At 34.6% G+C, this 72,089-nt stretch overlaps 4 protein-coding genes across 6 annotated transcripts; 3 read left to right on the top strand and 1 right to left on the bottom strand.

The window, feature by feature from the left end:
- Nucleotides 1-20,867: 20,867 nt before the first annotated feature.
- On the top strand, nucleotides 20,868-24,988 carry LOC107643996 (WAT1-related protein At5g40240-like). The gene is made up of 7 exons (XM_088487939.1): nucleotides 20,868-21,426; nucleotides 21,506-21,571; nucleotides 21,675-21,788; nucleotides 22,754-23,003; nucleotides 23,187-23,345; nucleotides 23,458-23,609; nucleotides 24,713-24,988. The coding sequence occupies exons 1-7, from the start codon at nucleotides 21,236-21,238 to the stop codon at nucleotides 24,894-24,896; spliced, it is 1,116 nt and encodes a 371-aa protein (XP_088344065.1). The 5' UTR covers nucleotides 20,868-21,235; the 3' UTR covers nucleotides 24,897-24,988.
- Nucleotides 24,989-34,643: 9,655 nt separating this feature from the next.
- On the top strand, nucleotides 34,644-36,346 carry LOC107641017 (uncharacterized). The gene is made up of 2 exons (XM_016344526.1): nucleotides 34,644-34,760; nucleotides 35,402-36,346. The coding sequence occupies exons 1-2, from the start codon at nucleotides 34,644-34,646 to the stop codon at nucleotides 36,344-36,346; spliced, it is 1,062 nt and encodes a 353-aa protein (XP_016200012.1).
- Nucleotides 36,347-43,504: 7,158 nt separating this feature from the next.
- LOC107643995 (phosphoribosylglycinamide formyltransferase, chloroplastic) lies at nucleotides 43,505-47,656 on the top strand. 3 transcript variants are annotated; one of them, XR_001621168.3, is made up of 7 exons: nucleotides 43,505-43,902; nucleotides 44,198-44,824; nucleotides 45,146-45,257; nucleotides 46,221-46,397; nucleotides 46,494-46,620; nucleotides 46,782-46,892; nucleotides 47,226-47,656. XR_001621168.3 is itself a non-coding variant. In XM_016347759.3 (7 exons), exons 2-6 carry the CDS (start codon nucleotides 44,476-44,478, stop codon nucleotides 46,885-46,887), a joined length of 879 nt encoding a protein of 292 aa, XP_016203245.1. In that variant the 5' UTR covers nucleotides 43,505-43,902; nucleotides 44,198-44,475; the 3' UTR covers nucleotides 46,888-46,892; nucleotides 47,226-47,656. The 3 variants fall into 3 exon arrangements, 2 of the variants coding, with proteins under 2 accessions (XP_016203245.1, XP_016203246.1); XM_016347759.3 differs by having other exon boundaries at nucleotides 46,774-46,892; XM_016347760.3 differs by lacking the exon at nucleotides 47,226-47,656 and having other exon boundaries at nucleotides 46,782-47,181.
- An 18,219-nt stretch (nucleotides 47,657-65,875) lies between these two features.
- On the bottom strand, nucleotides 65,876-67,301 carry LOC148565837 (uncharacterized). Its single transcript, XM_088487253.1, has 4 exons — nucleotides 67,149-67,301; nucleotides 66,550-66,642; nucleotides 66,387-66,461; nucleotides 65,876-66,262 (listed from the first exon to the last, which is right to left on the bottom strand). The coding sequence occupies exons 1-4, from the start codon at nucleotides 67,299-67,301 to the stop codon at nucleotides 65,876-65,878; spliced, it is 708 nt and encodes a 235-aa protein (XP_088343379.1).
- Between the last annotated feature and the right edge of the window lie 4,788 nt (nucleotides 67,302-72,089).

The raw sequence follows: 72,089 nt of genomic DNA, 5'->3' as shown, positions 1-72,089 counted from the left end.
GTATGAACTTCATAAAAATAAGGTTTAATTACTCTGTTGATCCCTATAGTTTCACGAAATTTTCAATTAGGTTCCTATACTTTTTTTTCCTTTTAATTGGGTCCCTATACTTTTATTTTTTTTTAATTTAGTCCTTACCGTCATAAAACCGTTTGAAATAACAGAATATTCCATTAAAAAATCGAATATTATCATAATTTAGTCAAAAAATTTAATTAAAAATACCTCTATTTTTATAAAATACCAAAAATACCCTTTGTATTTTTGTCCCCCAAAATCAGAGAACTCTAACTATCCCTAGGTTATTCTCCTATGTTCCCAATTGGATTTCTCCTCCATCGCACTCTGCTGCCGTCTTCTGTGGCGTCGTCGTCGTCCGTCGCTGGGTTGTCGTCGTCCCTCTGCGTCGCCCACAGGTGCTCTATTCTGCTCTGCTCGTCCGCCTTGCCTATTGCATTTTCTCGTCCCGCCCTGCCTCACCGTGCCTCGCGGTGCCTTGCCTCAAATTGCCGCTCCTCGACTCCGTGTTTTGCTATCTGAACTGGTTCTGCAACAACAGATGATGGTTGAATTTTGTTTTAGTTTTTCAGCATTGGATAATAATTCTTCTCAATAATGTCTTCCTCCCACTACACTAAGAACGGGAGAAATATTATGCTTAAAATAACTAGTAGTCAAACGGCATTCTCTCCCGATTCTAATGCTTCAGGTTCAATGTTGAGAAATCTTAATTGTTAAATACCTCTAATTTTGCTTATGCTTATTTTTTGTTGCTGCTTGTATATAATTTGACTTTATTTGATTAGGTAACCAACATTCTGAATGACAAAGAGAACCAATTGATCTAATTGTGAAGCTTAGTTTACTAAAATTAGTTTTGATTGTGCTAAAAAATTTTGATTATGAGTTCTGATTATGTATTTTATCTGTAATTAATTGATTATGTTAGAAATAAGGAAAGAGGTGAGATTGGAGATAAGGTGTTTGATTAAATGCCTTTGAGAGAGTTGAATTGATTATGAGTTTTGATTATGTAAGTTATCTATAATTAATTGATTATGAGTTTAATTGATCATTGTCATAGAGGCATACGGGTTCTACTTGTAAAAGTTTGGGCTGCAATCCTCAAGGCATTGCTGCTGACAGGCGTCGATGCTTGGTTCTGCAATACCGAAGATCGGTGGTAAAAGCAAAGGCCTCAGATACAACTGAATGTGCTGCTATGGTTAATACCAATTCCCGCAAAGACTTTCTTGGATTGGCTTTGGGAATCTCAAGCCTCTTTGTTGGTTCATTGGAAGCCAAAGGAGCTGGTTTGCCCCCGAAAGATAGGCCGAAACTATGTGATGAAGCTTGTGAGAAGGAGCTTGAAAATGTATGGTTAGAATACATTGTTCCCTTCTTTGCCTCCTTTCTTTGTTTTTCTCTGCTAAGACATTACAAATGGTTGTTGTAAATTACTAATAATGCTTTGATATTTGATGTAATTGCATTGCATCTCCTGTTTCTACTAATGTTAGTCAGCACCTTTCTCAAATGTCAGTTATTTTTTAAGAGAAATTCTTCAAATAAATCTTGGAAATTCAAAGCGTTATTAGTATCTAAGCTATTCTTTCCTGATAATAGAATCTATCATTCTTAAAGGAATAGCAGACATTCTTATATTTTCAAAGAATTTGTGCACCATGCAAAGAATATGTTAATAACCAATCTATGTGATTGCACTTAAGTTTTAATATTCACATTTTTAAGACCCTTGATCAATGACCACCATGGTTCCTTCCGTACAAGTATTTGATAGGTAAATCCACTGATGACAAAACTATATCAATCTCAACTCATCTTCATGAATTCCAATATTTAGAATGGTGTTTCTTTCCGTGTTTTGTCTGAACCTCATCCAGGAAAAGAAGCGAAAGATTAATGCAAAATGCTTTGGTGTTGCTTTGTGATTGTAGGTGATCCAAAAGCAGCATGTACTGGTTGTGCTGGCTTTGCGGCATTCTCAGTCGTTATAGAGAAGTTCTTAGACAGGCATGAATAGTTACCTATTGAATTGAAGTCACCCAATTTTTCATTCATTAGGCATAGCATGAATTTTCATAGTGATAATCTTTTGCCCATTTGCTAAAGGGCGCATACAAAATTGTAGTATTTTATTTTACATCGATTATTGTTTATTTGTATACAATATCAATTGGTGGATGCATTCCTCCAATTCCAAACTAGATGTAAGTATGCTCTTAAGTATTAATGTAAAGTTTATTATATAAACTGGATGCATTATCATAATGAATACTTGAAAGATGAAAACTGAATTTTATATATACTTATTACTACTATTTATATTTCATTTTATCCATTCTTTTTTTTAGGTTCTTAAGATAAGGTATTTGAAAGTCGGAAAAAAAAAAAGAGAAAGTATTTTTGGTACAATTTGTATATAAATAAACAAAAGAATGATAGTGACAAAATAAAAGGGATTATAGGAATATCTTTCATTGAATATTTATAGTTTTACCGAATTTTCAATTAAGTCCCTATATTTTTTTTCTTTTTAATTAGGTCCCTAAGGGTATAAAAGTAATTTCACAATTCACTAACATTTTTTTGACGTTTAACGTTAATAGGGACTAAATTAAAAAAAAAATTAACGTATAGGGACCCAATTAAAAGAAAAAAAAATATAGGGACCTAATTGAAAATTTCGCGAAACTATAGGGACCAACAGAGTAATTAAACCTAAAAATAATTATTCAACTATAATAAATCAATTATTTTAATCAAATTAAAGTTCTTCAACAATAGTTTTATAAATATAATTAAAACTTTAGAATAGCATAAACCAAAAGATTAACGGTTATAAATGTAAAGCCTACTCACAACGTGGTCCCAAAGGACTGAAGATACCAAACCCGGAGTGCCAAATTCAAGGTGAGGAGGATTGAAGTAGAATGGAACGAATGAGCGCAGAATTTTGACCGGAGTAGTGACAAGATGGAGCTGGTGATAGTTCTGGGAATCTAAAACAGGGCAAAACTAAAGTCGAATTAAAACAAGGACAAGACATATTAAATGGTGGCATAATAGGACATGAAAGCTAGAGCAGAATCAAGGAAAAAGGCTGGACAGGGATAATAACAGGAACGGTTCAGCTCCAGCAGCACCAACAACTTCGGCGGCAAGGACAATGGCTTTGTTCAGGTACATCCGAACGACAACAGGAACAGTGCAGCAGCAGACGGTCCCTCTTCCTTGGCATTTCTCTCTTTCTGCGAACTCTTCTCTCTCTTCGAAACTCCAAATCTGCAATCGCGACAATGACGGCGAGGCTGGCTTCGACCGCGACGGCTAGGGCTCTGGCAGTGACGGCGATGGAACCTCCTTCCTCTGTTCATCGCATCTCTCTCTCTCTTTCGCACGTTCTCTTCTCTCTGCTCAGGCTTCCCTCAGCGACGGCGGCGTGGCCCTCACCGGCGTCATCCTCCTTCTCCCCCTCTTTTTCCTTTCTTCTCCCTCCCTGTTTTCCCTCTCTCTTGTTCTTTCTTTCATTCTCAGCGCGATGTGTGTGTGTGTGTTAGGAGAGGGTTAGGGTTTGGTTTGAAAAAAAGAGGAGTAAGGGTATTTTAGGGATTTTACAGTTAGAATTTAGATTTGTCCCAGATAGGATTGGATAGATTCTAGGGAAGTATTGGTGTTTGTAATATTGTGAAAAAGATAGTGAAAGTCCATCATAGTTGTGATGGAGACTGGATGTAGGCTGCATTACACTTAGCAGCTGAACCAAGATACATCTGGGTGTGATTCTCTCTCTTCTACTCCTTTTCTGTTTCTGTAGCTTAGGAGACAAAATGAAAATGTCTCTCCTCTTGTTACGAGACAAAAGTAAAAATATCTCCTAAATTGATTGGAGAAAGCAGAAGTTATATTCAGTAGAAAAACAGCTAAGATTCAACCCCCTTCTCTTAGCCACTGATAACCATCATGAACTAATTTTAAATTTATGTATTTATTAAAGACTTTATTTTTAGAAATTATTTTATAAAAAGTAATTACATTCCAGTTTTAATAATTAAAATAGAAATTTTATTTAATTTTATATTATCGAATTATTTTCTATATTTAAATTATAAAAATTTAGTAGTTGTAAAAGAATAAGAATTTTATATGATTTAATTTAAATAATTGAGATTTTAGAATTTTGGTATTTTAATTTTATAGACAAATAAAATAAATTATATTATCTCTAATTTTAAGAAATTTTTTTCCGAAATAAAATATGGAAAATGATTATTTTCCCAAAACTCATATTCGAACTTTAATTACCAGAATACGAGTCTTTTTTTTTTGGTATTTGGCAAGTTCGCCACACTCTCAGCGAACTCTATAAATTATATAGAGTTCGCCTAACCCCCGGCGAACTCCCCTTAAAATATTCAAAATCCATATTTTTAATCCATTATCATCGTCTCCAAATAGTATATAAATCTCAAAACAGTATATAGAAATACACTAAAATACACAGACAACAAGCATGACTTCTTCAAGAATTTTTTTAATTATAAATTAAAAAAATAAGCCATATTTAACAATGGCAACCAGGGAAGGAGGGAGACTCTATTGCGTCACCGCCGTGCTTCCATCAGCGCCGAACCGCCATGCCGTCGCTGCTGCTGGGTTGACGTTGCCGCTGCTATCCAAGCCGTCACCATTGCAGAAATACACGCAGAGGAGAGGAAGAAAGGATCTCCATCGTTGCCAGATTCGTTGGTGAGTTCTGTGCCACCATCGGAGTCACTGTTCTGCCACCATTGAAGCTCGTCGGAAAAGGAGCTATTGTCAGAAGAAGCTACTGCAGCTCTTGCTCTATACTGCTCTATTCTACCCCTGCTTCTGGTTTCGCAATTGCCAGAGCCTCTACTTCTGTGGGTAGCCGTTGGAGTCACTGGGAACCAACGTTGGAGCTGCCCAAAAACCCTGTTGTTGCTGCTTCATTATTTTATTGTAAGCTATCTCTATTTCTAATTCCATTGAATTCGTTTCCATTTCCGATTCCATTGAATTTGAACTCTCTACTTTGTTGTAACCTTGGTTATTGCTGTGAGAATTATTGATGTCGCTGTTACTGGAGTATCTTTGGAATCGAAGTCACTATTATCCCGGTTAATGCTGCCGCCATTGTTCTCATTGTATACCTAAGATGAACTAAGAAAGGACCAAAGATTGATGAAATAAAGACTGTGGTTGAAATTCAAGTAAATTCATATAATGATCCTTGAGATTCAGCAGATTACGCAATTTGGTCCCTAAAATTCCAATTTTACTATAGTGGTCTTTTAGAATTAGCTCCGGACACAATAGTGGTTCCTAAGATCACTTCTGGTGCTGACTCAACTAACGGAGTGCTGATGTAGCACTCCTTTGCCACGTTGGAAGTTCCCAACGGCTAGATAACCTAGCAAAATTATAATTAAACCCAATTTGGTCCCTCTCCCATTATAAAACCCTAATTCATTCCCAATGTTCAGATTGTGTTCCTCTTCTACTTCCTTTTCTTTTTCTTCTTCTTAATTGAAGCTCTTTGATCATCTGCAGTTATTTGACATTGATAAACTACGATGGAAGGTGAGAGCATTACTGCAGGCAGTTTGATAAAGTCACCTCCGATTGGATTCTCGGCGAAGATTACTAACTGTGGAAACACAACGTGCATGCCATAACGGTATGCTTGTGGCTGCCATCCGATTTTGCGATGGTCTAGGATAGATTCGAATTCAAACTAACTTTTCTTTGGTTGCCCTAATATAATGTGAGTTAATTTGTTGGTGTCGTGTTAAGTTGTTAGTTCTTCTTTGTTTCTACAGCATATTTAAATATTTTGTTTGTTTCAGACAAATAAAAAAAAGTAGTGTGGGTTGTTTGTGTGGACATGACATTAGACAAGATGAAGGTTTCAAAATATCAACATTTATTAATCAAAATGATTAATTGAAGCTGAACTTTGCCTAAAGACTAACAAAGTTGAAAGATGATGTTAGGAGTCAAAAAATGATTCTTCATTTGTTAGTATTGGTTTTGCTTTCAATTGTAGTGTTTTTTGTTGTAATATTTTGTAAAATTTGAATGCACTTTGTTGTTAGTTTATGGCTATGATGCACGGACACTGACACGGACATGGGACATGACACGACACAGGACATGCCGACACGCGAATTTTAAAATCTTACATGACACAGGGATACATATACATATAAAATATAAAGTATATTTTAGATAAACCGTAATAATATTTTAATATTTTATTGATATTAAAATATAAATTAATTTTTTAAATTATTTTTAATGTCTTATTTTAATTATATTAAGTATTTAAAATATTTTTTATTTTGATAAATAATAATATATACTATATCTAAATTTATTTTAAGAATATATATTAAGAATAAGACCGGACATGCTGACACGTGATGGTATTTAGGTGTGTCCGAAAATTTTTTTTTTATTTTTTATTGAGACACGGTTTGGACACAGCAGACACGCGTGTCGGACGAGTGTCGGTGAGTGTCGTGTTCGAAATGTGTCCGATATGCAGACACGACAACTCAACAAAGTGTCCGTGCTTCATAGGTTTATGAATTTAATGAGTGAAGTATATGAATGAAAAAATCTAAAATTGTTAAGAGAAACTTTATACATTTTCGGAAATTTATCTTGAAGGACGCCTCCCTTATCTATAAACTCTCCTAGAAAAAAGTTGGGTCTCTCACTACTAAGTGCATACCATCCTCCAACACATTCTTCAAGTCCTTATTACCACTACCAATTCATGATATATCAGTCCAAACTCCTCTTTTGTAGTGTTCTAGAATCTTTGATGTCATTACAAGAGCTAACAGCACGCGGCTAAAAATTTTTGATATGAAAATAAAATAAGTGATATATTTTAATATGGTAATTTTTTGTGTTTTTTAAAATTGTGGGAGTACACAAATCGCACCCTCCAATTTATGTTTAAAAAGTTAAAAAAAATTCAGATTATACAAATCGGAAGGTCCGATTTGTGTTAAAAATTGAAAAAACTCAGAGTACACAACTCGGACCATGCGAGTTCTTTGGTTATGAAATTTTGCTTCACAAATCGCATGGTCCGATTTGCAGTTGATGGAGTTTGAAATCTGAAACGTGGAATTCGGACCCTCCGTTTTTCTTGTTCTAAGTAATTTTTTTTTTACATTTTGAGAGACACAACTCACAAGGTGTGAGTTCTGCTTCCTCTGATCTCACAACGAGGTGAAACACCTCTCCTCCCCATACGCGAGTCCAACACTTCCTTTGTTTCCATATTCAAATTAAATTTCCATAGTAGGCTTTCACAGATGACTATTCCAATAATTATTAACAATTTAAATAAAATAATAACCTAAAATTTATTTTATTATCTATTTTAAAGTAATTAGGAACATTCTATTCTTTTAATTATTTTCTAATTATATTTATTATTTATTTTTAATTAATTATATTAATATACAAATAAAATAAAAAAATACGGTTAATACTTGTTCTAATCAACATAACTTTTTAATTAAAGATTAACTTATGTTTAATTTAATAATATTTTTTGTAAAAAATAATAATTAAACCAAAAAACAAATATATTAGACTATGTTTTTTTAAATATAAAAATACAAAGGAACAATATTAAAAAATTTCAAACAAAAAATAGTAAATATAAAATAATAAGAATAAATACAATAAAATTTTATTCAATATTTAAATGTATCATCTTCAAACTCTTCCAAAATAATATTTTGTTTACGTAATTCTTGGATCCATTTCTTTATCTTAGTCCAAGACGTTAGTTGTTGTAATAAACATCTAAATTTATTCATTTTTTAATTAAGATGGATTATACCCTTTTAAATGTCTTTTGTTAAAATATTCGAGTCCAACACAAATTCAGGATAATATTTGACTAAAAAAATTATATATTAGACTAAATAAAGTACCATCAAATAATTATAATTTTTTTAAAAATTCTACAATTCCCTACAATAATGACAAATTTATTGGTCTAAAATAATTTATAATGTCTTTTTCTATTTCAAAATAGATAATAAAAATTTTACTAAAAGAAGATGGGATACAATAGTCTTCATTGATCTTATTTCATCATTCAATATTTCATATCAGAAATGAAATTAAGCATCTAATGAATATGATTTAAAGATTAAGAAGATTTAATAAGTGAAGAGTTATGATAAATTAACTTGTATGAAATAAAAAAGGTAAAATTTATAATAAAAAAATGATAAAAACTTACGTAAATAGGAACAAAATAAAAGAAATTCAAGAGGTATAATATAATAACTGTTAAATTTCTGGAAGAACAGAATAAAGAGATAATAATATATGTGAAGTTGTTGTATTGAAGTTGTTTTTTACATGATACAAAAGTCATGCTATTTATAAAGATATTTTCAACTAACTTCATAAATATTCATCTACTAACTACTAGCTATTACTCACTTAACTCCCAACTACTAACAACTCTAATAATATTTTAATATGCCCCTGCAAGTTAGTGGATGAAACATGTCAATAATCTCCAACTTGGATAAGTTTCGATGAGATGGTTGAAGAAGAGGCATGCAGCGCATAGGAAGAGGCTTGTGGCGCGAGACGTAGAGAAGACAAAGAAAAAGGGCGGTGCGGCGTGGGCCGCAATTTGGTCATGACAGAAACGATGAACAGGGCTTCTGTGAGCGGCGTGAAGTGACGCAGAAGAGACTATGCGTGCGATGCGATGACGCATAGGAAGAAGATGCGTTTGGTGGCGGATGCCAATTATTTTTGACCTGTTGAACTCAGAGAAAAAAAATAAAAATAAAAATAAAAACAAATAAAAATGGGGAGGAGACGTCGGGGACGCCGCAACTACTGGCAGTGTTTTGAACAGATAGATAAAGAGAGGAAGAAACAATGCTATTTTTCTCGTTCTGTGTTTGAGGGTGAGACAACCAGTGAAGAAAAAGAAGATAAAAAAAAGGAGACGTCGGAAAGGCCGCGACGACCGGCAGTGTTTTGAACAGATAGATAAAAAAAAGGAAGAAACAATGCTACTTCTCTCGTTCTGTGTTTGAGAGTGAGACAACCAAGGAAGAAAAAGAAGAGAGAAAAAAGGAGACGTCGGAAAGGCCGCTACGACAGGCAGTGTTTTGGGAAAAAGAGAAAAGAAGAAAAAGTGATGATGACAACAAACTTTGAGAGACTCGTGAAAGCGCAGGTCTCAATTACCATAATTTTAGGTAATAGAAAGAGAGAGGAAATGATATAACCAAAACAACACTAGCTATTGAAAACAGAAGATCATTAGTGTAGAGGAGAAAGAACAGAGTGGGTGACAAAAGTTGAATTTTCACTAGAATGAATATAGAAAGGACTAGTGGGATTTTGTGCTAGGTTAGGAGATGATTCTGCCATTAGAAAGGAAGAAGACAATGAAAACTGATTATTTGGGTTTAAAGAAAAAGTATGGTGATTTTTCACAAAAAAACTAATGGCTTATCCTCTTCATCAAGGAGGGTACCATGGCTCTGATACCATGTTAAATTTCTGGGAGAAAGAACAGAATAAAGAGATAATAATATATGTGAAGTTGTATTGAAGTTATTTTTTACATGATACAAAAGTCATGCTATACTTTCAACAAACTTCATAAATATCTATCTACTAACTACTAGCTATTACTGACTTAACTCCCAACTACTAACAACTCTAATAATACTTTAATAAGTATCTTTATAAATATCCATCTACTAACTACTAGCTATTACTGACTTAACTCTCAACTACTAACAACTCTAATAATACTTTAATAATAACAAATAATAATGCTTTATAGTTTATAAAAAAAATCAAAGAGTAGAAATAATAATTTCGTAAGAGAAAAAAAAACGTATTACTGAATGGAGAAGCAATTAATAAAATAATAGGATCGTCTTCCAATATATATGTCTTTTTACAATGTCTTTTTACAATGAATAAGTTATAAAATATAGAAATAGATAAAAAAAAAAAAGAATGAATGAAATTAGGTTAAAAAAATATTCGTGACCATATAATTGCTGATGAACATATAATAATTAGATAATAAATTACAAGAAAATATTAATAGAAATTTTAGATTTGATATTAAAATAAAAAATATAAACTGTGCATAAAAATATAAAGATTAAGATTAAAAAAGGAAATGAAGAGGATTTTTTTATAAACAATGACTTAAATATTAATGTGACAATAAATTGAATCAAATAACATATGTTTGAATTAATTATAATTGTTTGGCTCAATAAAATAAGTTAAATATATAAATATGATCTTATAAATATGGGTAAATACTCTTTTCGATTTCTAACCTTTTTTTCGTAAGACATAATGCATCTTAATCATCTTTAAACTTCTGTCAGGCCTCCACCCATCAAAGAAAATGGACATATCGACCCCTACTATCGGTTGACAAATAGTTGCTCATCTAACGTGTTAGGTTGAATATGATACGTCAATTAACAGCGTCAGGTGTCAACTTTAAATGGTTGTAGGGACTAAAAATCCGTCCTTGTACAAAAAATAAAAACCCCTTCTCTTCTTCTCTTCACTTCTTCCCCCTTTTCTTCCTCCTCTTTTTTTCCTTTTTCTTCAACTAGTCACCATCATCATTGAACTTTATCTTTATCACCATTACCATCGCACCACCATCATCGAACCAACCTCTCTTTTCTTCTTCCATCCTCTTCCTCCTCTTCTTCTCTTTTTCTTTCTCTGTCGCGTCATCTCCAGAACTACCATCTTCTCCCTCAGTTTGCCATCAGCAGCCACCATCACTGTGATTCTCTCTTCCTCTTCTTCTTCTCCTTCTCATCCTCACCCAACCTCCCTCAATAGTTCGCCCCCAATCTCTCCCTCAAGCTCACTGAACTAGAGCTCAGCTACCCCTATCCTACTTCACTTCCTCCATAGACCTAAATGCCGTTTTCAACTACGCCAAGCGCGCCCACCGCCTCGCCCCAAATCTTCTCGGACTGGTACGCCGTCCTAAGTGTTAAGCCCTTCTCCACTGCCTTGTCCTCTACAAGTGCTACCAGCAGCTAGTGCTACTACTCCACCCAACAAGAGTCCCACGTGGCATTTGGTGAGGCATTCAAGCTCATCGCCGAGGACCTTCAATTGCTCCCAAATCTTTTCTTTTTATACATATGAAGTGTATGCTAAATTGTTAATGATGTATGGATTACTAGCTTTATTGATATTGCCAAAGTTAATGCAGGAAGAGTTTTAAAATTGTGGAAATAGGTAGTGAATAGTGATGATAGTGGTTCAGAAGCATTAGAGAGGGAGATTGTTAGTCCCTGCAATTATTTAGAGTTGACACTTGGTACTGTTACCTAACACGTCATCGGACAACCATTTGTCATCTAGTAACAAAAGTCGATCTTGTCCATTTTTTTTAATGGGTGGAGGTCCTTTTATTTGAGATTTAAGATTGGTTAAGGTGTTGTATGTCTCACGAAAAAAAGATTAGGAGTCGGATAGGATATTTCCCTATAAATATACCGTGTAAAAATTATAACACTTTAAAAATCTAATCAAAATATATAAGATGAAAAAATTAATGTAAATTAAAATAAAATAAATTTATTTATTCCAGTCAAATTAAATAATAAATATAATTGATTAGTTATAGTTAATATGACCAGATAAAATATTAAATAATTTAATATTTATCTGGATTAAATCAAATAAATAATTAATTATAACACTTTTAAAAATTATTAATCAAAGTATATAAGATTGTTAGTGATAATATGAGTATGATAAAGAAAGAAAAAATAAGTGAATTAATTAGAATATTTCTCTCACTCTTTCTTTAAGAATCTTGATCTATTTTTGTCTAACTAACTCTACCTAGTGTATTACTGTATGAGTATAAATGCCGTAACTTTGATCAAGTCAAGCAAAACAATAATAATAATTTACACAATTTAGAATTTCTTCATCTCTATAATCTTACTTCTCTATCCTACTAGAACTCTATCATAGTATCTAGAGCTTAGGAAGGTCATCCCTTTTTTGTCCCCCACCTCCATCATTTCTCTTTCTACTCCAATCATTGACAATAAGCTCAATGATGATAATCATAGTGCAGGGCAGAAGCTTTCACTTCACGTCATTCATGCCAATAAGATTTGTAATCATCTTGATCCCTCAAAAATTCCGTCACAATTCGAGAATGATGTTGCACGAGCTACAGGTACTAAATCTGCTGTCTTTATTGAATGGAAGGTTAAAGATCACAACTTAATGACATGAATTTTCAATTTTATGGATATCTCATTCAAGAATCAAATGCTTGATTCTAAATATGTACATCAACTTTGGGCAAGAATTCAAGAATATTTTACCGAAATTTCTAAGGTTTGTGTGCAACAACTTAAAGCACAACTCAAGCTTATTCGCAAGCAAGGCATCATTGCAACTGAATACCTCAAGAAGATCAGAATAGTAGTTGATTCTTTGGCTTCTCTTTGACATGTAGTTTGTTTAGAAGTTCATCTTGCTGCAATTACAGATGGTTTAATAGAGGACTATGCCATGTACATTTCCTCTGTCATGCCAAAATCTAATTCATTGTCCTTAATTGAAATTGAAGGTTTATTACTTGCACATGAAGGAATGATAGAGAGGTTTAGAAAGACAAAATTAAGGGCTCTACATGCAAATTATGTTCAGGCTCCATCACAATTTTGTAGAGGAACTGGTCAAAATTCCTTTGGTGGCAGGAGAGGACGCGGTGGAAGATCTTTTGGTAGAGGAGGTACATTCTCTACTATGGATGCTAGACCTCAATGCCAGATTTGCCAATGATTTGGCCACACAGCTATGAGATGATTTCATCATTTTTTTTCTTCTTATCAACATGTCCCTTCTACATCAAATTCATCAATAGCATCACAACCTTAACCTCCTACATCAATCTTTCATACCCTACGAGCGTATTTAGCCACTCCATCAACTCTCACAGATTCTTCTAGGTTACCAGATACTGGTGCAAGTCACCATATCACTGGTGATGCACATCATATGCTTACATCCTCTAAATATACTGGCTCAGATCAAATCTTGTTAGGTAATGACAAAGGTAGTAGAATTTCACATTATGAAAAATCATTCTTAGTTAATCTTGATACACATAAAGCTTTTCTATCAGATAAAATTACTACTTTCACCTAAAATCACACATAATTTTGTGAGTGTTCAAAATTTTACAGCTGATAATAATTGCTACTTTGAATTTCATGCTGATACTTGTTTTGTAAAATCTTAAGAAACTCAGGAAGTGCTTCTTCGGGGGCACACCTAAACAAGGAATTTATGTTTTTGATCGTGTGGTTGTAATTTCGCCTAATGTTATTTGTTCTAATTTTTCTTCTGTTTGTGACAAAAATAGCAAATTTTCTTTCTTTGATTTTAGTTCAGTAATCTTGTACCTCAGGCCTTCATAGCTAAATTTGATCCTTACATACTTTGGTACCACATGCTTAGACATTGTGCATTCAAGGCTATTCTCAATGTAATGAATAAATGCAATATGAATTCTTCTTCTAAAATTGTTTCTTCAAACGTATGTGAATTCTACTGCAATGCTAAAATGAATTTTCTTCCTTTCTCTACTGATTCATTTAATTTCTCCGCACCTTTAGAAATGGTATATAGTTGCATTTGGGGCCCAGCTCCGACTACATCATATCATTGTTTTAATTATTACATCTCTTTTGTTAATGCTTTCACTCGTTATACATGTATCTATTTGCTACATACTAAAGCTTAAGCATTTTAGGCCTTTGTTCAATACAAAACTCATGTTGAAAAACATACTGGATATAAGATAAAGAATTTCCAGACTGATCATGGTAGAAAATATTTACCACACACATTTACTACTTTTTTGCTGATTAGGATATTGAGCATATATAGATTCTCATGCCCTTATGCACCAACAAAATAAAAGGCATGAGCGCAAGCATCCCCACATCACTGAAATAGGCCTGGCAATGCCTGTTATTGCCTCTCTTCCATTAAACCATTGGGATGATGCATTTCTTAGTGCTACTTATGTTATTAATCGGTTTCCTTCTCCAAATACTAACAACATTAGTCCTTTTGAAATGATGCATTCACATGATCTAGATTATTCATTTCAGTGTTTTTGGTTGTGCTGCTTTTCCTTGTTTAAAATCATACACAGTTTCAAAACTTGATTATAGGTCTCAGCTTTCAATTTTCTTAGGATATGCTTCCCATCATAAAGGCAATAAATGCCTCACTAAAAGTGGTAAGAATCTTATTATTGGACATGTTATTTTTGACGAGCTAAGGTTCCCTTATAGTGAATTATTTGCAACTGAACCAGCACCTAAAACACAAAATCAGTTTCCCCATACTTCCTTAGAATTTTCCCTAGGCATTGCTTCTGCATATATTCCTTCCAATAATTCTATTCAGAACCCACCAAATTGTCCCTATTCCTCAACTCATCTATACTCATCCTCCTCATCATGACAACTCCACATCATCACACTGTCATCCTCAGTCAGTAGAATAACCTCAACCATCTACCACTCCTACTTCATCTTCACAAAATCTAGCTACCCCTTTACATACTAAGCTTCATTCTAATAGCATACCAATGTTAGGTATAGAAATCCAGTTTGGTAGTGCACCAAAGAACCAAATTAATCCAAATAAACACCCTATGCAAACCAGATTGAAATCTGGTATTACAAAACCAAAATTATATACTGCCTTGACTCACACGCAACCAGATTTAGTTAATAATATTCCTACTAGCATTAATCAGGCTTTACAATCTTTACCTTGGTGCCGAGCTATGATTGAAGAATTTACTGCTCTCTAAAACAAATACATGGAGTATTGTTAATCCACCAAAAAATTCCAAAGTCATTGGTTGTCAATGGGTTTATGCCATCAAATGCCCAAATGGTGACATATTGAAATATAAATCCCGCTTAGTTTCCAGAGGTAATAATCAAATTGAGGGCATTGATTATGATTAGGTTTTTGTCCCGGTTATTAAACCCACAATAATTCGTGTAGTGCTTACCATTGCATTGAAGAATAATTGGCAAATTCGCCAATTTGACTTCAGCAATATGTTTTTAAATGGGGATTTACGAGAGCTTGTATTGATGAACCAACCACCAGACTTTATTCAAGGTGATAGTACTCAAGTTTGTCGATTACATAAGTTCTTATATGAACTCAAGCAAGCTCCAAGGTCATGTTTTCTTAAATTATCCACCACTTTGGCTCAATTCGGCTTCTTAAAGACAAGGTCAAATCATTTTTTGTTTGTTAAGCATGATGAAAAGCTTATTTTATACATTCTTGTGGATGTTGATGACATCTTAATAACTGGAAATTATTCTATGGCTATACATTATACAATCTACTATCACTCAGTTGAATAACATATTTTCTCTCAAGGACCTTGGTGAATTTAGTTTCTTCTTAGGAATTGAAGCACACAAGTTAGGTTCTAGTGGTATTCATTTGTCACAAACTCGATATATTTCTGATTTACTTCAAAAAGTTGGTATTAGAGAGTCTAAAGGTGTTCCAACACCAATAATCACCTCTATCAAATTATCCAAAGAGGGTGCTGATGAATTTGATAATCCTTCCCTTTATAGATCCATTGTGGGCTCCTTTCAATATGCAACATTAACGTGTCCTGATCGCCTTTACTGTAAATAAATTGTCTCAATATATGCAGAGGCCTCTTCATAGCCATTGGAAATGTGTCAAACGCCTATATTGATTCCTAGCAAGTACTATTTCTCATGGATTAATATTTCATCCTAGCCATGATTTGCGCTTGTTTGGCTTTACAGACTCTGACTAGGGCTCGAATGTCGATGATCGTAGATCAACTGGTGGTTTCTACATAGGATCCAACATAGTGACATGGTCAAGTAGAAAGCAAGCTTCTGTGAGTAGATCAATCACGGAGGCAGAATATAGAGCTCTTGCCGCTGCTAATTCTGAAATCATTTGGATTCAAAATTTGTTATCTGAACTCAAGGTCTCTTCATCAATCATTCCTACCTTGTATTGTGACAATGTGAGTGTTGTTTTACTCGTAGTCAACCCAATTCTTCACAGTAGAACCAAAATATTTTGTGTTGGACTTACACTTTGTAAGGGATAGAGTTAATCAACAAAAGCTTCACGTGGTTCATGCATGTTCATTCAGGGGAACAGGTCGTGGACATATTTACAAAGACATTATTATTGGATTTGTTCCTTAAATTTTGTGTCAAACTTAATGTCTCTCCCAGAATTACCTTATGTTTGAGGGGGCTGTTAGTGATAATACTGAGTGAGATAAAGAGAGAAAAAAAATCAGTCAATTAGTTAGGATATTTCTCTCACTTTTCCGTTAAGAATCTTGATCCATTCTTGTCTAACTAACTATGTGCCTAGTGTATTCATGTATGAGGATACATGCTGTAATTTTGATCAAGCCAAACATAAGTACATAACAATAATAACAATTCACACAATTCAAAATTTCTTTTTTTCTATAATCCCACTTCTCTATCCTACTAAAACTCTAACTAATTGTGCGCGGTCTCCAGATTGCCGTGGCAAACAATTTCAAGTGAGTTGTTATTGAAACAGACTTCTTGAATTTGTGAAGAATGGTTGTCCTGCGACTCATCCTTGTGCACCAATTCTTGCTGATATCAATACTCATGTCCAACGGCTTAATATCTCCGGATGGTCACATATTCTTAGAGAGGCAAATTATGTTGTGAATACACTTGCTAAAAAGGGACAGACCCTTCCTTTTAGCCTGCACATTTTTTATTGGGATAAGGGACAGACCCTTCCTTTTAGCCTGCACATTTTTTATGTGCCTCCTCCCAATATTAGCTTAGCTTTAGATTTAGGCTATTTTAGCTTTTTGCTCTCTAGAGCCTCTTAGCCTGGATGGTTGTTTCTTATTTTTCCTCCTTGCTTGGGGTCTTTGACCCCTAGCTCATCTAAAAAAAGATGAAAGAATTAATGCAAATTAAAACAAAATTAATTTATTTATTCTAGTTAAATTAAATAATTAATATAATTAATTAGTTAGGTAATGTGGTCAAATAAAATATATAAATAAATAATGTATTTAAATGAATCAACTAAAATAAATAAAAAATATTTTTAAAAATATGCCATATTAACCATGTTATTAATTAAAAGAATTTAATTTTAATAATATATAATAAATAATAAATATTCTGTTTCCTAGTACCCATCAATTCTAATCTAAAAACACCTTTTTTTTTTCTTATTTTCATATTTTTTCTTTTTCTCATTAAATTTCTTTGTTTCGTCAAATTTGGATAATTTCATTTTTGTAGACTATTAGCCTTCCTTAGCCATTTATTACAACAAGACAGATACAATTTTTTTTGGTGACTTAAAAGAAAAAAACAACAACTAAAAAAGAAAAAATAAATAAGAAACTGTTTAAGAAAGGTAGTCTCGCTGAATACTACTCTCAAACTCCTTTCAAGGCAACAGAAACTCTACTTGGGGAGAAAGGGTCCTCATTGCAGTCTTTGCCATGATGTCTGCTACTTTATTTGCATCTCTCAAGATCAACCAGAGATCAGCACGTCATTTCCAAGACATGATATCTCGGATTTTTAACACCAAAGAATCAATAAACCCAGAGCAATCCTGTAAATTATTGATAATAGTAAAAGCCTCCACACAGTCTGTCTCACATATAATGTCTCTTTGTCCCGAGTCCCATGCTAAAAGAAAGCCTCTCCAAATAGCAAACAACTCTCCTTGCAAAATGCTACGACTCTCAATTGTTCCCAGACAGCCTCGTTGCCACCTTCTCTTCCAATCTCTACTAACACAAGCAAAACCAACTCGAGCACCATTGCCAGGATAGCTAGCATCACAATTAATCTTAAAGGTACCCACTGAAGGGGGAATCCAAGAGCCAATAATGGTGGAGGGGATACACAGTCGTTGCAATTCAAAAATATTTCGGAGCTCTTTTTCCAAAGACAAAGCCATACCAATCACCTTGTCTGTGGTCCAATGCTCGTGAGGATGAAAGATTTCGTTATTTCTCGAACGCCAAATCTACCAGAGACCAGAAAAGAATCTAAAGGGATGTTGTTTGCTATTATATAAGAACCAACTCATCAAATCCACTGGTTGATCGGAGATCCCTAAAGCTTGCCAAGCTAGTTGGCTTTTGGACAATCCCGAATACAATGTAAAACCGATTCCTGACCTGAGAAACATCGTGGACAACTATCCGTGTACGAAATGCCCCTCCTAAAACGAAAGGCAACAGTAGGAAGAGCCCCCGAAGACATAGCCAGGTCAAAAATTTGTGCTTTTCTGGAACATGTTGACGCCAAAGCCAAAGCCAATTACCCCTATTCTTCCAACTAAACATCTTCTTACTGAGTCACAAATAACCACTACGAGTATCATAAACCTTTGAAGCCACACCAGTCCAACACCAACCGACTTTTAAACCAACTTGAACATCTAGGTTGTAAGAGTTAATGTTGCTCTACAGAGACTGATGCAGAGGAGAATAGATATTCTCAAGGTTCCACTGTCCAGATGACCAAAGATCTAAGATCCTGAGATCCGAATCAGAAATGTGAACATAATCCATCTCCTGACACAGTCGCCTCTCTTCTCCATTTATAAAACCAAAAATTCTGTTCCAAATCTCTAATGCACCAAATAAAACCTTCCTTCAAGATATTCCAAACTCGACATATACTCTTCCAAACATAAGATCCCCTTCCTCGAGACCGACTAAAACAATCATCCTTAGAAGAATGGTATTTCTCCGTCAACAGTTGAACCCATAGCTTGTCAGGATGGTGAAAAAGTTGTCAAACTAGCTTTCTAAGAAGAGCAATATTAGCACAAAAAGGATCTCTAATTCCTAGACCTCCAAACTTCTTAGAGTGACTAACACTTTCCAGTTAACTAGATTCAGGCCTCTACCATCAGTTTGACCCTTCCATAGAAAGTTTCGCATCATGGATTCTATCTTATTAGTTACCCCTTTAGGGAAGAGAGATACCTGCATGTGGTAAGTAGGAATCGCAGTCACTACCGAATTGAGCAAACAGAGTCTACCCGCCTTATTAAGCAATCTCCCTTTCTAGCTGGCTAGCCTTCCCCGAATCTTGTCCAGAACATCGTTGAAGGTTGCGCGTGTCATCCGAGAGTGATTAAGGTTCACCCCTAAATACTTGCCCAAGTTCTGGACGAATCTGATGGAGGACACTCCGGTGAAAATCTCTTTTCTTGTCGCTGAAACATTCCTGGAGTATAGCGCTTTAGATTTCTCCCCATTAACCTTCATCCCAGAGGCCTTACAGAAATTTTCCAAAGCTTCCATTACAGTTTGAACTTGTTGTTTTTTGGCTTTACAGAAAAGAAGCAAATCATCGGCAAACATCAAATGAGAAATTTTTGGACCCCCTCTAGAAATAGCAACCGGCTTCCACAAGCCCCTATCAACTTGCTGATTAATAGAGCAGGACAATCTCTCCATACACAACACAAACAGATACAGTGATATAGGATCTCTTTGCTTAAGACCCCTGCTTGGAGTGAAGCTATTTAATCTATCCCCATTCCAGAGGATAGACAGAGAGAAAACAGTGACACTACGACAAATACAAATTAAATTCACTACTGAAAATATTATCTAACCTTATTTTTTCGTCTTCTTTAAAATACAAAATAGATTAAAAGTAATAGTACTTTATCTTCACCAAAAAATCATTGTACTTTATACCGCTCTGTTCTTGTTTTGCTGTAACTCAAATCAAGAATTCAAAATTGGAGGTATATCGGGAATAAAAAAAATTCTCCAAATCGTATAGATAATTCAACATAAGATTTGGCATTAGCTATGTTGAAATAAGTACTTTAGTAGCTATTTCATTAGGTCCTGAATTCGATCCCTCAATTTTATGAATACATAACACTATATCACCACGAATATAGCGTGATTTTTAATGGAGGTTTAGGTGACAAAGACATTTCATTAGTCCTGGTGGTGGATATCTTACAAAAATAGAAAAATTAATCTATTAAACATGATGTGCACTAATTACTTGAAACATTTATGGCCTTAACACTGGTTTCTGTTATGAATATTATACTTTCCTAAGAGTGCTAATAAGTAAGTGGGGAGTGCTAATAAGGCTTCATTTTGTTCTGCAGTAAATTCAGAATTGACATGAAATAACATATTGTGACACAATAAAAATAATACAGATAGAAATTATAATGACAAACACAGAAAAATTGGTAATTAGCTTTTTTTTTTTTTTTTTGCATAGAATTCTCTGGAGGTTTAAATTAAAATCCCCGCATATTATAAATAAAACTATCTTGAAATTAATTTTGTTAATATTTGACATATTTTTTAACGAAAGACGCATATTGTATCTAAATAATAATGTCGAGGTTAGTTAAGAGTTGCATTGTCCTTCATATAAATAGACAAAAACTGAATTGGATGTTTATTGTAATAATAATAATAATAATAATAATAATAATAATAATAATAATAATAATAATAATAATAATAATAATAATAATATCCAGAAAAACAATGAATTAGGATCACAAGTTACAATCTCGAATCTACAAAACAAAACAAAAAATGAAAATGGATTATTTAGGGGAAAAAATAAAAAGAATAGAAGGAAAAGAACAAGGGTAGGAAGTACAAGTCAATCCAACCATTCCACTATAAAACTTATGATGTATGCAAATCATCATCGAATATATAGGATCAGTTGCAAATTCTTATCTTAAAATTGAAAGTGATCAAATTCAAGTGTCCTCAAGTAACCACTTTCCGTTCCTACTACTTTAGTACTTTGTCCAGTTGTGAAAGTGTGGTCACAAGAAAACAGTAATACAGTATTAGAGACCGGAAAGTGGAGGATCAGTTTAATCCAAAACAGATATTTTTTATTTTTTATAGAAAAACATATGTTCCATACAAAATTAATAAATTATTTTTTGTACAACATATAACTCAACACATATATTCCGAACTGTGAACAAGAGTAGAGTAAGATAGAGATATTTGATGGATAGAAGGGGTTGTTACAAGGAACTGGTGCCATTTGTGGTGCTTGTGGCGAATGAATGCAGCAACACAGGCTTGTTCACTCTCTTCAAAGCAGCCAGCAATGGAGGCATGAGCAACTATGTCTTTGTTCCATATGCTTATTCTGTTTCAACCATTGTACTCTGTCCTATCACTTTCTTCTATAGAAGGTTAGTAATTAGCAACAAACCCTCCAAGAAAAAACATCAACACTTGATGGATTTATATGAATTCATCTTGTTTTTGCAGATCAAGAGTGGTTCCTCCACTGAGTTTCTCAATCATTTCCAAAATTGCCCTTCTTGGGGTCATAGGGTAAGTCAACTATTCCTATATATACCTTTTTCTTTGAGTTGACTTTTGGAATTCACCATCATTAAGGCTCTTTTCACCCTTAATTGTTGTGAATTTTTTGCAGATGTTCATCACAGATGCTGGGGTATGCTGGAATTAGTTACAGTAATCCCACACTTTCCTCAGCTATCAGTAATCTCATTCCTGCTTTCACCTTCATACTTGCCATCATTTGCAGGTTCCTTTCTCTTTCTCAATTTATGGATTTACCTGTACAATCATCATTTGCTGCTCAAAGGTGTTTCAAAGAAGAAAAAAAAATGGTCAGAAAATAAAAATCAGTCCAAGTCAAATCAAAGTTATCTTATTTTGTATTTATTAATTACAGTTGGAATAAATTATCAATATTAGATATATAAGTGATGTACTTGTAAATACTAAGTATGCCAACGAACTATAACTCAAATAGTATAGTCTCTCCATCCTCACTTAGAGGTCTCGGATTCGAGTCTCACTCTTAACTTTAGAAAAAAATGTAAATACTACATATATGAAATTATAAATCTTAAATAAGGTAACTTTGACTCCCTAAAATTATCGAACTTTCCATATTCTTTGGACAACAAACCCCGCCAATCCCTCAAGAGGAATATGAGAATTAAAATGATGGTATTTTAATTTCCTGAAATTAAATTTACTTGAGAATAATTTTTAAAACTTTGAACCAAACATGAAAATATAATATTCTCATTTTAAAATTCTTAGGAATTATTTATAATTTTCCCAAACCACACACATCCTTAAGGTAATCTTATACATCGATATTATATTTCAGTAAATATTACAAGCCAGTGCTTTATTGAAAAAAACAATTAAAAATTGACTAGTGTTAAACTGTTAGCTCAAATGTAATACAAATACAAGAGGAAAATTGTCACAACAATTTTTTTAAACCTTAGTGTGGTTGTCATATTACCCTGAAATTATGATTGCAGACTGCAATTAAATCATGTTTGGCATATAAGAAAGTATTTGATTATCAGAAAGATTTAGAGAAGTATATGTTTTCCATTCATAACCTTATTGCAATTACATGCAGGTAATAATTTCTTTCTGAATCACTGTCTTAGTATCTTACCCTATTATCCATTCTTGTTCCGTGTTATGTTTGTTTTTCACAATGCTATTACTACCACAACTAAGGATGGAAAAGATAGATGTAAAAACTAGAACAACCCAAGCTAAAATTGTGGGAAGCATAATATCAATAGGAGGTGCATTTATAGTGACATTCTACAAAGGCCCATCCATCATTATTGCTGATGATTCCCCTTCTCTCCATCTTGTTCAACGATTAAATGGAAACTTTGAATCAGTGGATACAAATTGGGTCATTGGTGGTTTTCTTCTCACAGCTGGCAATATCCTACTCACACTATGGTTCATTCTACAGGTACATATACTTTTGTTAATATGAACATTTTAAAATACATCTTCTTAGACGTAGGATAGTATATGTGATATTGTGAATGTCACATGTATGATGGGCCAGTGGTTCAATTAGTGAATTGAATTTCTCCTTATTATGTCCTTATTTTCTGAACTTTATGACGATTCTATGATAATTATTTGACAGGTGGAAATCTTGAAGGAGTTTCCAGATGAGCTATCTATGGTCTGCTTTTACAACTTGTTTGCTGCCATATTTGCATATGCTTTTGGTTTAATAGCAGAGACAAATCCAAGTGCTTGGAAACTAAGACTAGATTTATCATTGGTCTCCATAGTTTGCATTGTAAGATTCCTGCTGCAAATTCAATTTTCACCTGAAAATGAAAAAAAAAAAAAATCTTAAGCCTTATGCAAAACTGCAAGAGTGTTGATGATGATACATTTTGTATATTTAGGGAATATTTAATAAGTTCTTGAGCAGTGCAATATATGCATGGGGAATACACTTAAAGGGTCCTGTATATGTAGCAATGTTCAAGCCACTCTCAATTGTTATTGCTGTTGCCATGGGTATCATGTTCCTTGGGGATATTCTACATGTTGGAAGGTAATTATTATGTTCAATTTTATTTTATTCATTTTTTTCTTTTTGGAACATGGTGCTTAAGTAAATAGAGAAGAATTCCATATAAACAAAGCAATTTATATTCCCTACACTTACCAATTTTGTGTTTGAATTTGATTGGAAAAAGAAAAAAATGCTACTTGCACACCAAAAATCAGCTACTAAGTATATGTGTATAAATACATTTATATTTCAATATGTATTCGAATAGATGGCTGATTTTTTGTATACACGTAGTATTATTGTTTATAAAATCATCAAAGAATGAACCAGAATATGTATGTTACAGTGATTTCAAAGAAGAATGTTGAGAATATGTTAGATTAACAACTAAATATTAGGCCAAAAATAAGGCCGTTGATATAAAATTCAAAACTGTTATGCGCACATTACAGGCATTTTGAGTTGGTATTTTAAACCCAGTAAAAATGTATTGGAAACTTTGCATCAGGCAGAACTCATCCATAAAATTTTCACCTCAGTTTTTAGCCAACATATCCTTAAGCGAAACATTGGTGAAGAATCCTTCATGCACCACTCTGCTTCTTGAATTGTTCCCATATTTCCCTAGTTGAATATATAGAACTGCCAATGAAGCTAAGCAAAATCTTTTTTTTTTTTTTTTGTATTTTTTGGATGGGGGTGTTTACTTCTAAGAACTGATACCTCAAAAAGAGTTAATTGTAAAAACCAAGAATTTATTTTTTCCCTAAAATATATATCTAATCGAAATATGCCTGGAGATACCTACTCCTTTTTGGTTTTTTTTTTTTTTTTCTTGTGATTTTTCACTGATCATATAGAAACTTTCTACTGATTCTGAGACATTACTGTCACACACACATACATAAAAGAAAACTATAATATTATATAATATGGAAAGGGTTTCAAGTATACCAGAAATATTAGTGCTTCAATAATTTTAGCAGTTAATCTCAGTCATAAAATAAATACATAGGTGAAATCAATGGCTAAAATCACTGGAACGCCATTATTTCCGGAATACTTGGAAAATTTCCCATAGTATATGGCTATTAACCATTTTTTTTTTATTTTCATAACATGATGGTCTCTGAATTATGCAGCATAATTGGAGCTACAGTAACATCAGTTGGATTTTACACTGTAATGTGGGGCAAAGCAACAGAGGAGAAGGAGGAAGAAGTTGTTGGAAGCCATGAATCACCAACTAGTGAGCATGAGCATGTTCCTCTCTTGCAAAGCTGTAAAACAGTAAATTCTCAAAAGAATGTAGATGTAAATGTATAATAGACATAAATACAGCTCCAATGAAAGCTGTTTAAATTACAAAGACAGTGTATACCAGAAACTTTAACGTTGATATAGAAAACAATTACAAAGACGGTGTATTATCCTTATTAGATAACATAGGATAAGCTTCAACAACATATAACTGATCCCATGCAATTTTCCTTTTTGAGAAAATTACTCTAAAAGATCATTAGTATGAGTTTTATTAAGAAAGATTGGTTAAAATAAAATTAAAAGAAAACAAAAATTTATTAAGTTAAAATAAAACTTTTTAAGTCATAAGTAATTTATTTACTCATTACTAGCTAGTATAAATTAAATGAAAACGAAAATTTCAGCAAAAAAGTTTTCATAAACGTTTTAATCTAAGCTGCTAAACTGACCAGATTCATGGGTTCGTGGCCATAGCTTTCTGCCAGAATATTGAGTTATGATGAACTCTGATGTTGTATGCTCAAGGACTAATTTGCATATTGTTAAAATAAAAAAAAATATCGTTTTATTATCATGAGTAACATAGGGTCAAATGTAAAATTGAAAGACCTGCAAATAAAATTCTGCTTGACCTAGTGCAATTAGAATTTGAATTTATTAATTGCTTATTTTGTACAGGATGGACAGTGGTGAAATTCTATTTTTGTGGAAAGTAATGATCAATTGAATAATAATACACAAGAATTAATTAAATTACTATAAGATCATATTACTCCTGTTGAAAATAATGAACGAAGGTCAAACAACTAAAGCAAATGATGCACGAACACAAGAGGGAGAACAATAAGTGAATCAAAGCGTACAAAAGAAAGCTTGGAGCTGACACTAATCAAGGAACTAAACATTTGTATGATCATATTAGAATTATTTGTCCGATTCGTACTGTGAGGAGACCAACGGAGTCAAAATTAAAAATGATGCACTTGTGTAGGAGTAGAGGTAGTAGGAAAGTCCGAGTCACTTTTGGTTAGACACTTCCATTGTTTTGCAAAGTTGCCTTTGTGAGGTATTATCTTCATTTTAATTATTTTGATTTTAGTATATTTGTATATTTGCAATTTTGCATAGTAAATGTCATGATCATTGGTCATTTGCAAGGAGAGTTCATTCCAGGAAGAGGAACCACAGAGAATATTATCATTGCTCAAGAGATTATGTACTTCATGAGGAACACCAAGTCTCGAAAAGGGACCATGGCATTCAAGATTGATTTGGAAAAAGCTTATGACAGGGTAGACTGGTGTTTTCTGGAAGCTACTTTGGTCCGGTTTGGGTTTCCAAAGGCTACCATTGATCTTATATTGAATTGTGTGACTTCCTTTTCGTTGGCAGTTTTGTGGAATGGGAACAGGCTCCAAAATTTCAATCCGAAGAGAGGGTTGAGGCAAGGAGATCCTATGTCTCCTTATCTATTTGTACTCTGTATGGAAATGCTTGCCTGCTTTATCTCTCATAGAGTTTCCCAAGGTTTGTGGAACCCAGTTGCGGTTTCTAGGAATGGACCACGACTCTCTCATTTGATGTTTGCAGATGATCTTTTGCTTTTTTGTAAGGCATCAAAAGCTCAAGTAATAGAGGTCATGCATTGTTTGGACTTGTTTTCTAGAGCGTCAGGTTTAAAGGTAAATCTTCATAAGTCAAAGGCCCAGTGTTCCAAGAGGGTATCGGAGAGGAGAAAAGAGGTTCTCTCAGGGGTCTCTAACATCCGGTTCTGCAATGATTTGGGTAAATACCTGGGAATTAACATCGGTCATGCCAGAGCTTCCAGGAAGACGGCTCAGGAGATTATTGAAAAAATTTCGAGAAAGCTCTCCAGTTGGAAAGGACGCCTACTGAATAAGGCAGGGAGGCTTTGTCTTGTTAAATCGGTTATGGCCTTTATCCCAGTTTATGAAATGCAAATTTCTCTTCTCCCTAAGTATGCATGTAATAAAATTGATTCCTTGATGAGACAATTCTTGTGGAAAGGCCAAGCGACTGGAAAAGGGCTGCCTCTGGTCAGGTGGGAGGTCGCCATAACTCCTAAAAGGCAGGAGGATTAGGTATTAGGGATACTTCCTGTGCTAACATGGCGCTTCTGGGAAAGTTGATATGGGATTGTCTAAATAATAGTGAGAAGTTATGGGTGCAGGTTCTGAAGCATAAATATCTCAGGAATCAATCTGGAATGAACAGAAACAGTAAAAATTCTTCATCGGCTACCTGGAAGAACATTGTTAGTGCCTATGAGCATCTCAAGGAAGGGCTTCATTGGAATATTGGAGATGTCCACAAATCAGTTTGGTATGATGAGTGGACTCCTTTTGGTAAGCTTTGCAACCTTGTTCCTTATGTACATATTTCTGAATCAGATTTCATGGTGGCTGACTTGTGGAAAGGGGTGTCTTAGGAGGTTGATAGTCTTACCACGCCTATTCCGCATGAGATTAAGCAGTTTATTTGTGGTCTGAGATATCCTAGTTTGACTGAGTTGGAGCCACAGTGGGAGTGGTGGCCTGCAGCAACAAAAAAGTATAGTGCAAGGGAGGGTTACAGATGGTTATTAAAGAAAACATTAAATTGGAATGCCAACAGTAATTGGAACTGGTTGTGGAACACAAACATTCCAGAGAAGTTCAAATTTACTATGTGGCTTAGCTTACATGATGCTCTACCAACTGAGACCTTTCGATTCAAGCGGCATTTAGCTTCTTCAGATATGTGTAAGAGATGTAACAAGGCGCAGGAGACTATGGAGCATTTCCTTAGAGACTGTGAACGATCAAAGGCAATCTGGTATATGTTGGATCCTAGTATCCTGGACTCGACGGCTGGTACTGCTCTTGAAGAGTGGTTTCGGAAGGCCTTGGCTAACAATGAGGCGTCCTTTGGTGCAGGGCTTTGGTGGGTATGGAGACATAGGTGCAATGACATATTCAACACTGACAACCCTTGGACAGACCATAAGGTTGTTGCCTTGGCCAGAATTACCGCCAAGGACTTACAGGTTTACAGGAATCGAAGCAATGCCTTTAGGTCTCTCCGAAATTGCCTGTGTTGGGAACCACCGGTAGGCAATAGTTTTAAAGTTAATTGTGATGCAAGCTTGTATATGGATTCAAATTTAGCGGGATTTGGGTGTATTATTAGAGATTCTAAGGGAGATTGGATCTCAGGCTGCTCTGGAAGCATTCCCCCTTGGTCTATAATCAGATGTGAATTATTTGCTGCTTGGAGGGGGCTGGTTTTAGCTTGGGATTGTGGTTTGAGGAATATTATATGTGAAACAGATTGCCTTGACATTCTGCCCATCATGCATGAGCTTACAAGTGGGTATCCATCTGAAGTAACAGATTTGGTTCACAAGATTCAGGAGCTTTTATCTCGTCCTTGCCTTGTTCACGTTGAATGGGTGTCCCGAGAAGCAAATAAAGCTGCGGATTGGATGGCTAAATATGTTGCCAAGAGTAACTCTAATCATGTTATTTGGTCTGAGCCTGGTGTTGATCTCCAACGAATCATCCGCTCGGATTTAGAATAGTTTTTGCTTTGTTTCTTTCCTTGTTTAGTCACCAAAAAAAAAAATAGATTTGTGTGTACATGTGTCACATACTATGGAGATTTTTAGTGATACTTCGACTATTGTTAAAGAGATAATAATTTAAAATTATTTTATTTAATTTAATATTTATAATTTTATATATTTAATATCTAAAATTATATATTTATTACATTTAATATTATGTATTTTTTTTAGAAATATATATAATTTTTTTAAATTAATAATATTAGAGTCTATATTTATAGATAAATGTCATATTTAAAGAATTATGTGCATTCATATTTTTATTGAGATATTTAAAAGCTATATTTAACTGCTGAGATTCTCTTTTAAAAAAATAATACAAGAACGTTTATTTAAAATAAGACGAGTATTTTCATTTAAAATTTAAAAATCTAATTTACATCTATTGGTATTAAGTTTAAAATAATCAATAATGTCCCGTATCCATGTAATTTTCCTAATCAAATCTAACCAAGTTATTTTCCTTCACCCGTCGCGCCACCTTTTCTCTCATACTTTCGTAACAAACTTTTAACGTAAACCTCTTTAATGTGAAGCTTCCTCTTCAATGTAAAGCTTCTCTTTTTCTTTGATTTTTTTATTTTCTTTTTTGTTTTCTTCTTCGTATTTGTAATTTTCAGATTTTGATCTGCATTTGAATAGCGTATCAAAATAATGAATGATTCAAGTTCAAATCAGTTGAATGAGAGTAATTTGGATTATTCTTCTGAATCGAATCAAGTGGACGAGGTTTGGATTATTCAATTTTGAATTGAATGGAATGAAATGTTGATGAGTTTGGAAAACTCTAAATTAATATTTGTGATGACTAAATATTATTAAAATAACTAATTACAAAATTATTAATTTGATTTTCATCTAACATATGTTAATTAATAATTTTGTGTTGCAGGTTTTATATTTGGGCCGAACAGAACAAAAATTTTAAAGCAAGCCCATTGGAATAGTTTTTATTCAACTTTGATGCTAAACCATTGTGATAAAAATGGCTGAAACAATGTTTTTGATTTATTGGGCCAGAATGAGTTTTAATACTACAAGCCCATGATTGTTTCTCATGCTTGATCCGAAAAAAAATCATCAGGAAAGCAAATGTTATCATTTGCCTTATGCCCTTCATCGGATCTCATGGATAAAATATTTTTTGGGCCAGTTGTGATTATCAATGTTACAAGCCCAAAATATAATTGCTTGAAGGCAAGCATGTTTGGTCCGAAATCATGAAGCAAAGAAAATAAAGCTTCATTTGCTTCCAACGGATCCAAGAACTTTACCATGCAATGGATTTCAAATTCACTCAATTATCGTTAATAGCATGGGAACTATGAGAGAGAAAAGGAGCGACATGATTGATGTGCTCAAAACTACACGCCACTCTAAGAGAAGTAAAAGCACTTTTTCACTTGAATTGATTAACTCATTTAATTACTTTCCTTCCAAGTTTATTCTCTCTCATCACTTTCCTTCTCTCTTTCGGTCATTAACCAGGAAATCATGAAAGCAAAAATGAGCTACCGAAGTAAAGGAAGAACACGCTACAAGACCATCATGATGATGGCAAGAAAACATAACAAAATAAAAGTATGTTGTGGCTGAGATTTTCACCAAATATGGTTAGATTTGGTGAGGTAATCTCGAGCTCTTCATACCAAAAAAAAAGGTTGAAGAAGATTTCGGCCAACAAGGAAGAGATTCTTGGAGGCATGGCTTGTCTTTGATTCTGCTCAACCACCACAGGAAGTAGCTAGAGTGGCGAAGTGATGGTAGAGGCAGAGATTGAAGTCATCATCATCATGAAGCATCAAGGGCCAGAAATTCATCTTGGAGAGCAAGCCAAGGATGGAGAGCTCGGATTGATGAAGAGTGATGACCAAGGAAGGACTAGAGGTAATTGCATGTTGGTTATTACATGGTTATCTCTTCTCTCTCTGTGTGGCCGAACCGGATCTGTTTCTTGAAGGAAGAAGAAGTTGGCTTGGGTTTTTGGCTTCAAGTGTGAAGGCTTCTATCTTCTATAAAAAGAGAGAACAGTCACTGTTTGAAGCAAGGAGTTAGAAGTAAGCAGTGAGAGTGCAAGGCACTGGATTCTCAGAGCTACCTAAGCTTACAGATTTTTTTCTCCTTCAATGTATTCTGTTTAGTATTTTTCTGTTTAATTTTGTCATGTCTTGAGTCTCATGGAAAAAGGCAAACAGTGAGGTTTGTATGAAAAAGTCATAGAGCGGAAAAAGGCAGAGAGTGCAAAATTAAAAGAAAAAGCCATAGATGTCCTTAGAGTTCCTTTGTTCATCTATGTTGTATTTCATGATTCTATGGGAATCCCCTTGTAAGTTGGGTTAGCACTTTACAGATTGTAATCAGGAAGATTATAGTGAAATTCCATCATGTTTGTGATGGAGACTGAATGTAGGCTGCACTGCACTTAGCAGCTGAACCAGGATATATCTGGGTGTAATTTTCTCTACTCTCTACTCCATTTCTGTTTCTACTGCACATGAGCAAAAACCAAAAATATCTCGTGGCTAGTGACGAGATAAAAAGACAAAAAGTTTCCTAAGTTGGTTTCAAAGATCAGCAAGTATTATCAAGCGAAAAGGGGGCTAAGATTCAACTCCCCTTCTCTTAGCCACTGATAACCATCAAATGTAATTGCTAAATCCAGTGTTGTTTATGAACACAATTGTCGGTTCATTTGATATTATACAATAGTTTTGTTTTGATAATATTTTCAGTTCATTCTAGAACATATGTGTTTCTGAATTTGAATTTATATAATGGATAATTTTTTATTCATTTGTTATTACACAATAGCCTTGTTATGATAGTATTTCAGTTCGATCGTCAACAATTTTAAATTGAATGGAATGAAATGCAATTAAATAAAGTGATAATGAATAGAATTTGGATAGAATACATGAGCTTTTGAATTTACAGAATTCACATGTTTTAGTTCATTGGTTATTACACATTGGTCTTGTTATGACAATATTTCGGTTCATTTTACAGTCCAGGTGTGTTATTGATAAAAAATTTGTCCCAAAAATTAGGATGACTTTCAAAACACTCGAAGAATAAAAGAATAAAGTGTTGTTTTAGTTCTTAATGTTTGCGCTATATTTTAATTTCGTCCCTAACTTTGAAATGTTATATATTTATCTCAAACATTTTTTTTATTTTATTCCTCTAGTTAAAATTAAATATTTTTTTTCCAAAAATACCTTTTTTACTTTATTATTATTATCTTTTTTTTTCCTTAATTAATTCTATCACTTTTAATCTTAGATAAGTACAATCATTACCATGATTCTTACAGTGACCAATTTTATCACTAACTAAAAAAATATATATTTTTAGAAGAAAAATTTTAATTTTGACCAAAATAACGATGATACTTATATATTCTAAATACAACAATTTTTTTGTTTATGAAAAATTATTATATAAATAATTTTTGGAATGAAATTCTACCTATTTCATTAAGGTTTGTTACGTTATAAATAGAAAATAATAGATAAAAATTATATGAAAACTTAAAAGATAATAAATGTTTCACTAGCATTGTTTTCATATTCATGTGGTTGCAATAGAATACGTTATTATATATAATGAAATTCATAGACAATTTTATTTTGTTTCATACTATCTATTGACGAAAAGACATAGTATACCTACTATTTGTTAGTATTGACGAAAGGACATAGTATACCTACTATTTGTTATCGTGAAAGACTTAATTAGTATTTTTTTTAGGGATTAATTACTCTGAACTCAAATTTTTTGGAGACCTAATTATCATGTTTTTAACAGGTGAAGTACTATTTTAATTTCTAACGTTTAGATTAAGTAATAATTTCATTTCTAACATATGAAATGTTCAATTTTTATCCTAAATATTTTATTTTGTTCTATTTTATTCTATTTTATACCATGAATTGACAAAAAGACATAACATATTTACCGTTCATCATCGTAAAAGATCTAATTGTCCTATTGTTCGAAAAGAAAAATTCTAAAGCTATATTTGTTTTTGAAAACAAGATAAGATAAGATGCTAAAAATAAGACATAAAAAATAGAAATACAGAATTTATTATTCTTGTATTCTATTTAATAATAAAATAAAATAAATTATAAAAATCTAATTTATTTTATTTTGTTATTCAAAAAATTTGAAAAGAATTATATTATAATCATAAAAAATTAACAAGTGTAATAAAAAATAAAAAATAAATTGTATTTTTTGTTAGTATGTCTGTATTCTTTTCATCAAGATAGATATAAAATATGGAGTTAAATTTTAAAGTAGTCTTTGAACCTGCATTCGAGTCTCAAAATGATCCATGAAGTTAATAATTACTCAAATTTGTCCCTAAAATTGCTCTCCGAAATTCATAGTAGCCCCTAAAATAATTTCCATCAATCCTTAACATTGGAAGGACCGAAACAACGTCGTTTTATATTTATATAGAAAAAAATCCTAATCCCCAACACGACATCGTTTTGTATTTATAAAAAAAAATTATAATTTCCAATTATCTTCAATTCTCTTCTTCACACTATTCTTTTTCTTCAATTTTCATAGTAGTAACAACAACATCATCATTGTAAATAATAGTTAAACTATCAAACTCATATTAGTTTATGTAGACTTCCGATGATGATATCCAAGCCAATAATTTGATTTAAATAACGAAACTTTTATAAATTATAGCAGCGGCAACAATAACATGCAACAACATTACATCGATCAACAACAAAAATTAAAACATAAACAGCAAAAAAAAAAAGAATAAATGAAGAGAAAGAAGAGGCAGAATAGACCGGTAGAACAGAAGGAAGAAGCAGGCCACGAAGTAGAGGAAAGCAGAAGCACATGCACAAGAGGAGGCGCCAAGGCGGCCCAAGAGCAAATTGATGAGAGGAGACAATCAAGAACGAATACATGGGGGGCAAGTGAAAGCCTGACCCCAGCTTTTAAAAAAAAATAGTAGTATAAACTAAAAGGTCCAACTCAAATAAAAATAATAGTTTTTAAATTTTTTTAAATTCCTAAATAATAAACACTACATGCCTAGTTCTCTTTCTTTTATGTTGGTGTTTCTTTTGACATTGAAACGTTTGATCTTCTCTTCGAGGCTTGGAGCCATCAGCCATAGCTAAGCCAGTTGCCCAGTTCGGTCTTCTCTTGGAGCACGCCCTCACAGTCACAGCCTCACTTCCCTATCAATTGTCAAAGTTTTCAATCATAGCAAAGGTATTCACTACTCTATGTCTCTACTCATTCTAATTTTTATTTCTTTTATATAATTGTATAAAACTATTAATTAAAAAATCATATTTTTTTACTATAAAATAATATAATTTTATCTTTTCTGTGTTCACATAGATTACAGATAAATGATTTTTTTTGTGTTCACATATATTATAGATAAATGGCATATTTATTTTTTTTAGTGAAATTGATAGTGACTTAATAAAAAAATATTGTTCTTGATTTTAATTAATAAAAAATATTTAGACTTTGTTTATTTATGTAAGTATATAATTATTTAACTTTTTTCAGGTAAAAAAAACTAGAACATTTTATGATGAAAAAGCAAAGTAAAATTGATGCACTTTTTAAGAGAAAAGTTACTGATGATGTTGGAGTTCAAATAAGTCAATCCTCTAATCTTGTTTCACAAGAAGTTCAAGTAAGTGAGCTCTCTAATCTTACTCAAAATACACATCAACATGAAGTCAAAATTCCAAGATTAGAAAGAGATGTAACATCTCTTTACTAGAAAGAGATCCAGAAAAACGACGTCTAATTTGGCAGTATAATGTCAATGAATGTGATAAGATTCGTAGAGTATACATAATAGTTGGGCCATACCAACCAACAAATATTAGCTATCCAGGTTCTGGTAATAACAATCACAGTCGATATTTTCAATCTTCTTCTTGGTTTAAGAAATTTTCAAGTTGGTTAGAATATTTACCAGAAAAAGATGCTGCTTATTGTTTGCCTTGCTACTTGTTTGGTAAACATTATGGTGCTCGCAATGATGAAAAAATGCATTTTCAGAGTTAAGATTTAGTATTTGGAAGAAAGTAAACAATGGAGTGAATTGTGCATTTGTATGTCATGAGGGTTCTATTCCTAATTCTCCCCATAATTTATGTGTAAAATCTTGTGATGATTTAATGGCTCAATCTAAGCATATAGACAAAGTTCTTGATAGGCATAGTGATGAAACTATTGCAAATAACCGCTTAAAGTTGAAGATATCTATTGATGCTATTCGATGGCTTGCATTTCAAGTATGTGCATTTAGAGGCGATGATGAAAGTCCTGGATCTTTGAATAGGGGAAATTTTATTGTGTTAATTAAGCTTTTAGCTTCCTATAATCAAAATGTTAATAATGGTGTCCTTGAAAATGCTCAATATATATCTCCCGGTGTTCAAAAAGATATATGACATATCTTTGCTAGAAAAGTGCGTGCAACAATTTGGAAGAAATTGGTGATTCTAAATTTTGTATAATTATTGATGAAGCAAAAGATGAGTCAAAGCGAGAACAAATGTCTGTGGTTTTGAGATTTGTAGACAAGTACGGTTGTGTTCAAGAAAGATTTTTTGATCTTATACATATTTTTGATACGTATTCTTTGACATTGAAAACATAAATTTCATCAGTTCTTTCTCATCATAATCTTGATGTTCAAAATCTTAGGGGACAAGGGTATGATGGAGCTAGTAATATGTGTGGTGAATGGAATGGATTGCAAGCTCTATTTTTGAAAGATTGTCCTTTTGCTTATTACATTCATTGTCTTACTCATCGATTACAATTAGCACTTGTTTCTGCAGTCAAAGAAATTTGCTATATTCATTAATTCTTTTCAAAACTTACACTAATTGTGAATGTTGTGACTGTTTCTCCTAAACGTCATGATCAGTTAAGGGTTGCTCAAGAAAATAATGTTACAAACTTAATTACCAATGATCAAATTGTGACAGGTAGTGGACTTAATCAAATTGGTACTTTGCAAAGAGCTGGAGATACTAGATGGGGGTCTCATTTGAATTCTGTGCGTAGCTTGTTATGCATGTTTGATGCTACTTGTGAAGTTCTTGAAAAAAGCACGGAAGAAGGTAATTTCTCCACTCGTGGTGATGCTAGTGCTGCTTATGATGCTATCACATCCTTTGAATTTGTTTTTGTTTTGCATTTGATGAGAAATATTTTGAAAGTTAGTCATGATCTTTGTCAAGCTTTGCAACGAAAAAATCAAGATATATTGAACGCTTTAACTCTGATTTCTACTACCAAGACTTTAATCCAAAGAATGAGAGAATCAAGTTGGGAGGCTTTCATAAAAGAAGTTATATTATTTTGTGAGAAACATGAAGTTGAAGTTCCTGATATGAATGCATTGCATATTCCTAGAAGAGGTCGAACTCGCAAAATGGTTGACCAAATTTCAGTGGAGCATCATTACCGTGTTAATTTATTTCTGGCTATAATTGATACACAATTGCAAGAGCTTAATGGAAGATTCAATGATAATATGGTAGAATTACTTACTTTAAGTTCAACTTTAAATCCTAGAGATAATTATAAGTTCTTTAGTGTCAACAAAGTATGTGAACTAGTAGAACGGTTTTATCCAGGTGACTTCAATGACCAAGAAAAATTTCACATTAGAATGCAAGCTCAACATTATAAACTTGATGTTCCTAATCATGTTGAGTTAACTAATTTGTGCACAATTTCGGAGTTATGTCAAGGATTAACGAAGACAGAAAAGTCTTTAACATATCCTTTGATTGATCGTTTGATTCGCTTGGTATTAACTCTCTCTGTTTCAACTGCTACAACTGAGAGATCTTTTCACCTATGAATATTGTGAAGAATAGACTCAGAAATAAAATAGAAGATTAATTTCTTACTAATTTTCTTTTGATTTACATTGAAAAGAAGATTGCTGAAAGATTTGACACAATTCATTATTGATGAATTTTATGATATGAAGAATCGACGTGTACCACTTCGTTAGTAAAAAGTACACATATTTTTTTGTACTTTAAATATATATTCTCTATCAGTATATTTTTGTAATGCATCTTACATTATAATTTATTTGCATATTTTTTTAATTTTATATGTTATTGGCCCCCATGATAACATTTCTGGATCTGTCCCTGGAGACGACAATAACAAAAGAGGCAACGTCCACAGAAGGTTTGTCTTCTACAATTCTTTTCATCTTTTATTATTTCTCTGTAAATTAACAAATTATTATTTTATTTCTTTTGAGTTACTTAAACAATTACAAAATACTGTTTTTTATTGGCAGTTGAGAAAGAGGAAGGGAGCATGAAAAGAAAAAGAAAAGGAAAACTGGGAAAAGAGAAAGGGAATAATAGTTACAACCACTAGGCTGTTAAACTTGTTAATAATATAGTTGCAAATTAAAATATATATAAATATCTTTTAACAAATAATTTGTTTTATTTAATTTATTTTAATTTTAATTATAAACTTACTTATTTTTTCTTTTTATAATTATATAATATCTATTAATCTTATTTTTTAATAAATACTTGTAGTATATAATAGTATAATAGATATAAACTAATTAATAAATTATTAAAATTAAAAAATAATAGTTATTTTAATATAAAAACAAAATAAAAATATTTATGATAGAATAAAATTAACAAAATACTTATTATTCTTGTTTCATATTGTTTTAGAATATTTAAATATTTTTAAAATGTTAGTGAAAATATGTATTTTAAATTTTTAACTATGTTTTGTTTTTTATTTATATAGGACCGGGTCAATCGGTTCAACTAGTGACTCACTGATTAAACTAATAACTCAGTGATCCAGTGACTTAAACGGTTTGATTATCGATTCGGTTCTAATAATTATGATTTTCATGACCCAAAAATATCTTAGGAACTCATTTGAGTCTCAAAATATAAATTTAGAGACAAATTTGAGTAAGTATTAATTTTAAGGACCACTATAGAACTGAGTGCAATTTCGGGCTTAATTTTAAAGAATAAATGGCCATTTGTACCCATGAGAGATGAAAACGCTGATATTTGTACCCATGATAGCTCGAAACTAAACTTATACCCATGATAGATGTTGTCCGTGTGACAAAAGTGCCCTGGCTTGGATCTGAGCTTGGTTCGTGGGTTTCCGAACCTACGTGGCACTCCCACCCCCCCAAAGCCATATCTGACGTGGATGTGAACGTTGATTATCAAAAGGGAGTGGAAAAAGAAACGTCATTTCTCGCGAGAATCAGTGGTGCCCTAGTAGAGGTTCGTCGTCGCCGTTGGTCCATTCGAAGCCGGAGAAGACGACTAGAGTACGCCGAATCGAGTAGCGAGGAGAGCCTTTTACCATTCCTTTCGTATTCGACATCGAGGTGGTCACTCCCTTTGAAAAATTACACAGGTATGTCGTTTCCCACCAATGATTAATTTCATATGTCGTTGCAAGTAGTTAGACAAACGTTGCTACCTAATGAAACTGTATGAGTTACTGTATTTCCTTCAGAATTGATAGATAGTAGTTTGTTTAGGGTTTGTGTTAGCATCAGTTACAGAGAATGTGTGTTTATTGGTTTGTTAAATTTTACTTCCAGGGATGGCCACCATCCACATAACTCTGTCCATTCATCATAGAGGAAGGTTTGAGAGAGAGCCAGTTGGTAAGCTTAGCTACATTGGTGGAGAAGTGACGGAGATAGAGAGGGTAAACGTTGATACCCTCAATGGTTTTTTCATCTCTGATTTGCTGAAGGACATTGGATATATGTCCATTTCTGAGTTTTACTGGCTAGAACCTGGGAAGGAGCTTGATGATGGGTTGAGGTTGCTAAGGGTTGATATGGATGTAGTTAAAATGTATGAGGCAGCCATGAAGAATGGAAACAAAATTAATGTGTATATAGAGCATCCCGTGGATCAGCCTGTGGTAGTTGAGGATAAGGAATTGACTCCATCAAAGGGGAGAAGAAAGGTCTGTGCTAAAAGGGTACCAACTCCAAAGAAGACTCCAAAAAAAAGATTAGCAGTAGTGGAAGATGATGACGATGCTGAGATAGTTGGTAATGTCCAAGTTGACAAGTAGGCCCAAAAAAGTGCTGAGCCTCAGCCCATGGTAGAGGCCCATCAAGAGAACAACCCAGCTCCTGTAGCAACACATGAACCAAATAACATTTTCCAACCTCCTCCAACACCTGTCCAGCCGGATGAACCACCATCAACTTAGTCCCAACCTTCCCAGCCACCTCTTGAGGTAGAGCAGCAACCATCCCAAACTCATGGGATAGACCCAGTCCCTCCCCCTGATGCCAATGTATCTGAAGCTTCACAGCAACCTTGGCACTCTGATGAGACAGACCAATTCATTCCCTCTTAGGTCAATGTCTCTGATCCTATTGCACCTGAGCAGCTCACCCAATACACCCCACATCCTTACAGAAATCCACTTTCACAAGAAATCCCTGAGTCAGCCACACCTTCTGACTCCAACAGGACTCTCCAGAATAATGAAACCAATCCTTCAGATGAGGCTGAGGGTCGGCCAAAAAATAACAGGAGAAGATCAACAAAGAGGCCCCCCTACAGGACAGTCATTCATCCGTTATCCTGATTCGGACAAGCCTCCAACCTTTTATGTCCCAGTTGATGAGGATGATTTTTCTGATGACAACGCTGGGTATCATTGCTATGAATCAGAGGACTTGCATAGCATACCTAGTGATGAAGATTCTGACGAGACCCCAATCTTTCCTCAGAGTAATGCCGATGCCCCTGTTAGCCAGGTGAGGTTGGAAGTGGGAATGGAATTTGAGACTCTAAATCAGTTTAGGAAAGCCGTCCGAAAGTTTAATATAAACATCGGAAGAAGCATTTTCTTCACACGCTGTGACTCTACAAGATCAAAGGCTATATGCTACGATGAAGATTGTCCTTGGCAGATATACTGTGCCAAGAAGACATTTCCAGCAAGTTATCAGGTTAAGACCTTTGTCAACGAACACACCTGCAGTAGGGACAATCACTGCAAGTCAGCAGATGGTAAATGGGTGATTGATGAGCTAGAAGAAAGAATAAGACTTCAACCAAACTTGAGTGTGAGAGAGGCTGACCAGTTCTTCAGAGCTGAGTATGATGTACTCATCAACGAGAGAAAGATTTATAGATCTATGAAGAAGGCAAAGGAGAGGATTGAGGGATCTGAGATTGCACAGTATGCAATTCTTCGTGACTATGCTAATGAGATTCTGAAGACTAATCCTGGCTCTACAGTTAGGATACACACAAATTCCATGCCTGATTCAAATCCCCTTTTCTGAGGATCTATGTATGTTTTGAGGCATGCAAGAAGGGATTTGTAGGTGGCTGTAGACCATTCATAGGGTTGGATAGCACATTTCTTAGAGGGTATTATGGGGGTCAGCTATTAACAGCTATAGGATAGGATGCAAATAACCACATTTACCCCATTGCATATGCAATTGTTGAATCAGAAAACAAGGAAAGTTGGAAGTGGTTTTTAGATATCCTTCAGGATGATGTGGGAGATTTTCAGGCGAATGGGTTTAACTTCATGTCGGACATGCAGAAGATATTTGTGTTTTAATTCTGTTATGTATTTTAATTCTGCAATGTATAGGTTTTTATGCTTGACTAATGAACTAGGTTTAGATGCATACTGTAGAAGAATGATTAGTGTTGTTTAGGGTCTGGAAGAATTATTATTGAATTATTGTTTTCATGCTTGCTATTGTTGAATTATGATAACTGTTGTTTATTATCATTGAAGTTTGTTTATTGATAACTGTTGACAGTTGTTGAAGATTGATTATTGAATGCTGTTTATATTAATGGTTATCTATAGGGGTTAATTCCTGTAGTCCAGGAAATGTACCCAAACACCAACCACAGGTTCTGTGCCATGCATATATGGCAAAACTTTCGCAAGAAATGGAGTGACTTGCAGCTGAAGAAGTGTATGTGGTCATGTGCTAAGGCCACTACGACACAGGACTTCAATGCTGCAATGGATAGGCTAAAAAAGATCAATGTAGGGGCTTGGGAATACTTGGACAAGATTAGTCCGAAACAGTGGAGCAGAGCACATTTTAGTGAGTACCCTAAGATGGACAACTACACCAATAATAACTGCGAGGTGTTTAATGCCAAGGTCAAGAAGATGAGGGGGAAACCGATTATAACCATGTTGGAAGAAGTGAGGTGCTACGTAATGCGGATCATGGCAAGGAACAAAAAGGCTTTGGTTGGGTACAATGGAAGGTTAGCCCCAACTCAACAGAGCAGATTAGAAAGAGAGAAGAGAGAGAGCAACAAATGGAGACCCCTTCCAACCGGAGATGACGCGGAAAATGTTTATGAAGTCCAATGTCTTCTCATGAAGGTCAGTGTGGACTTGGGCAAAGGTACATGTAGTTGTAGACTCTGGCAATTGACTGGGCTACCTTGTAGACATGCATGTGCTGCTTTAGCTTACCAAAATAGAAGACCCGAAGAGTATGTACATAACTGGCTCACGATGGGTGCTTATAATGCTACATATCAGACTTCAATGCGCCCAGTTCCAAGCCAAGAGTTCTGGGAGCACCTTGACACCCTACCAATTCTGCCACCCCGGTACAAAAAGCCAATCAAAAGACCTTCAACGAAGAGAGACAAAAGAAATGATGCCCCTAAGGATAAGAGTGATCCTCATAGAACTAAGAGGAGCATTGGCACCATCGTATGCAAACACTGCCTCCACGTGTGTTCAGTATATTACAATTCGATGTTTAACTTCATGTGTACCAATTTAACTATTACCTGTTTTACGTAGGCTGGTCACAACAAGCGAAGCTCTAAGAAGAGAAAGGAAGCAATGGGTGAAGGGAGTGCTGCACCCCAAGTCCCTGCAAGTGATGAGGATGAAGATATGCTGGCTGAAATGTACTATGAGGAGATATTAGAAGCTGCCGAGGCTGAAGCAGCAGCAACTGAAGTGGGAAACAGTTCCACAGCAGCCCAGACTGCACAGGTTAGTTCATTCCTTTATTCATTTCCTTAATTACATTTGTTTAACGACTCATACTATTACACTGGTTGTTCTTTGGAATCCAGCCTCCACCCCCGATGCCACCACCAGGAACCACACAACCCCAGACTACAACAACCACTGGACCAGCCAAGAAACAACCTAAAAGGAGAAGTGTCAAGCGACCCCCCCGTCTGCACATACCCCACAAGCATCTGCACCATCTCCCAAGAATCCAACCACAATCCCTTCCACACACAACTCTCAAACAACCCCAAATCCACTGCAGGGTGCTAGTGCAGGGACAACCACAAGGTTCGTGCAGTTCATGCCGACAACTGGTGTGGAAGGTATTTCTAGAACAAGAGGCACAACTGTTAGAGGCAGGGGTGAAGGAAGAGGTCAAGGCAGGAGAGGTGCATCAAGCGGAGCCAAAAATGGAATCTCGAGCGGGAGCAGTAACTCAACACCAATGTCATAGACTGTGTTTTGAATGTTTTTTTTGCTATTTTGATGTAATTGTCATTGCTGATACACTAATTTTAGTTGGGAACTGGTTGGTTTATTTTACTAAGTTGGACTAAACAACATTGCTATTTTGGTTGTTCTGACTGTGAAATGCTACTTTTTCTGTAATCAACTATGGTTTTTGGTTTATTTCATGGTCAGTCCACTTGTTGACTTAGCTTTTTTGGTTTTCAGCTTATGCTTTAAGTTGCAAAATCTATGTATAACTGTTACTCACTCTGTTATGGAACAAGATTATCATTAATCGAACATCACCTACTATGCCTGGTTTTATACTTCATTACCACAACCATCAGGTCTCTATGTCACAGATTGAGCTTAATTATAATTCTTTAAGTAGAAAATATAGCTGCATGTGCATATATATCCAATTGACTAGCAATAAAATTTATCATATAGAACTTACAAAGCAGCAACATCATCAAAGTGTCTATATCAAAATCAGAAAATACATTCACTCTCTCATGATTTACAAAGACCCCAACTCCATACAAATTTTACATTTTCATAGAGAAATACATCTCACAGATCAAACAAAATGCAACACCCAACGCTATCTATAAAAGCAACACTCTAATTTTTCTAATTTCACCCCTAATTTCAGCCCTAAATTTGTCTATCCCTCTCGCCAGGATTGACGATGCTTGCTGATTTTTCCCAGGTTCAGTGACAGTGAACCCATCATCATGCCTTGGATAAGAACTCCCTGACTGTCTTTTGGCCAAACATCTTGCTATGCCCTCCCATCCTTCTTCGATTTCATCAACCCATACAAAATATTTGCAGTCTCTTGTCTGACAAAACAAAACAAATGCACCGATTGGTCAACTTAAATGCAAAAAAAACTTTCTCACCTGAACTCCAATAGCGTCTGCCCATTACCGCCCATAGAGGACATCTGATGAACCATCGATTAGGGTTCGTAACGGTGCCAGACTCCATCAACGCAAACTCTCTTCCACAGAAGCATCTGCCGTCCAGCTTCTTCGCCTTCATCTTCTTCGAACTTGAAGAAGAACTGCGACTGCCATCACTTGGAGCAGGAGTAAATATGCGAAAAGACATTACGGGAGGTACGACCTAATTCTTTATCACCATGAGTACACGTCACACTCAATAAGATTCAACAAATATCGATTCTCTAGATCCTGGTTTGTGTTGGGGGGGAGGGGAAGCTACTTAGGGTTTTGATTTCATGCGTTCAACCTATCCCCTCTTGATAATCAACGTTCACATCCACGTTAGATATGACTTTGGGAGGTGGGAGTGCCATGTAGGTTTGAAAACCCACGAACCAAGCTCAGATTTAAGCCAGGACACTTTTGTCACATGGACAACATCTACCATAGGTATAAATTTAATTTCGAACTATCATAAATACAAATATCAGCGTTTTCATCTCATGAGTATAAATGGTCATTTATTCTAATTTTAAAATATGTTAATTCATGAACACAGCTTCACTCAAACACTCACCTTCACCTCTCTACCTTACTCACCGCACGGTAACTGCGGAACACAACGGCAGCCAACAAGGGAGGTCGTCACTCGTCACTCTCCTCGCCAGCTCCTCTGTTTCGTCCCCGCGCCGTCAGTGTTTGGTCGCCTCTGCTTCCTCTGCTTCCTCTGCTCCTCTGTCCGTCTGTGTTGTCCCGGCCGCCTTGGCTTCTTAGTGCCTCGCCTGTCTCTGCTTCCCCCGTCGTCATCGTGTTGGCTCCTCTTCGAAGCTCTGCTCTCTCTCGCCGGCGGCTTGCTCTGCGGCGGTGCAACACTGCAAGGACCCCAAGTTGGAAAATCGTCCCTGACTCTGTTTCTGGCTTTCTGCTTCTGCTGTAGGTGAGATTTTTTTTAGTTATTAATTTTTTATACTGATTTTTTTTTCTGTTTTAATGTATTGATGCTAATTGTCTTTGTATGTACAACTGATTGATTTAATTTGTAATAGGCTAGATGAATTGTATTTGTAATTTTGTATGTAATATTGATGCTAATAGATTGTGAATCAAGTGATTGGAACTGGAAGAATTTTTCATTGATATTTGATAGTTTTATTAGATAATAGGTGCTGTTCTTGTGGTTTTTTTTATTTACTTTTTATTTTTTTATACGTTTTTCTTCCCTCTGTGTTCAGGCGTCGGAGGCTTTTGGTGAAAAGCCGGAAAAGGTTTTACGGTTTAGGGTTTTGGTGCTGTTGGAATAAGATAGGTGTTGTAGGAGAAAACCAAATTAAAAAAAAAATTGCCATACATGTAATGCAGTCTTGTGTGTTGTGTGTCATCTGATCATCTCCTCAATCGCTAAACGCCACCGTTTTCGCCTTCCCACCTGACTCCAACAAAAGCTCCTCCTCACACACAGAATTGAACATTTTCCTATTTTTTCCTTTCCTTTTCGGAAGATACAATTCCCATGGAAGCTCAAAAAATCCTCTCTAGGCTTTGCCCCAAAACCCCGTCACTCCTGCTACCCTCTCATAAAAAGCTTCATACTTTACCTTATGTTGGGCCCAAGAACCTTGGGATTCTGAGATTGGGATGCAGTTACACTGAGGGAAAGAAGAAAAGGGTCTTTTGTGTGAGGAGGACGGTAGAAGAAGAAGAAGCAAAGGAGGTGAAAGTTGGGGCCACTGCGCTGGTGAGGAGGAAGAAGCTGGCAGTTTTCGTGTCCGGTGGAGGGTCCAACTTCAAGTCCATTCATGAGGCTTCGTTGAAGGGTTCACTCCATGGTGATGTTCTTGTTTTGGTCACAAATAAACCTGGTATGCTTTAAATCCTTGACTTTTTTCATTGCTTCTTTTATTTTAATTTTTATGTTTCTGGTATTCTCCAATGATAGTTGATTAAATGAGATTACTTGGATAAGGGTTTGAATGTTTCAACTTATTTTGGTAAAAGTAAATTACTTTTTGTTTACTAAATAAAATTCTTTTTCACATATTTATATGAACTTTTAAAAGAATTAGAGTTTAGTACTTTATTTTATATATTACAGATGAATGAGCTGAACTCAATATTTCTATTAGATGCCTTTTGTGTCTTGTTGTACTGAAAGTTTCTTTCGTTCATTTGTTTTATTCCAGATTGTGGAGGTGCTGAGTATGCAAGAAATAATGGTATCCCAGTTGTTGTGTTCCCTAAAGTAAAGGATGGATCCGATGGGCTATCTCCAAGTGAGCTTGTTGACACACTAAGGTGTGGTGCAGTGCAGTGCTTCTTTATTTCATTTGCTGCAATTGCTTTTTTGGTTTACTCTTCAGTGTGTTAATCTGTCTCTTTATTACAATTTTATGAAATACTTTCACATTCTTTACGTGCAAGATCAACCATGTTGTAAAAAAATGTCTTTTTCTATAAAAATAGAGATAAATATACCAGACTTTCTCAGAAACAACAAAATTTAACTCAAATAGCCACTTTGGACCTCTTGGACGGAGCCACCAAATCTTCCAAGTGAATATGCACTTGCAGAAAATATGATTACTGCTTTGATTGCTTTCCACCTTTCAGTGCAAAATAATAGCTTTATCAACAGAGATAAGAACATCTTTTTAGCTAATTTTTCATCCTCATATTTGCATGTGTATATCTCAATCATCATTTGCATCTTTTGTGGATATCACCATATGATGAAACTCGAATTTTGATTTATGGGAAATTTCTACGTGTCCAAGAACATATGTAATAAATTATAAATGTCCTTAACTTATTATTTTGTTATCTTTTATGATTGTTGTGTATCTGTGGTATTGGCTTGTAACCTTGTATCTACAAGTAAAAATCTAGTAGACTGGTTGGTTTTCATGAACACAAGTCTGTCACAGGATGTGGAACAGTCTTCCTAATCAGTACATCGGAAGTGCCTAAGTAACCTAAGTAACAAAGCACATGGTATACTTCGTGAAATTCTTTACCAATATGAATCTATTAAACAATATTGAGTGTAAATTCTTTTTCCTCTTTTTTTTTTGTTCGTTTCTTGTACTGTAAGTTGTGTCGGAAGGTGGATGTGTTACTTTTAGATTGAAGGACATCTGCATTATTAGTATAGAAGAGATGCCAAAGAAGCTGCAACTTTGCAAAAGCAATAATTTTGATATTCCACGTAGATGTGGTTATACTATTGAGTATTAACGTAGTACTTTTTCTCTTCATCAGGAGTTTCCAAGTTGATTATATTCTTTTAGCTGGATTCCTCAAACTTATACCAGTTGAATTGATTCGGGCTTATGAAAAGTCCATATTAAATATTCATCCATCACTTCTTCCAGCTTTTGGAGGCAAAGGATACTATGGTATGAAGGTGCACAAAGCAGTAATTGCTTCAGGCGCAAGGTATACTTCTCGCCAAACTTCTCATCCTGTTTCACTTGAATTGTCACACTTCGTATGGAGACATGTATTTGTGCTTCATTTTTCTGGGTTGGTTAGATATTCAGGTCCTACAATTCATTTTGTTGACGAACATTATGACACGGGGCGTATCCTTGCTCAATGTGCCATCCCTGTACTGGCTAATGACACTGCAGACGAGTTGGCTTCCAGGGTTCTCAAGGAGGTAATAGCATTTTATATATCTTTAAACAAGTTCAATCCTAAACGAAAGTTCAGCAAATTTATTTGCCACAAGAAGCATGCATGAACCTTTACGTTGATGTAATCAAAAGCCTAGCGATTCATTGTTGTCTTATGTTTTCATTTTTGAACTTAGGAACACAGGTTATACGTGGAGGTGGTCGAAGCTTTGTGTGAAGAGCGTATAGTTTGGAGGGAAGACGGTGTCCCTCTCATCCGGAGCAAAGATAACCCCAACGAGTTCTGCTAATTATGGTGTAAATTTAATTTGCCTTTCAATTCCTTTTCAGTTACACTTTTGTTTCATAACATCAGAGATAAATTACATTGATCTCCCATGAGGTTAAGTGATATTACATATGACATTTCTTAATATCGTAGTTATCAAGGGTGTTTGTGTATTGAGAGCCATATGATCTAAATCCTAAGGAGACTAGTTTATACTTTTGCCAATAGTGGGTTGATGTGTGTAATATCACTTAATCTCAATTCTCAAGGGTGGTTGATATCATTTACCTTAATATTAAGAGTAAGGATTGAATAACATAAGTGTAACCTTAAGTAACTAGACTTTTGTTTCTTCTGCAGGGGATTTCGCTATCTATGGAACTTCAGAAATACATAAATAATTAGCTAATGAAAGAATTAATAAATGAGCAATTAGGGGGGCGATCCTTCAAGGGGTCCACAAACCCTTGAAGAATAATCTAATAATCTAATTAGGAACCCACAAACATCTCTTTAGAATTGTATATATAAACTTGTTGTAATTTTTCTTTCCCAATAGATGATGAGGGCTGATGACTTCATATTTCATAATTTTGGACCCCTTTTACCCCATACTTGAAACTTGGCATCTCATATTCACATCTTAGTAGCAATTTGCCTTCTGTTATTGTTATTTTTTTGGGTGAGCTCTATGGCATCCAAATTCAGTTATATACTTATATATATTTGTATCACATTTGTACTTTATACATAATTTTTTGGGTGAGCTCTATGGCTCTCTCTCTCTCTCACTCACTCTCATTTTTGGGGGCATATTTATCCTTTTGAGTTTTGATTCACTTGTGTGGGTCAGCAATCGATGTGAGATAGTTGGGCATTTTTTTTGTTTAAATAAAAATTTCATTATTTTCCCATGTTTTGCTGGCTTCATACAAGGTTCTTTTTAAACAAAAAAAAAAAAAAAATTGATATGTATCAATTTGTGAAAAATTCAAAAGATTTTCAAATGTGCGCATTATTTCTATATTCCATTATTTCATAGGCAAGATAGCGAAATGCCCAAAAACAAAAATACCTATCTCCTCTTTCTATGCGTGCAAAATGTCACAACAATTAAATCATATTTTCCTGACCAAAAAAAAAAAAAAAATCATATTTTGCTACCATAAGCTGCGAAATCATAGTACTTCATTCTCAAAGTTTGTGAAATATCCGATGCTTAATCTCGTTAACCATAGTGATATTTTAGAATTTAGATTACATTTTTTAGTTTGATAAAATTCTCTTAACCTGGCAAGTCGATCATGCTATTTCGTAAGTTTAGGTTTGATCTATTAAATTTAAGCTTCCAAAATAATTGAGTCTAAAGATATTATTTGTGAGACCAAACCGAGTCGAATAAAGAAATTAAACTTTTAAAATAGCTTGAGTTTAAAGTTATTTTGTGTTAGACTTAGCCGATTATAGGCCAGCCACTTGGTAGATTGTTGGCCTTTTTTCACTCTTACCCATTAATTTTATTTATTCTAATAAAAGTTATATATTTAACCAATAGTGTAAAGGCAATTAGTCCTAGGTAATAGTAATACACAAGGATAATGATTAAGGAGACAATCTTATACGATCATAACAATTAAGTTTTACAAATTCTAAAGATGGTTTCAACTTTCAAGTTTTGGTGATACCAGGAGCTTATGTTTAGTTAACATTTGCTTTTGTTTCCTTTCCCATATAAAATTGAATTATTTGGATCAAGTTGTTTATATTACACTTTTTAAGTGCAGCTCTCTTTCAAATACTACAACATAATGCAGAATGTGCTTTGTACCGAGTTATCTTTTTGTGTGTGTACACATATTTCTTTTAAATTATTTTGCCCTGTGTTGTAATTTTGTATAGAATTATGCTAATTATTAATTTACCAAACAATATGTAGTCTGAATTGACACTTCTCTTTATCTCGTTGTAATAAAAAGGACATAATTTGAGGTGCTACATTCATATATTCAACCACTTGATAACATATTAAAATTATCGCTATTTGTCATGATATTTTTCATTTTAAAAGTTTAAATTAATAAAAAAAGATAACATGAATAATTATATCTCTAACACTTCTTTTTAAATAAGAATCTCTTTTGAATTTGTTTCATTTTTGCATAGACCTTTTTTTTATTTATCTTGTACTATTTTTTTTTTTACTTTTAGACAGTACAATATTTTTTGTCTATTATAATATATGTTGAAATATTAGAGGCAACGCTGCTAGATTGATCCCATAGTAATAATAGAAAAGGTACCGCTTTTAAAGTGATGCCATAGTTGGTCAAATATGCAATACTCCCAAAAATTGCTATAGCAATAAAATAGGCAATACTTTTTATTAGTTGCAAAATTAATAGAAAAAACACCTAATGAGCATTGCATTAAATTCTACTCATAAGCGTTGTCTTTGTTTTAGAATAGACAATGCTTTTAAAGAGTTACTTCTAAAAGCGTTGCTTTTAAAGCAAAAAAGTATTGCCTTGATTCCAAGAGTTGCTATAGTAATAAAATAGGCAATTCTTTTTATTAGTTGCAAAATTAATAAAAAAAAACACCTAATGATTGCATTAAATTCTACTCATAAGCGTTGTCTTTGTTTTAGAATAGGCAATGCTTTTAAAGAGTTGCTTTCAAAAGTGTTGCTTTTGAGGTGAAAAAGCGTTGCTTTGATCTAAGGCAATGGCCGCATCAGCAAGGCCCCCAAAAGTGTTGCCTCATATCCGAAAGTGTTGTTATAGATCAAAGACAACCTTTTTTCAATCTTTAGGCAACACTTTTTAAATGTTGTCTCAGATGAAAAATGTTGTAGTGAAGGTTTATCAAAGATCGAACTTTAGACATTTTAGACATAGAGTTTTGATACCATGTCATGATACCACTCATTCTAAAAGTTTAAGTTAATAAAAAAAGACAACATGAATGGTTATATCTCTAACACTATTCATTTATTAGTGTATTTTAGCCTGCACCTGTCCAAATCAGGCGCTCAGGATGCCGATTTCTTTTTATCCGGAAGAGTCAGAGGTTTCCTTGTTTATTATGAAATTTGATTGCTCCCATATAACTTTTCTTGTTTGCAATGGTGAACCCTTGCTTGTTTCAAACTTGTTTGGGGGATGCAGCAAAAATTACCCCAAAGATTGTGCCAGACTAGACAACATGTTAATGCCATAACATGTTTGGCCCATATTTTCGTTATAGTTTACCCACAGGCATTACTTTTTGTGTCTATTGGAAGGAAAAAAAATCTAAAACATGTGAAGTTGAAGTCCAAAGAAAGAACCTCACATAAGATTCACTAAAGAAAAAAAGAAAGGAAAAAAAGAGAAGTATTATATATCATTATCTGGAAGTGGCTTCTCTAAAACACAGATCCCCAAATTGCTGAAATGGGTAGTTACAAATTTGCTCCTTCGGCAACAAAGGCAGGTGCATTGACCGCGGGTGCAAGGACGGTGGGCTCAGAGAGGATGGTTCTCAACACAGCAGCAGAAGCATATTAATGCCAGACAAGAGCCGCGTGCAAGGACAGACGATGTCATGGAGGAGCAATGTGTAGGAACCGGCATCGATGGAAACTCCTTGCAGGGAGGCGGCATGGTGGAATGATGTGGTAGAAGAAGAACAACGCTGCTAAAGGTGGAAGAAGAGAGTCTTCAAACCGGGGGATAGGTACGGGTTTAGATCTAGGTTTGGTTCGAGTTGGACTATCCGGCCTGAACACTGTCCAAAAGAAAAAATCCCTTTGTCACTATGAAGACTGAAGAACAGGTATCGTTGCATGTTATCCTCCATCCTTCAAAATTGGTGCCTCAATGGAGCCAAGTCAACAGACCCTCTATTGTGTCCATTTGTTGGTCCCATGCTCTTTATATTCAAAACCTAAACCCTATGATAGTATACGTATGCATATAAAAATTACTTTATTATGTTACATACAGTATATTCAATGTGTCAAGTCTTCCTTTTCCCTTCCACAACTACTTAACCAATAATTCATTCACATACGATAAATAATAATTCCCATATTATAAATATATATATCAATTACTAGCTCATTTTTTCTAATATGGAGAGTATGTTGGTATTTTGAATGGAAATGGGCGTTTTTGGTGTATTTACATAATGGTGGACATGTCAGATGTGCAGGATCAACACGTGGGGGCGTGCTGATGCAGCACGTGGAGGGCAAGCTAGCAACACGTGGGGTGCGTGTAGTTGACGTGGCAATGTGCGATTCGAGGGCACCTTCGACACGTGGGGGCATGTTAAGTGCCCTGCCTATATAAGGCCAAGCTCGGTACTATTTCATAGCAAAGATAATAGTTGTTTGAGTGTGTTTCTAGTATGATAGAGGGTACTGCAAACTTGGTAGTGTATTGTAACGGTGAGAATATACAGAATACTCATGAGGGAGTTAGGTTTGTATGCTAGAATCCATTTTTGTTTGTGGTTCCATGCAACATGACGTTCATGGAGCTTCAAAATGGTCTCTGTCAAAGCATGGAGAATGGTATGTTGAGGAGAGTGAGCAGTATTCTGTATCGGAATCTCGTTATAGTTTTTGGTGGTCTAATATAGTTTGATATTATGCTGATCATTGATGAAGTGAGTATGAAGAATATGTTCCAAATTCACCGGCAGACTCAGGTTCGACAGCCACAAATTGAGTTGTATGTTGAGTTTGAAAACATAGAGGCAAATGGGATTCAAAATGATTCAGATATAAAGGATAATAGAGCTGCAGTGTACGAAGAAATGAACAGTGACTTCGAAGAGGACTTTGAAGCTACTTATGAAGCCAACGACGAAGATGAGGATGGTGATGTGAGAGTTGAGGTAGCAGCAGAGATTGTAGTGGTTCCTCCCGCAGTTAGTCAATCGATGGACGTTTCACCTTTTATGTGTAACTTGGATCTTGATGCCATGCATGCACCAAAATTCTCAAAATATGCAAATATAGGTACTTGATAAGTGAATAATATGCTTTTCTTAATTTATATTTTGGATGGATCAATGAATGATGATTTCTACTTTCTGTAGGTGTTGCTGATCCTGAGGATGGAGAGTTCAGGATTGGAATGGAATATAGTTCTAGAAAGTCGGTCGTTGCAACAATTAGAAGTTACACTATCTGTAGAGGAGTCGACTACAATGTTTATGAGTTTGAGCCACAGAAGTTCTATGCAAAATGCAAGACATATGGGCGTGGGTGTGATTGGCTTATCTGAGCCATCTTGATACGGAAAAAATGTTATTGGGAGATAAGCAGATACAACGAAAGGCACACGTGCACCATGATAACGATTTCACAGGATCATTCCAAGTTGGACTCGATTATAGTTGCTGAGACTATAAGGCCATTGGTTGAGACTGACCCATCCATCAAGGTGAAATCTATAATTGCGGAAGTCCAGTCAAGGTTCAACTACACCATCAGTTACCGAAAGGCTTGGTTGGCAAAGCAGAAGTCCATAGCCAAAGTTTTTGGTGGTTGGGAAGATTTTTATCAAGCTTTTCCATGGTGGTTCTCGGTCATGGTTCGGAAGATTCTTGGCTCAATTTTCCAGATAAAAACATGACCCCTGTATAATAGAAGTGAGGAGACGAATGGTGTCAGGATACTTGATGCGTGTGCATCATGTTGTGCTTTTCTATGCTTTTTCATATACGAAATAAACGCATAATGCTTAATTATAAAGAGTTTTGGTATTTAAATAGGATATTGCTTTCATCCTTTTTATTTCACGATTCTTGCAGAAAAATTTAGGAAAAGAGAAGCCAAAGCACAAGGAGGGATCAAGAATTGAAGACAAGTGCAAAGAGAATTCATAGATGCTGTCAACCCTGACCTCTTTACACTCCAATGAGCATAACTTAAGATACAAAGGTCCAATTGACTCAATTTCAATGGCCTTGGAAAGCCAACTTTCAGAGCTTTCTAACAATATATAATAGTCTATACTTCTCTTCTGGAATCACTGCCTTGGTGGCGCCAAACTTGGGATTTTCCAAGTTTGGCAGCATGATCATATAATCTTCCAAAGCAATCGGTCTCAGTGAAGCCAAACTTGGGAATTTCCAAGTTTGGCGCCACACCCACCTCCAAGAAGTGCATGGCGTTAACTTAAAGCCAAACTTGAGAGGTTTCAAGTTTGGCGGCAATGCTGAAGAATCCCAGGAATTGCAAGGCACTGAAGTGAAGTCAAACTTGGAGTTTTCCAAGTTTGGTTCCATGGTCACCATAATCCAAGATTTCATATGGTTATGTGGCGCCAAACTTGGGATTCTCCAAGTTTGGCACCACAAGTAATCCTAAGGTGGTCCCCATTTGTCCAATTGAAGCCGCACGAAGAGTTTATTTTATTTTGATTTAAACTTTATTTTATTTACAAATAGGAAAAGATATTATTTAGTTTTAGAAAATATATTTTACATTAATTAAGATTAGATATAAAAGGGAAAAGATTCAGCCCTTCGGGCTCCCTTCTCTTTTACGCACCTCATTCTACAGTTTATAGTTTTTCTGAATCCTTGTTTTCTCTCTGATCCATGAGCAACTAAACCTCAACTGTTATGGTTAGGAGCTCTGTTTATTGTATGGATTGATACTATTACTCTTCTATTTTAATTAATTTCTTGATTTAAATTTCAAGAATTTGTTTTCGTTCTTCATCTTAAGGATTTGGGTAGATCGAAAGAATAACCCTTATTCTATTTGAGTTCTTGTGAACCTTGGAAAAGCAACTTACTTGAATAACAACTTGAAAATAAATTCTCTTAAATCACTAATTATCTGGACTTAATGGGATACGTGACATATAATCCTCTTATATTTGGGTAATTAGGGTTTCTGTGGCATATAAACTAGAATTAGACTTAAACTTCTAATTGAAATTAAGTGACCAAGGAATTCGCAGTTAACTAGGTTAGAGGAGACTAAATCACTAAGAAATTAGGGTTTTGTCATATATAGTTTGATATGAATTCAATCTTGCATGATTAAAATACTTGATAAGAAAAGTTAATGCGAAAGATAAATAACCATGAAACCTTAACTGTTTTCTCCCATATTATTCACACAAATTTACTGTTTGCTTTCTTAATTCTCTGAATTTACTGTTTAATGCTAGTGAACTCTTAAACACCATTTTCTGTTTGTCTGACTATGTAAATCACTCAATCATTGTTGCTTGATCCATCAATCCTCGTGGGATCGACCCTCACTCACCTGAGGTATTACTTGGTACGACCCGGTATACTTGCCGGTTAGTTTGTGGACTTTAAATTCCCCACCAAGTCGCGTATTTTGAAGTTTCAACTTGTGCATTATAGCGTTCAAGCATTGCAAGACTCTGGTTCAGGTTGACGGCACACACCTTTATGAAAAATACAAAGGTGCACTTTTGGTTGCTGTTGCACAAGATGGTAACCAGAACATTATGCCTATCGCTTTTGCCCTAGTGGAGGGGGAGACCGCTGATGCGTGACACTTTTTATCAGTAATTTACAAAGGCATGTTGTTAGAAAAGACGGTGTGGGTATAATCTCAGACCGGCATGAGTCAATTCGGGCAGCAACAAATTGTTCCGGAGGTAATTGGCAACCTCCAAGAGCATGGTGGATGTTTTGTATTAGGCACATCGGTAGCAACTTCTTAAGGGCATTCAAAGTTCTGTACTTGCAAAAACTTGTGGTCAACATTGGGTATTCAAGGAAGGTGGAGGAGTACAACATCAACTATAAGAGGTTGTAAGAGCGAGGCGAGGCATATGCTCGATGGTGCGATGCCGTTGGACTTAGACACTGGGTATTGGCATTTGATGAGGGACATTGAGGGGCCATATGATGACAAACCTTGTCGAGTACATTAATTCAGTGCTGAAGGGTGTCTGAAACCTCCCTGTGTTGGTGCTCGTCCGAGCAACATATTATCGTTTAAACGAGCTATTTACGCAGAAGAGTGCCGAGGCTCACGATCACAAGCGTGCTGGAAATATAGTTATGCACCGGTTTGATAGACAAAACGAGGTGTTTGAGGTGCATGAAATGCCTAATGGGAAGGTGTTGGGAGTTGATCTTGTGCGATGGACGTGTGACTGTGGGCACTTTCAGGTGGAACGACTACCATGTCGACATGTTATTACTTGCTATGCCAACCAGCGACTCGACTGGCAGCTGTATGTGCATGATGTGTAAAAAATGATAGAGGTTCATAAAGTCTACAGATTTGAGTTTGTACTATTAGGCGATCCAAAGACATGGCCTTCTTATTCGGGACCGACATTGGTCGCTAACAACGCCTTGCAGCGAACGTCAAAATATTTCCCCAAATTGACCAGATACCTCAATAAAATGAATTTATGAGAAATGTGTGGTCCTCAGATATGTTGTCTCTATGATAGAAAGGGTCATAGTTGGAGTCGATGTCCTCAGCATGCTGGACCGAGTGGAGTTGGTAATGATGCTGGACCGAGTGGAGAAGTTGGTGATGATGCTGGATCGAGTGGAGTTGGTGATGATGCTGGACCCTATATCTTTGTTGGTCGTTGTGTTGTATGTTTACGGTTAAGTTTATCAGTTAATATTTTTTAGGTTCGTCGTGCTCGTATTTTTAAGGTATTCTTATCAGTTAATGTCTGTATGCATCGTCGTGTTTGTATTATTAAGTTACATGTTAACTTATGTGAGTTATTACAGTTGACAGTTTCTGAGATGATAATTTCCGATTTCATACAATGGTCTTACAAAAGGTCAATTGAAAATTACATTAACTTAATTCCGAAACCATAATTTAAAGTTCGATAAGGTAAACTTACAAAACATTAATTAAAAACTAAACTTAATTACTAAACCCCTGCTTACTTCTTTTGAATCATCCAATCAAGTCCCTTGCCCATCATGCTCTGACCAAAACGCGACGGAGTAAACCTATCAGATGGATTCCTTTCTATCCCATAGGTTATACGGATGACTCTGAACTGACATCCGGGGTAGCCGACCCACCTGCCTCTGCCGGAGCATATGCACCGGGGTTGTACTCCTCAACAACCTCATCTAGGGTATCAGGTAGACTGATACAAGTAGAGTCAAAAACCATATGCAGAGCGATGAAACCACTCTGTCGGTAATCACACGACACCTGCCCTGAAGTGCGATCAGAAGCAGACCCTTGTCGACCAGACTCTGCTGGTGTAGGGATAGTGCTAAAATGACCATAATCTGCAAAATGACCAACATTAGTGTCGACCCACTGCTATATATGATGATCCCCATCCCCATCAATGGGAATCTGCGATGGGACCTACGGAAAGCTAGCCCATTGCTATCCGGGCGAAATGTGCTGTGTGGGCTGAATGTGGCGGCTGGACTAACTCTAACGGCTGTGCCAGCGAGGCTCACCGTGGTTGCTGGACTTGTCGTGCTGACTATGTCGGCTGCGACTGCTGGGTCGTTGGACTGGCTAACATGACTAAGATAACTGTGTTTATTGTGTCAGCTGCGATGGCTAGGCTCGGCATGGTCGTTGGACTGGCCGTGTTGACTATGTTGACCATGGTCTAGTTGTTGTGGGAGATAATAGGGAAATGGTTCACACATTACATACTGAGGTGGTCCCTGATGTGCTAGTGGCTGAGGTGCTGGTGGCTGAGGTGGATGCTAAGGAACTTGCCCCGACAACATCAGCAGATGTTCGTACGATCCCACGTACCAATCACGGTACTCAGCCGATGGTCTAAAGTCCCAAGTCAGAACGGGGTGCCCATCCCGCAACCGAGTGTTACGACGGATGTCCCATACCACTATCCACCTCGCATGTAAAACTCTTCAATCATAAAGCTGCACTCTGTGAAGAGTCATGCGATGCTCTTCCAATGGAATGACGCTTGCTACCTCCGAGACGGGTTGTGCATACCTAAACTGATGCATCACTCGGTTTTCAAGGTGCCATTCGTCACACTCGAACGACAATAATGGAGCAACAATGTCACATACCTCAAGGTGTCCATGTAGCTCGTCGGGTATGATCACTCCTTCGTATGGCTACCACACAAACTACACGTTATTAGAAAATTAAAACCTTGATATTAATGTTGGATGTTAACACACACAAAGAAAAAATATTTACCTCTTCCATGTAGTGTATTTCCTGCCTAAATGTCACCGTGGTCTTCGATAACCATGCAGCGGTTCATTTGGAATGACTCCACCTGAAACACGTAACACTGAAAAAATTTAAAGATGTGTCATCCAAAAAATATGCATCATCAATAGAATACACAACTAAAATAGGAACTGCTACCTCCGAGCAACCGGTACTTCAGCTGCTGGAAGGTACTATCTCGGTACGGGTGCAATACACGGCACGCTCCCATGCCCAAACAAACAAAAGATTAATATGGCCATCCATCTCCTTAGTATCATAACGTGACGTATGACACAATGCCCTTTAAAGATGCGCGAGACATGCTGACCCCCAACCGTAAGTGTGGATCAGGTCAAAATCATGGAGCAAAGGTAGATACTAGCGGTGGCAAAATGGATCGATGCCGTCGGGTCAAACCACCAAAACCACCAAAAAAGGTGGTTCAGGACAAGATTTTGAACCTTCCAAATTTTAAAAATCTGCCAAAACCGTGGGCCTAAGCGGGATGGGGTGGGCTGGCCTAACGAATTGTCATCCTTTTTTTAAGGGATATTTTAGTAAATTTACATAGGGTATACATTGAAAATTAGGATTTTTTTTCTTTCTACAAACAACAGATCACACATGCTGCCTATTAGTTAATGCCACAGCCCATACGGCCACACCCTAGCTCAGACCCCACAGCCACCCTTCGTCCCTTCCCTGACCCAGTGACCCTAACTCCCTGAGCTTCAGTAGCTCGGCTCCCTCCTCACTCGCTTTCCTTGTGCCGGTGGCCTTGCCTCAGTCTTGCGGCGTCACAAATCGCAGTTCGTGGCGGATGGCTCCAGTTCCTCTTCTTTGCGAGCTGCCTCTCGTCATTGGCGGTGTTGTGCCTCGTCGGCACCTATGCTCTGCCTTTTGCTCCTCTCTCCTCTATCTCTCGGCGGTTCTGTGACCCTCAGACTCCCGGCGGCGCTCCTCTCTCATCCTCTGCCTCTCGGTGGCTCTGTGATTAGTAAGTGATTTACAACAATTAACTGAATACATATGTGACAATTAGTCAAAATGTCAAATACCAATATCTAATTTAGGATTAAAATATTAATCAATCTTATGAATATGGGAACAAAAAAGATATTTTTGTAATGCTTATTTGTTTTTCTTTTCAAATCTTTCATAAAGATGGTTGTTGTTGTTTTTTTTTCATATCCAGTTGTGTTTACCTATATTTATCTTTGATTACTAAACTTTTTTATATGAAAAGGATAAAAAAGTAGATAAAAAGGAAAAAAAATAACTGTAGGTTACATTTTTGTTTTCTGGTGACTGTAAGTGAATAAGTGATGAGTAGTTAGTACTTAGTACTAGTTGATTATGTTTGATTATTGTTTGAATATTTTCTTATTGATTTCGATATTGTTATGTATTGATATTATTTAGGTTGAGTTGTTGATTCTGTAATGGATAATTATGTCTTTATGGAAGTTGATGGTGGGAATGTAACACAAAATCCTAAAAATGAAGAAAGATCTAAAACTACAGAAGATATTTAAAAAAAAAAAGATGAAGGCAAAAACATCTAATGTGTGGAGATATTTCACAAAGCTTGGACCTGGTGATGATGGTATAGATCGTGCTTAATGTGATGGATGCAAATAGCAGTTTAAGGCTGGTGGTAAACAATATAGGACGTCGTCACTTAAGCATCATCTAGATAGGTGCGTGAAAATAGACTTTGAGGATATTGGTCGAACTTTGATAGAAATGCAAAATAAAATGGGGGCTCTCAAGATAGATAATCATGTATCACGTGAGATGTTTGCTGCCTTTGTGATTGATTGTGATGCTCCCTTTTTCATTGTTGATAACAAGAAATTTAAGAATTGGGTAAAATACATCAGTCTAACTCTAGGCCTGATTACTAGAAATACTCTTAAGGAGGATGTGCTGAAAATTTACTTAAGTAAAAAAGAAAAGCTTAAAAGTACTTTAGTAGCTATTCCTAATAGAGTTTGTTTGACTTATGATTTGTGGACATCCATCACTACAGAGGGTTATTTATGTTTAACTTCTCACTTTGTTGATTTAAATTGGAAATTACAAAATAAAATTTTGAGTTTTTGTCTATGCCTCTTCCTCACACGGGATTTGAATTTTCTTCCAAGATTTTTGAGCTTTTAAATGAATGGAAAATTGAAAAGAAGATTATGACTCTTACATCAGATAATGTATCTGCTAATGATACATGCCAAGATCATTAGAAAAGTACATTAAATATGCATGATTAGTTGTTGTGTGATGGGGAGTTCTTTCATATTCGTTATTCTGCTCATATCTTGAATCTTATTGTGCAAGATGGATTAAAAATTGCTCATGATGCATTGGATAAGATTAGGAAAAGTATGAAATATGTAAGGGGATTGAAAAGTGGAATGATAAGGTTTAAAGAATGTGTTTCAGCGATCAGGGTTTGAATTTTACAAGTGGGTTGCATCTAGATGTTACTACTTGATAGAATTCTACGTATATTATGCTCGAAAGTACTATCAAGTATTGGAAGGCCTTTGAGTATTTGAAGGCAACCGATCATGCTTATAAGCATTGTCCTTTGGTTGATGAATGGGGGAGAGCCGAAAGGATATGTGAATTTTTATCCCCCTTTTATGAAACTACTAATTTGATTTCTGACACATCTTATCCTACTTCAAATTTGTATTTTCTACAAGTCTATCATATTCAATGTATTTTGATGGGAAGTTTGAGAAGTGAAGATGAGCTTCTAAAGAGCATGGGAGAAAAGATGATGAACAAATTTAAGAAGTATTAGAAAAAGTATAGTGTCATTCTTGCATTTGGTGCTATTCTTGATCCTAGGCTTAAGATTTCTACTTTATAGCTTATGTATAAAGAGATTGATGCTGAGACTGCAAAAAGGAAGGTGGAACATGTGAAAAAGAAATTATACAAGCTTTTTAAAAAATATGACAAGAATTTCCTTTTAACCGTTGAAGTACAAGGACCTAGTATTCAATCTTTATCCATGGCCCATACCCCTGAAAGTGCAAGCAAGAAGCGACTTGCGATTGTTGATGTAAATAATGTTTAACATATTTTGATTCTCTTGTATTATTAATTGTCATTGTTCTATCCTAACAAGATAGTTTATTTCTATTTTGCTAGAAATTGATGAAAGGTAACCATCAAGCTGAGGTCTCTAGTGGAAAGAATCCACTTGATACATACTTGGAGGAGCTACTTTTGTCAAAGGATTGTTTTGAAGATTTAGATGTTTTGGAATGGTGGAAATTATATGAGAATCGTTATCCGAAGTTATCAATCATGGCACATGACTTATTAAGTATTCCAATTACTACGGTTGCTTCGGAATTTGCCTTTAGTATACCAGCTCATGTCATTAACAAATATAGAAGTCGAATATTGCCAGAAAATCTTGAGGTTGTGATTTGTACTCGCAATTAGAATAAAAGATTTATTGATGGTAATTAGATTGTTAGTTACTAATTTAATATTTATATAATATTTAAGTATTTATTTCTTGTTCTAAATTTGGGTATTCTTCTAATTGCAGGTGAAGGTGAAGATGTGATTCCTCAAAATGCTAGGCGAGGTGGTGTTTCAACTTTTGGATCAGATTCAAATTTTATTGATTTGGAAGTTGATAATTGATTTATGGATTATGTTGTGTGTTTTATTTTAAGTATAGTAGGATTATTTGAAATGAATTTATGTGTGGATATGTGTTTGTTTTATTATTGTTATGTACTTATGTTTGAGACTTTGAGACTTATTATTTGTTAAGTTATTTTTATTATTGTTAATTTCACATAAAAAAAAGTTATTATGGTTAATTAAATTTTTTATCGATAAATAATTAATTTAAGATATTACTCTATATATTAAAAAATAATCGGATAAAATAATTTTATTATAAAATAAATAATCGTTAGTATGTTAAATTGAATTTCATCATAAAAGAAAACATTTTGTTAAAATATATTTCAAAAGAAAAAAAGAAGCGGGCCAGTCAGCCAACCCGCCAGTTCGTCTTTTGGCGGGGTGGGGTAGCGAGTTGAACCCATATTAGTTTGGTGGGGAGGAGCAGGGCGGGGCAGACCAGCCCGCTTTGTCACCCCTAGTAGATACTTCGTATGGGCATATGCCGTCGACTTATCCGCAAATAGGGTCGAACCAAGCAAACAGAAAATTTGGCATCTGACGTATCTCTGAATAGACTTCAAAGTGTCCAATGGCTCTGCGTCTCTGATACGGCGAACTCATGCTAGCTTTATGTAAGATTTGGAGGAACTACTTACAACGGATTTGCAGCCAAAAAATCGCGATGCTCTGGCTCTGCAGGAATTTGCCACTACTATCTGTCTAGCCGCTCACAACCTATCCATCAATGGGTAGGCCAAATATATGAGCGACATCTTCTAGTGTCATGGTAACCTCACCCACCAGCAATACAAAGATGTGAGTCTCCGGGCTCCACCTTTCCACCAAAGCAGATAGTAAAAAGTAAAATTCTCTGATCACTCCAATTCTAGAAATATGGTAGAATAATCCCGTTGCTTGTAAAGCGTCTTCTACCATCGAGTTCCACGCCTCTAACGAATCCAGTTTATAAACCATAAGATTCCTGTTAGATTGGTACAATAAAAATATGTTTATTCATTAAATAAGCATATTTATTCATTAAATATATCTATTAAATACATTTATTCATTATAACAAATAATTATTTAATAAAAAATAAAATATAATAATAATTTGATTGTACGACTTTACATAATAAAAAATAAAATAAAATATATCATATTATACTATTTACTTGCTAGTTTAAATAATATAGACACGGTCATAAATAAAAAGTAAAATAACATACAATAATATTATTATCCTTCATAATTATCATAAAAAATACCCGAACAAAATGTTTTTTATAAATTCATAATAATTATTCATTTTCGTAAATAAAAAATATTCATTAATATTAAAATTTAAATTATTTATTAAATCTATACAAAAATAATCACATTATAGCAAAGAATTCTAAAAATTAATGGGATCTACATTTATATTATTTCTCTGTTTACTAATTAACAAACAAATATAAAATAAAATAATAATATACTAAAACTTATATTATTTATTAAATTTAATATTTACAAACTCAATTAAATAACATAGTAATATTAAATACAAACAAAAACAATATCATTATCTCATATTAACACAAAAAATTAATATTAATTAAAATTACAAAAATTAAAAATATTAAATTACAAAAAAAAAAAGAAAAAGTATCAACTTACATAAACGGAATGATCTAAATAATTTATAATATGTTCTCCGAGTGCCGTATAATTACGTATCATTTTTAATCAATACAAACTAATAATTTTTTTGTATAATTATCTCTTTTTTTAAACACACTACTAATACATTGTTAACTCTCTTCTTCTTCCTCACTTCCGATTTCTTCTCTCTTAATATACTACATAGTATGAAATGGGACATGAAATGAGGGAGGAAGGAGCTCCATTTATGGAGCTACATCTGCGTCGCTGGTTACTGGAGTGGAGGAGCTGTCCCTTGCATGCAGACCGCCTCCAACACACGCATCCCGCTTTGCTGCAGTTCCTTGAAAACGCGCAGGAATCTCTGAACGTTTGCTGGATTCGGAGGCAACACGCTCGCCACGTCACCATGTCCCCCACGTGTTGCCAGGGAACTGCCACGCTGCTGACGAACCCTGTTCACCACGCCCCTCGTGTGTTGAACTTGCATCCACAAACCAGCAAAACACCCTCATCCCCAATATTGAGCAAAAACACAAACGGATCTTCCATATGAAAAATAATTTCTGTCAATTACTGACTATAATGTTAAATCCTCTAAATTAACTTAATAAAATTTAAGAATTATTTATTCTAACTGCAATTTATAGACACACTTATTTATTCAGCGTCAAATTGATTCAAATTTCGCTAGTTTTTTTTGTCCAAAATCAAAATATATACAACCACAAAAAATATACAACCACCATTTCAAAATTATAAATAAAAATGAATATCACACATTTTCAAATTTATAAACAAACACAGCCCAGCTCCTAGAGTGTCCATTGACGGCCCAAACTAGAAAAAACAAATATTTATACCCCATAAATATATACAAATATTTATACCCCCATATAATATAGAAAAATTCTATGAGGCCATAGTTTTTAATAATTTTGGCTATTGATTGGCCATTACAAATACTAAATTGTCATTTATATATGTAAATTTTGTAAATTTTTGAAAATATGAGTGTAAATTATATTAATTTATGTGTGTAAATTCTGAAAAATATAAATGTAATTATATATTTTTTGTGTTCAAACATATGTAAATATGGGTGCAAACTATTGTTGTCAAGTGCTGGCCCAAAATTATGCGTTCAGATTTTGAAGAATGTGGATGCAAATTGTACTGATTCATGTGTGCAAATACATGTAAATATGGGTACAAATTATTGTTCGCCAAGTGATGGCCAAAAATAACAAATTTTGATGGTTACATAGCAGACTATATTCCCCCATAGTGGTCCCTGAGATTCACGACTTTCACCATTTTAGTAATTCAGATTCAAAATTCACTATACTAGTCCCCGAGATCCAACTCCAAGCACCATATTGGTCCCTGAATCCTTTTTCAATTTGAGTCAACGAATGGAATGCTGAGCTAGTTCAATAGCTCTGACTGACATATGGCTAAATAGCGTATTTTCATTTTATATCTTAAATAAGACAAAAATGAGATCGTTTTGGAGAATGAATGAAGATATAATGATTTGCACATCATATAAACTCTTTTTCCTCTTCTCGTTTTTGCCTTGTTTAAGTGTCAAAATGAAACGACGTTGTTTAGCCATGTGTCCAGCATGGTAAGTCAGAGCCAATTTAGCACTTAATTCACTTGATTTAGTACTAGAAAGAGTCCAGGAACTAATATGGTGCCAAAAACTGAATCTCGAAGACCAATATAGATAATTTTAAATTTGAGAGAGTAAAATAGTAAAAGCTGTGAATTTGAGAGACTAGTTTAGGAATTTAGTCTCACCCAAGGCATATCGGCAGATTTGCAAATGTTATACAACCGGTTCTACCTGCATGCAAATCAGAAGCACCACGTCATTTACCAACCTTGTCAGTTTGTTATACACGTGGCTAATACTCAGGCTTCCATCATGAGAAAAAGCAATCGGCATTCTGAGCGCCTGATCTAGACAGCGCATACTAAAATGCACCTTCATTTATCTAGTTTAATACAATTTCCATTATTTTATAATATTGTTCTAAAAAAAACTTGATAATAATTAAAAATTATGTGAATAAATTAAATTAGTCTCATATAGAAAGACTTGCGTCTAAAATACTACAAACAATTTTATGTACATTACTTGCGTCATTTTTATGTCATTAGATTTTATTAAAAGAAAATGAAAAAATGAAACAAAAAGTGTATTGATGGATTTTATTAAATATAGAATATATTATTAAATAAATAAATAAATTTTTGTTTCTGTATCATATATTCCAAAATGATAGTTATAAAGTTTTAAATTTTAAATAAATAAAATTTTTATTCACTAAAATCAATGAGTATTCAATAAATTTTTTATTATTTTAAAATAAATTCATATTAAGATGGTATTTTAATTAGAGAATATAAAATATAACATAATTAAATAAAATTTATATTATTTGGCAGATGATTAGATTATGTCATTAAAACTAAAAACATGTTAAATAACTATTTATTAAAAATATTATTTTATGTAATATAAATTTAACTGGTTGATGGTTGTGATTGGGATATGTTACTGGTTATTGATTCTCAATGAAGGTAGACAAGTATGATGTTAATCAAAGAAAATCCTAATAGACACTATAAAATCCTAGCAGAATACTATAAAATCCTACATGGCACTACTCATTTTTTACAAAAATAGAAAATTAAATTATTTTATTTCATTTTAATCGAACTCCATTTTATATTAGTTAATGGTGATGCTATATGTATAAGTATTTTTGTAACCAAGTCCAATCAAGTAGACATAAGCCCAACAAAAAAAAATACGCGCATGAATCATCATTTCTTTGTCTCCGTACTCCTTTAGCAAAAAAATTTTTGTTGGAGAGCACAGAAACTTCACTACAAAGGAACCAGAAAATAGCGAAGGTGTTTTTTTTTGAATTGCGACGGTTTTAAACTAGCGCGAAACGGCATGCCAACAGTTCCATAAGCGTTGCAGTTTACGGCGTGGCTATATGATTTTGCGACAGTTTTTACGAACCGCTGCAAAATTAATATATAGCGTCGGTTGATTTCTCGGCGATTTAAGATCGTTGCTATTTGACGATTCTTGTTTTCGATTTTATTTACCAACGGTCATGAACTGCCATTTTTCTAGCTAAACTGCCGCAAAAATTCTGTATTTTGCAATGCAAATCAACGTTTTTTTTTAAATTCGAATGTACTAGATATTATTTTTTGTTTTTTAATTTTTTGTTTTTTAATTTTTAGGATTTTTTTAATATTAGAAATCTTAATTATTTTGTCTCTAAAAAAGTAAATTGATGGCAAAATGGCATTAAAAAACTTCGAAGCGAATTCATATACTTATATAAATATCAATAAAGTGTATCAATTACTAAGAGTTGCATAGTCAACTTTAAAAAATTGTATATTTTAAAAAAAAGAATATCTAATCCTAAGATCTATTTTTCATTCTGTCCCTCCAAAGAATTCATCTATGCAACGCCGTCTTATGGCAATTTCCCACCTTGCCTTTGAATTAGACATCTCAGAGAACTCTCTATTGCCTGTATCTTTATCTTCCCAACTTCTACTTCATTCTTCACTACCTGCCTTTTTGTCTTCTTGGTTGCTACCTCATCATCCATTGCCTTCCTTTTTAATTTCTCGGTCACTAGCTCTGCTTGTAATTCAAGCAGCACCCTTTGGGTCTCCTCTCTTTGAGCTCCATTGCTTGGCTGATGGGAAGTCATACCGAAGAGTTGACTCGAAGTCGGTCCAAAACCTATGCCATGCACTCTACCTGGGTGCTCTTTTCCGAGAGCTTGAGCAAGAGAATCATTTTGAGATAATATTCTAGATGATTCATCATATTGCTCAATCTCCTCAATTCTTTTCTATACACATAGATAAGCAAACATAAGCATTTACAAACTAGTTGCTAACTGCATAGACTTTCAACACAATTTTATAAGTTAAACTTACAGAAAACAATTTAACGATTCTCAACGTATTACTTACACTAATGGTCCGAGCTTCTAGATGGATATAGGAGCCATTACGTTGTTCGTGCGTTAAGGTCCATAACTCTCCTTCCTTGTAGTTCCGACGGTAACAATATAGTTTAAAAAGTGAATATGTAGACGAAGATATCCTTCAAAAAGTAAATTCAAATGTAAAATACCTTTTCTTCTCCACGCCTTGCGAAGCCTTTCAAACCACTAGTGTAAGTGTATAGTTGCTTCGATCGATTCTCAACAATTTTCCTACACTTCTCCTATCATGCCATCAAAAGTAAGAGTTACTAGACACCATTTTGACCAACTCAATGCAACATAAATAGAATTTTAAATTATGTTATGAATTAACAATATATTAACTTTGTATCTTCGCTATTATGATAAAGGAACCATCTCCAATGATCCGCAGTAATTCCTGGTGGGCGACCTTCAATATTTTGTTCAATCATCTTTTTTGAGTTGTAATAGGCATGGTACAACCTGTTCCTCGTTTCCTTCCAAGACCTCCCCATACTTTGTAATAGTATATGCTTGATAATTCCTCCATTATCTTCATCAAAATATAACATTTTCTGCAACAGCAAATTTAAATTGTTAGTAAGTGTCAAATTAAGATTCTCTAATCCTACAACACTACAAGTTTTTACCTTTACACATTTATTATAGATCTTGTCCTTAGAGCTAATCTTTCTCCAGTCTTTCTCGCATATTAGAAATTTGTTATAGTCAGCTCCTAGCAGTCTGAGAACACCACACAGTATACCAGCTTCATTTTCAATTGGTTGCACATTCCCATTGAACTTGAGCACAATTTTTCTACCATTGGCGGCTTCATAGCTTTCCTCACTCTCAATTTAGCTTGTTTGATTGTGCCATCAGATTCTGTAAAAAATAGTAAGTCTGAGTGAGTAACCATTGTGGCCAAGATGCGATGTAATCATAAAAAAATAGAGCATACATCAAATTTGACTATAAAAGATTAAAGACTTGTATACGAATTATTTTAACATCCCAAAATTTAGTGGTCTTGCATCCGTTGTGCTTCTGAGCCTCCAATGTAGCAAATATGTTGTCAACGTGTTGCTCAAAAGAATCTATCTCATCTGCCTTTAGGTCTAAGTCTGTGGAGCAGGCAATAGTTCGCTACGAGGCGGATGAAAGGGGCGTAAAGATGAGGCTGCAGGGGCACCACCACCACTGCACGGTGGAATTAGGCAGTCCACTTAATGGGAGGATGAAACCGCAGCAGATCCTATTTGAGGTTGCTGATATGCTGTGTCTAAAATTGATATCTTCTGTAACGATCTATCCTGGGCATCTTAATAAACTGGGTACCATCAAGGTTATCACTTATATACTATTATCAAACTGAAAAAAATAACAGAAATTTTACAACATTAAATATTAGCACAACAGTAAATCCAAACCAAAAAATAGAGAAACATCAAATCCGCCCCCTAGATTGGAGAATTTAAAAATCGTACGTAGTGCAATGCACTTCCAAGAATGCTGCTAGAAGTAGTTTATTTGGTTAAATATAACATTGATAAGTTTATTTTAAAGTAGTCACGTTTGTGGTTGAGACATGAAAACTAGATGATTGATCTCATGTTTTTAGACTGCATTCAGATCATGACAAAAGAAACAAGTATTTGAATATTTTTTCTTGTCATAGAGAAATGCATCCATACATAAAATAGAAAATTTTGAGTGCTAACATTTTTCTCATCAATTTTTGGCTAGTATTTCACCAATACAAACTTTACATTGTGTTCATTTATATAAATAAATTGTGTTAATTTATATGTATAAATTTTAGTATATAAGTGCAAACTATATGCACAATTTTTTATAGATATCAGTAGAATAGTAAATCCAAACCAAAAAATAGAGAAACATCAAATCATTGATTCAATAATAGGTTAGAGGGGAAAAAAAAGCAGCAGTATAAAGAGAGAAGAAGAAGAACTACTCATCAATATTCTTTCTCTAGCTATACACCAAATATAAGAAAAGAAATCTCTTTATGTGATTTGCTGCATATACGTATGTAATTAATTGTATAAAATTATACATAAATTTATGGTGATGGGCCGGGAACAGCTTTATGAGGAAATTAAACTTTTTAATTATTAGATTTATATTAATTGGAAAATCATATTTGTTGCTCATTTTCACTTGGTTTATATCTATCCAAAGCTAGCTTGGTACCTAATTATCAATTAAGGGATAATGAAGTAAAAATTAACTTTATCATGGCTTGGACCTTCCAGTGGTCTAGATTAGGTGATCTTCTTTCTTGACCTAGTTAATCATCATGTTGTTTATTATTATAATCTGCATATATATTGAGAATTTAAGACTTAAAGCTAAATTGACATTACATGTTATGGTTTGCAATTGACTCATATAATCAAGATGATGCTTTTAGAGTATGTTTTGTGCCTTTTTTTGGAATATACAAAGTCTAGATTTTGGCTTTGGTTTGCTTTTCTCACTAATCTCATTAATCAGCAACCATAATCCTCACATCAGCAACAAAATTAGTGTACCTAACAAATCCTGCTTTAGGATACAATATTACCCATTTAAAAACACATTCAAAAAACCCAAAAATCCAATTTAGAACTCCATCAACAAATTAACTCAGCAAAAATGGTCATAAAAATCATGCATGTCAACTATCAACCAGTAATGATTACACTTTCTCTAAGCAAATCAGAAACCATACAAATTGAACCAATAGTGCTTACCGGCAGCGGGAGGAAGGGTATTGACACAAGAGATAAAGAATTATTGTAAGAACTAGAGATTGTTAACCGTTTAAAGTAAAATAAAATAATAAATTAATTACCCAAAATAAGTTCAAAGATTTAGAAGTATTAATTAAAAATTTAAAGGTGAGATTTGAATTAAGTGAATTTTTTCGAGTGGAAAAATCTAATTTTCTGCAGTAAATTCCATAAAAATACGTACCGGTAAATTAGCCGGCAGTAGTGGCTTAAGTCTCTCTGGTACTGCGAGAGAGAAAATACAACTGTAGAAAATCTTAAGAAAATATTTAAAGTTAAAAACTGGATGCTAATTCTAAATGTTTTGGCCCAAAATTGGGCAACCAAGAACGCTAAGCAGTTGGATCGGGCCGAAGTTGGGCCCAAACCCAACATATATATACCCTTTAATGAGCCATTTTAGCTCATAAGACACACACACACATGAAACATGCAACTAAGGTAGAGAAGAGAGAAACCACCATAATTACTGTTCACTTGCATCTTCTCAAGCTCATAACTTGAGTTACGGTGCTCCCGATTGGTTTTGAGGACTCGCGTATGCGAATGGAGCATGTGTACGTGACTTGGGCAAATTGACACCCATGCGTACGCGAGATGGGGCATGAGTACACATGAAAACTTTTTTTTTTTTACATTTTAATGGTTCTTCTAGCTTTCTAAACTTCTCTAATATCTATTTAAGACTTTTAGCTAGTGATTAGGCTTTGAGACTAGTGAAGATGGGATTGGTGACTTAAATTAGATATTCTCTATATGATTTTAAAAGACAGAGACTTAGGCTTAGGAAGTTTTGTGGATGGAATGACTTGAGTGGATTGGTAGAGAGTTGAGATGATAATATATTGAGAACTGATGATGAGTTTGGAACTTGGAAATGAATGATTATGGTTGATGAGATTGATGAGATGAGTATTAATAGACTTGTGCTATATGAGCAGTGATCACTAAGATTCATTATATACTATTTATATACTGATATTGATGAGTCGCTATGCGCTTGGCAAGGACGGTGGTTAATCCCGCTTGTCGAGGTTGCGGCGCCGACGTAAGGATGGCGGTTAATCCTGCTTATGTTGAAATGTGAAGTCTGAAGCTGAGTATTCTACTCGCATCCTTTCGAGTCACAAAAGTGTGCTGGGCACTATATCCCTGTATAGTGTGCCAGACAGGGTTACCAATTATTCGTGACCGAAAGGTGACATCCCAAGGGGATCCCAAGGGGATGTGTTGGGTTGGTAGTTGAACCGACAAGTGATATCACGGTCAATAGGACAGTCATTCATCATGTGCATCTTCTATGTGTTTGCTTGCTTTGCCTAATTGCATCTTTTACCTAGATGTATAACCTGCTTACTTGCTTCTTGAATTACCTGATGTATATGAATATTACTTGTGTTTTACTTGCTTACATCTACCTATGTTTTTTGCTGGAATTGAGGAGGTTCAGTAGGTAATGGCAATGGGATGGCATGGAAGATAGGTTGACAAAAGTTGTGGGACAGCTGTATTTCTGTTAGTTAAAAAATCCTTAGGAGTAGATAACCCTTTGTGGATTTTTATTAAATGTTTCTAAGTTTTGAATATCTTTATATTGGTGTGAAGTTCTAGGATTGCCTTTGGCTTTCCGGAACTTTATATCTTATCTATTGGGCACTGTTACCATACTGAGAACATTCGATTCTCATACCACATGTTGTTGTTGTTTTTCAGATGCAAGTCGCAACCCATCTCGGTGAGTTTGCGGAATGGTACAGAGCGGAAGATCGTTTTTATCTTTTGTACATTTTGGATATTTTGATGTAGTATTTCTCTCACTTTTGTGTTTTATACTTGTTGCCTTAGAGGCTTACTTTGAGAGATAGGATGTTGCTGTTTAACTTCAAAACCCTGTTGTATTCTGTTTGAGCTCGCCGGCCTAAACTCCGCAAGTTGTGACTAGTTCTCTTTTGTATACTTTGTCTATATATATATATATATATATATATATATATATATATATATATATATATATATATATATATATATATATATATATATATATATATATATATATATATATATATCTTGTATCTATGATCCTTTCCTTACCTTGACGTGTTTAGTTATCGTGTGTGAATGCTTCATGCTTTTGTATCTCTGTTTTCTGCGTCTTTGAGTTTTATTACTTCCTTCCGTATATATTATTGTATGAGCTTTATAACTGTCGTAACACTTTGTTATCCTTTGATTTACGACTAGAGGTAAGGCTTAGGGTGATAGGGTGTTACAATTGTGTCTCGGACAGAAAGAGAAGGAGCTCGAAGATAGATGCTTGACGGGTGGACAGAGACGTTAATTCTGGGTCGCCGACAACGAGGACGGATTCTGGCTTGAGAACGACGACCAATATTGCAATGCTACAGCTCTAAACACGACTTGGAAGAGAAGACTGTGGGCAACAGCAACCACTGGAAGGACTGAGTGTGGAAGGGTTTAGCAGTGAGAATAATAAGAATTAAGAAAGTGGCAGTAATTTATCGGTTTTGAACAATAAAAAATTGAAATTGGGAGTCTTCAAAAAATAATAATAACAATAATAATAAACCAGCGGTGTTAGCCTAAAAAATAATAATAACATAACAATAGTAGCGTTAGCCTCAAAAAAATAATAATAACAATAACAATATTAGCATATCAATGTTAACAATAATAATAATAATAATAACAATAAATCATAAACCAACAGAATAAAAGAATACAAATAATAAAAATAAGAATCACCATGACAAAATAATAATAATAATAATAATAGTAATAATTATAATTATTATAATAATAAATGACCAAAACAAAGTTAAATATGTAATTATTATATGGTCATTAATTAAATAATATTAGAGTGTAATTAACTAGATAAAGATCATGTTTAT

Source organism: Arachis ipaensis, chromosome B5 (genome assembly GCF_059453495.1).
Source record: "Arachis ipaensis isolate K30076 ecotype BB chromosome B5, ASM5945349v1, whole genome shotgun sequence".
Classification (NCBI taxonomy): Eukaryota; Viridiplantae; Streptophyta; class Magnoliopsida; order Fabales; family Fabaceae; genus Arachis; species Arachis ipaensis.
The sequence above is the reverse complement of the archived record's forward strand: the minus strand, read 5'-3'. Positions and strand labels throughout refer to the sequence as shown.

What these genes read in the sequence shown, in the direction of transcription:
- LOC107641017 (XM_016344526.1), top strand. Translation starts at nt 34,644, where the DNA reads ATGGCTCAATCTAAGCATATAGACAAAGTTCTTGATAGGCATAGTGAT. An exon ending in TTCGATGGCTTGCATTTCAA is followed by an intron (nt 34,761 to 35,401) that starts GTATGTGCATTT and finishes CGTCATGATCAG; the next exon opens with TTAAGGGTTGCTCAAGAAAA.
- LOC107643995 (XM_016347759.3), top strand. Translation starts at nt 44,476, where the DNA reads ATGGAAGCTCAAAAAATCCTCTCTAGGCTTTGCCCCAAAACCCCGTCA. An exon ending in TTTGGTCACAAATAAACCTG is followed by an intron (nt 44,825 to 45,145) that starts GTATGCTTTAAA and finishes GTTTTATTCCAG; the next exon opens with ATTGTGGAGGTGCTGAGTAT. An exon ending in GAGCTTGTTGACACACTAAG is followed by an intron (nt 45,258 to 46,220) that starts GTGTGGTGCAGT and finishes TCTCTTCATCAG; the next exon opens with GAGTTTCCAAGTTGATTATA.
- LOC148565837 (XM_088487253.1), bottom strand. Translation starts at nt 67,301, where the DNA reads ATGGTTACTCACTCAGACTTACTATTTTTTACAGAATCTGATGGCACA. An exon ending in CAAGGCGTGGAGAAGAAAAG is followed by an intron (nt 66,462 to 66,549) that starts GTATTTTACATT and finishes CGGAACTACAAG; the next exon opens with GAAGGAGAGTTATGGACCTT. An exon ending in TAGAAGCTCGGACCATTAGT is followed by an intron (nt 66,263 to 66,386) that starts GTAAGTAATACG and finishes CTATGTGTATAG; the next exon opens with AAAAGAATTGAGGAGATTGA.
- LOC107643996 (XM_088487939.1), top strand. Translation starts at nt 21,236, where the DNA reads ATGGATAGAAGGGGTTGTTACAAGGAACTGGTGCCATTTGTGGTGCTT. An exon ending in GCCCTTCTTGGGGTCATAGG is followed by an intron (nt 21,572 to 21,674) that starts GTAAGTCAACTA and finishes AATTTTTTGCAG; the next exon opens with ATGTTCATCACAGATGCTGG. An exon ending in ATACTTGCCATCATTTGCAG is followed by an intron (nt 21,789 to 22,753) that starts GTTCCTTTCTCT and finishes ACCACAACTAAG; the next exon opens with GATGGAAAAGATAGATGTAA.